The 72,089-nt window shown below is 35.1% G+C and overlaps 2 protein-coding genes, 1 long non-coding RNA gene and 1 pseudogene across 4 annotated transcripts; 2 read left to right on the forward strand and 2 right to left on the reverse strand.

The window, feature by feature from the left end:
* Positions 1–7,851: 7,851 nt before the first annotated feature.
* On the reverse strand, positions 7,852–9,170 carry LOC114386657. The gene is made up of 2 exons (XR_003661135.1): positions 8,747–9,170; positions 7,852–8,661 (listed from the first exon to the last, which is right to left on the reverse strand). It is a non-coding gene; the product is annotated as an uncharacterized LOC114386657 (long non-coding RNA).
* A 17-nt stretch (positions 9,171–9,187) lies between these two features.
* On the reverse strand, positions 9,188–21,595 carry LOC114386656 (annotated as a pseudogene).
* Positions 21,596–27,592: 5,997 nt separating this feature from the next.
* LOC114387144 (putative disease resistance protein At3g14460) lies at positions 27,593–36,899 on the forward strand. Of its 2 annotated transcripts, XM_028347276.1 has the most exons (5): positions 27,593–32,047; positions 32,179–32,287; positions 32,845–32,945; positions 33,109–33,272; positions 36,692–36,899. In XM_028347276.1, exon 1 carries the CDS (start codon positions 28,269–28,271, stop codon positions 31,968–31,970), a length of 3,702 nt encoding a protein of 1,233 aa, XP_028203077.1. In that variant the 5' UTR covers positions 27,593–28,268; the 3' UTR covers positions 31,971–32,047; positions 32,179–32,287; positions 32,845–32,945; positions 33,109–33,272; positions 36,692–36,899. The 2 variants fall into 2 exon arrangements, with proteins under 2 accessions (XP_028203077.1, XP_028203078.1); XM_028347277.1 differs by lacking the exon at positions 32,845–32,945.
* Positions 32,137–41,032, forward strand: LOC114386158 (beta-galactosidase 9-like). Its single transcript, XM_028346150.1, has 8 exons — positions 32,137–32,265; positions 37,797–37,919; positions 38,107–38,220; positions 38,534–38,580; positions 39,554–39,641; positions 39,758–39,874; positions 40,443–40,564; positions 40,646–41,032. The coding sequence occupies exons 1-8, from the start codon at positions 32,137–32,139 to the stop codon at positions 40,731–40,733; spliced, it is 828 nt and encodes a 275-aa protein (XP_028201951.1). The 3' UTR covers positions 40,734–41,032.
* The last annotated feature ends 31,057 nt before the right edge of the window (positions 41,033–72,089 follow it).

A 72,089-nucleotide genomic window follows, 5' to 3' on the forward strand; every position in this document is an offset into this window, starting at 1 on the left:
ATTGAACAGTAGCTATAGTATAGGTTACATGACCGGGAACTATTACTACATAAATGGTATTTTTGAATTAATAATCATTTAATGAGATACCAAAACAGTTGTCCTCATTTTGGTAGAATACATCATCATTATCTGAAGAGTTGGTGTCTTTTTTCTTTGAGGAAGAACCCTCTTCGTCATCCTACTGAAGCAATTGTAAAACTTATTTCAAAGTTTTTGGTCAGATGCTCTTTGGAGCTGGAGCCGGCCAGGAAGGCGGCTAATTGGGACTTCTGGTTGAGAAACAACGAAGTCTCGGGATTAGCTGCTTTCAATAACTCTGGATGGGATTTAAACCAAAGTTTTACTTGGTCTGGTTCAACTTTGGATGTGTCAAATTGATTCCACCACTTGACAAAAACATGTCGCTGAAGTGATGAGAATTGTTTGTTGCTCTTAGTCTTACTATGCTTGTATTGCCAAGAGAAAATCCAGGACAAAGCAAAACTAGAAAAATATTTTAAGTCTGTTGGAATTCGTGATTCCTGAGAATTAAACATTTTGGTGAATTGAACAAATCCTTGTTGAACTTGCTCCGGAAAAATTTTGGGTATTGGACCAAAAAAGTCCCACCACTGGAGAAACCAATTTGGGATATTATAGGTTGTGGTTATTCCTTCCTTAGATATCTAAATAGGGGATAAAGATCTGATGAAGGGTGTTCCTAGGATAGCTTCATTCTTAAGGTTTTTTACCAGAAGAAAAATTGTTTCAATCCTAAGACCCTGATTTTCTATAATTGTGTTTGATTACTTGTAATTAATTTTTAATTTTGAACCATTTTCCGTACTTAGTTTTTTTTTAGGTTTTCTCAAAGAATTTTGTAGGAACTAATCCTTCCAAAATACAATTTGAATCGGCCTCGGTGTCAAATAGGACCATTGTATCTAAAACAAAATCATTTATAATAATTCTAATATTAATATAAAATTTTTGGATTTTAATGTTGTTGATTAATCCCATGAACATTTCAACTTCTTGATCCTCATTTTTTATCTCATTTTCTTCACTTTCTGAATCAGTGTTCTTCGAAATGAGATAGGATGATTTGATGAATTTCTTGTTGTTGCCTAAGTTCTTTAACCTCTTGTTTTAGGTTGTTGATTTCTATTTGGAGATCTTGGATTGTGGTAGGTTTGACAGAAGTGTTTTCCAGTCTTTTGAGAATATTGCTAACATCAAATTTTTTATTGGTAATGAAATCTTTTGGTTTAGGTTTGGTTTCCAAAGACTTTTTCAGTTTATTCAGGAAAACCTTCTTTTCCTGAAGGTTTGGTATGGAATTGATTGCCTCAAACAAAAGATCTTGGTCTCTTGTTTGAGTGTTGATTTCTTGGATATCTTCATCTTCATCATTCGTAGACCATGGTTGATCATCTTGTTGAATTAGGTTAAGATTTTCTTCAGAGGATACATCTTCGGTTTCTTCCTCTGAGGTTTCAATGAGCAGATTATTAATCTGTTCTTCTATGGATGGGTCTAAGATTAAGATTTCTTAATTTCTTTTTCAATCTACAATATTTGCTAATGTGACTTTGTTTTCCACAGTTATAACATACAATTTTGGTTTTCATACTAGGTTTTGGAGTACTAGCATCTTTGATGGCCGAGGGTTTGTGTGAGTATCTCCTTTTTGGAAATCTCTTTTTGTTGAAGGTTTTGTTTTCATGATATCCTTTTTTAGGGGTATGTTTTTTCTTTTGTTTTGGACAAGCTGGTAATCCAAATTGCTCAAATAAAGACCCTAAATCTCTTTTAGTCTGGGCCTTCTCCTTGACTAATTGTCTTTGGATTTTGTCATCTTGACAAATTTTTTAGGCTACTTTCTAGACATAAGAGATTAATTGACTGTAACTTAAACTCTCATATGGAATGTCACCGTTGGCAGATTGACTACGGATTTTGTCTCTAACCTTATCTCCTAATGATCTAGGAAGACTGACTAGAAATTTTTCTTTCCAGAAAGGTTGTTCACTATCTTCTCTCATGTAAACTCTAGTCAGGAAGGTGTCTCTATACCACCTAAAGTCCGCTAAAGTTCTACACTTAAGATTGAATAATAATTCTGCCGACCTATCTTTCCAAAGTGACGGGTCGCCAATGAAGTGTTGGACTATTGTAAAAATAAAGGTGTTAATAGCGTCAGAGATCTCTCCATTATCGTCATTTGTAAAGACTTTTCCATTGAGATCCGTTTTAACAACACTATATATTTTTTATTTTTCTTCATTAGTGAGATAATTATCCCACCATCCTTTTAATTGGCCAGAAAATCCTGCAACCAAGATATCTGTAATTGTTTTTTCCGAACAGTCATAGGATGTCTGGTATGTCGTGACTACCATGGTCATGTGTTGGAGTGTATTCATGATACTGTATTTTGTTTGGGCATCTATATTCCACTCATAGATGTTGTTTGCACTAAAGCTTTTAAAATTACTTTTGCCTCTTTCTTCCAGTAAAAGATCAGGGGCGGTTGGTCTTTGGTAATAAAATTTGGAAGATGTTTTCCAATGTTTGGTGTTTATTGGATTAATATCTTTTTCAGATATTGAACCCTCTTTAGTTGTTCGTTCTGAGTTTTGGTCATTATCATCATTAATGACATTGATTAGTTTGGAGGTATTTCTAGTTCTCATTTTGGACAATTCTTCCGAAGGTTGAGGTGTTTCAGGAATGACTTTAAGTAAACTATCAATCTTACTTAATAATTCACTTTTGTTATCACCTATCTCTTCTGTAAGGGATTTGTGCTTCCTAAGTTCCCTAATTTTTTGTTTTGCCTTATCACTAAGTTCCCTAAGTTGGTACTGTGTTGTTGGAGGTAATTCCATATAAATATTTCCATAAGGATATGTTACTATGTGTAGGACAAGACATAGGGGAAGAAATACCAAAAATCTTTGGTATTTCAAAAAATCTTTGATTATATATATATATATATATATATATATATATATATATATATATATATATATATATATATCTTCATCCCATTTAACATGGCCATTCACAACTATGAAAAAAAGGTCCTAGACAAAATTGCTCGTGGTAACGGGTAAAATATTTTTCTGGTTCTTTTTTCTCATGGCTTTTACTCTTAATCTCTTAAAATGTTTATGATAAGTTATTCTCTGATTTTTTTTTCTTCCTATGGTTAAATGCCAATGTTAAGTGATGATGATAGTCACATTAGCTGTAATTTCTTTAGACATTATATTGATTAAACTATCTCTAATTGTAAAATAAAAGAATGTACATAAATTAATATATATTTTTACAATGAGTAAAAAGTAGGGTATTTTTTTAATAGATAAGGTCAATGTGCGTAAGAGAACAATAGCAACAAAACAAACAGTTGTCAAATAAAAACATCAGAATAAAATAAATACTTGGATGATCATAACCATGCATAAAGGATGAACAGTCATGTGCCCATAGACGTCATGTAACTGTCACCAAAAGGAACCGAATGCAGAACAAAATGAAATGAAACATGTGGCCATTGGCTTATAAGCAAAATACATGACCAATATACATGCTTTTAAATTGTGATCTACAAAGATAAAGGATTTTCTGACACAGCAATCCCAATTACAACTATATATATCAATGGCATTTTTCCATAATTTCCCATAATGACAAGGATCACGTTAAACCCTAACTGCAATTTAAAACCATGACTATATCTAAGCAGAGAACACTCATATAACGTTAAACAACCCCAGAAAATAACTAAACAATCCCAAAACCATGAAGTATGTGAAAATGTTTGGAGTAGTCCAGTTCAAAACTCGAGAGAGTATATGAACATTGGACCGGGACTCAAACCACGTACGTACAGATGAAGCAACAGATCCCTTTGCGTGAGGTGTTGTAAGGAGTCCTCCACGCGTTCTAACGGCTGCCTAAAGTTTGGTGACATCTACCCACTCGATCTGAAGCGTGTCGTTGACATGCATAGTTCTCATCATCTACTCCTCAAAGGCAGCAAAACATGAACGGAATGGCGAAAAGACAGAATAGCAAATGTAGTACGGAGAGAATCCAAACATAAGTACTACATCAGTATGAGTGGACAACACAACCAGATAGTTACTCCCTTGATTTTGAGGCAAAAATACCAAAAGGGGTCCTTTTTAGAAATTTTTTACCAAAATGGGTCTGTTTTGAACTTATTTACCTTGGGGATCTATTTTTTTTTTCAGGTAGCGGTATCGCATCAGGCGCTTCCGCGGATTGGCGACACGTGGCAGGGTCACGAATGGACACGCCCACGGTTGGTGCCACATGTCGCGCCCTGCACGCTGGTGCGCTGGGTCACGCCCAGCTAGCAGGCGCGAGTCGACGCGCTACTGCCCGAGGCTCCTTGGGTCGCGCCCAGGGCCCAGGCGCCTCCAGGCCTCCCCAGCTCCCCCCCCCCCCCCCACACCCCAGCCTCTTTATAAAAAAAATGTTTTATGTTTTTATAGACTCTAAATTTTAAAATGTTTTTTCAATTTGTATGAAAGAACTAAAAATACATTATTTGTTTAACATTTGTACTTTGGGTTCAATTTTTTATAGACTCTAAATTGTATATTTAATAAAAAATTTTAATTTTTTTCTTTTTTATTATTAGTATTATTTGTTATTTTTTCTCTTTTATTGTTTCTCTCTTTTTGAAGTATATATTAGTACATTTTCACTTAAAATACATTTTGAAATCCTAAAATGTTTTAAAATGCTTTTTGATTTTGTAACATCCCATTTTTTTTCATAAATAAATTTAAGAATTTTTTAGTAAAAATAATAAAAATAAATAAATAGAGTAAATAATAGGTCTTAAATGCCCCTAGCTATAAATAGCAACATGGTAGGTTTTTCAGACGGACTCCTCAGCCTCCTCTGCCTCTCATTTTCATTTTTCCCATTTTCCTCTCAAAACCCTTTCTTTTTCCCACAGCCCACAAAACCTGTCTCAGAAAAATGATGATCTCGGACTCATTCACCGTTGGATCGTCGTGAAATTTGAGCACCACGTTCGCAATCCAATTTTGAGCACTCTAACCGTTGGGAATTTCAAAATCATGTCTGAGCTTAGAGGAAATCCCTTCGCATTGTAGCTTTTTATTTTCCCGCATAAACCCAAAACTGTCTCGGTAAAACTACGATCCCGGTTTCGTTAACCGTTGGATTTTCATGAAATTTGGATATGTTGCTCGAAATTCCATTTCGCACACTCTCACCGTTGGGATTTGCGAGATAATATTCGTGGTGGGAGAAAAAGGAATCGCATGAAGACAGTACAAGTGGAGGCTTCAATTTCTTCTTCGTCTCTCTGACGTTCGAGAATTCTATAGGAGCAGTCGGAGGAAAACTTGAGGAATCTTAGGGAACCGTTAGAGATGATGCTATCGCTGGCTGAAGACACGTGAGCTCGCTTAGAGGTAAGAGATGAGTTATTCACAATTGGGAATTAGTGAGAACATGTGTAGGGATCCTTAGAGATATCAATTGGAATAAGTTTTGGGTTGTTTTTGCAATTTTCATTTTATCCTTATAATTATTACAGTGAATTATATATGTTTGACAGACCAATTCTTGTGGAATTGATATGCTATTGTGTTGAGCGTGAACCCTATAAATCGAGTACTTTTTCTAATTAATATGAATTGATGAAATAAAGGAGAAATTTAAAGAGAGATATTGATTTTGTATTTTCTCTTTTTCTTATTGTTTAGGTTTTTATATATAATTTAAAAAGTTAATATCATAATTGAAATTGACCAAAGTGTTCATGTAATTATTTAGAATTTGTGCATTGAAAGCTTACTTTGTAATTTGTGATTCAATATGATGTATGCTAGCTTATATATATATAGAGGTTGTTATTTATATTAATAATTTATGTAAATAATATTGTAGAGTGTTATAGTATGATTCCAAAAATTATTAAGTGTTGGAGTCTGAGAATATTATGGTTAAATTTGATGAACATGTGTATGTTGTACCTTATGAATATCATTAGGAATGTTATGAGATGGTTGATGTGATGTTATGAGATGTTAAAGTTTGGACATGATATTTGATTGTAAATAAGTGAATGTGTTTAACACTTGATGTTACATTAATTATATCGTGAGCTATGAATTATACAATAACCCAACTAGTGTTTATGCGCAGTGTTAAAGAGAAAGTGTAGGTTCCTAGTTAGGAACCAGTGTTAAATTGTAGCGCAATTGTGTTAAACATGTTTGAAACATGAGTGTGAGGTCGTGGTATTGTATAGTTCATGAGCAGTGCTTATAAATGAAATATGTGATGAATTGTGGAATAATATGTTGCCTTGAGATTATAATATTGTTATTGAGATTGAGTAAAAGTGTAAAGTAGAACAGGTGTTGAATTGTGAGATACGTGAAAACATGTGATGGTGAATTGTGACATTATGAGATGTGAAATTGTGAATGAGTTTTGGTTGTGAATAAATGTGTGATTAATTCTTGATATGACATTATTTGTGTTGTAAGCTGTGAATTGTACAATAACCCGACCAGTGTTATATTGAGAAAAGTGTAAATGCGCAGTGTTAAAGAGAAAATGTAGGTTTCCTATTTAGGAACCAGTGTTAAAGAGAAAGTGTAGGTTCTTGTTTAGGAACCAGTGTTAAATTGTAGCGCAATATGTTGTACGTGTTTAAGACACGAGTGTGAGGTCGTGGGTATTGTATAATTCACTAGCAGTGTCTGTGTGCTAAAATGATTTTAGGGGTTGGACCCGAATCAGGAGGGAGAGGCCCTGACGGACTCTTCGGAGTGTAGGCCTTGGGGGTCACCGGGTTTGAGTGCTCCTTTAAGCCTATGCTGATCCCATATGGTTGGAGCATTCTCGCAAAACATCGTGACCCTGACTGGTCTCCCTATGATCTTACTTAGTGAGAGTGACCTGACAAACTCATTGTGTGGTGTGTCTTGTTATGTACTCCTAAGCGCCCTAGGGTGGTTTTTCACTGACATGGTACCACATTACATATAGGCTTGAGTCTTAGCATAACTGTCTCATGCGCTTGCTAATTGTTTATTATGAAATTGAGGTGTTATTATGTCTTGATCAGAGCGTGTGATTCCTGTGTAATGTGATTGATGATTGAAAAGTGTGATTGATTGATGAAAAGTGAATTTTGAATGACAAAGTGGTGGAATTACGTGAATTACGTGTAAGTAAGTTTTATTTGGTTTATATGATATGTATATCTAGTTGTCTTGTTTCTCTATTAGTTAGGAATGTGATAACTCACTCCCGATTTATTGTTTGTGTTTGGATCCTGTGATGATCTTGAACTCTGTGTTCGGGGGAGCAGATGACTAGGTGAACTGCTTTAAGGAATATTGTGCTGAAGGACGTCGAGACACAACGCTCTGATAGGATGTGACATTGGGGTATAGGGTTTTATATTAATTGTATGAAGTCTCAGACGGCCTTGTTCGAGCCGATGACTTTATTATTTATTCGGACAAGTTTGAATATGATGTAGAAGAAAAGGATTGTGAACCTTTTATCCCTTTGAAAGACTTGTATTTAAAAATGTTTTAAAAAAAATACTTTTAATTAATATTTGAATTTTTATTCCTTTGTTAGTATATATGAGAGGGGTAGAGGGTGTCACAGATTTGGCCATTAAATTACATTAAAGATCACTTTTGTTTTATGTTTGCATTATAGGCCACCAACTTTTTTGTAAGTTAATAATTTAATATTTGGTTATAATTATGTGTCATTCACATTATCGTTATTTATTTTTATTTATTTTAAAAGCATTGCACAATAAGATTGAAACGTTAAAGTGACAATAATATAAAATTAACATGGAAAAAAACCATACAAAGTACATGACAATGTTAAAACATGGAAAAAAACAATACAAAGTACATGAAAATGTTAAAACATGCGGAAAAAATGTAAACCCATTATTAATCAATCATCACTATGTCTGTGATGCCGCAACGAAGTCCCACATGGCTGATCCCAATTTCTAGCTGCCCTATCAGGATTTCTTCTTCTACGATTCACCCTTTCATCCACTTGGTCAGCCTCGGTAGAGAAATCATGACGTAAATCGACACCTAATAAGTCATCCATGTCGGGTATATCTCCAGGTACATTCCACGGACCACCAAGTGGGGCATTTGGGGTTGATAGTTCACCACTTTGGGTAAATGAAGAAGTTCCCGTTGAAGGAGGAGTGGACCCAAATATGTCTGCCAAACTATACCCTGGTTGAAAATCATGTGGGTATGAATACATCGGCGACATCTGTGATGGTTCTTGGGTGAATGCCGACGGTGTGTAATACATTCCATGTTGTCGTTCTAGCATCGGAGACAAACTGTACGTTGTTGCATCAACAGTTTCCCGACGTCGCGCTAAGCCTCGAGTCTCCACACTTCACTGTAGTATATTAAACTGTTGATGTTCAAATTGTGGCTGAGAAGGGGGAACATCTTCGTGTGCCTCAAGTATCTTATCCTCTTCGTCAGAAAAAAGAGTGATCTTCTCACTACATGACAGTAAATCGTCAAAAGTACAAACCCTTCTCCCAACAAGCGACACCATAAAATGTAGTGTTTCGGCGATTTCACCCTGCATAGAAAATAATAGAATAGTAATTAAAATAATCTTCAATAAGCACAACATTCTTTTCTAAATTATAATGAACAATGTATACCAATAGTCCTCTTCTTGCATGTTTTGGGTCGACATAATTTACGCATGCACCACCTCATATATTCAAGTTCAGACTAAGGGTCCCTATTTGTGGTGGTGTTTGCTCTACTTTCCTTTCATAGCGACTATTCCATTCATTAAGCGCAGGTTGCATTAGTCACATCTAATTTCTTCCTTCCTTTCCCTTTAATGTCAAGTCATGTATGTTGTTGGGTTGCATTACTGGGCCCAGAATAAGTTGTTGCATTCTAAATTGTCTCATGACTCTATCCAGCTGGTGCCATTCCACTTTTTGAAAATAAATAAGTGGTACGATACATGTCCATAATACAGACCCCATAAAACAAACTTGGCTCAAATTCATTTCCACATGTCCAGACTAAGGGACCCAGACAAACTGCATATAAAAGTTAAATTTAATAAATTAATTAAGAATTACATCATTTAATAAACAAACGTCAAAATTGTTACCTTGTCGCGTTTCATGACATCTAATTTACAACGAAAATCATGTAAATTGACATTGCCTATGTGATGAAATTCACCCCAACCATCTTCACAAAAAATTAAATAACAAAATAAAATGTTATATAGAATAATGATTAACATCAACCAAGCATATTTATTAATAATCAATTCAAAATAGTAAAGGAAAGTATACATGTATGCAAGTGGTGCGTTTTGTTGTTGTGGAGGAATAAACGACGGGGCTAACGTTGGGTATCGTTCCCATGCCCATAAGTGAATTAAGAGAGTGAAGCCGCCTATTGATTTAACATTATAGTCTGTTGCGATGCACATCTCTCTATAAAGGTTACCCAAAAGAGCAACTCCCCATGCATAAGTGCTGCACTCTCTAAGGTCTCTCAAAAATTGCAAATATCTCATTGACACCCTTTTGCTGCTTTTGTCAACAAACATCACCCCTCCTATGAATCTTAAGATCCAAGCACGAGCAAATCTTTCAAGCCCTTGTTGGTTGCCTGTAAAATCATGAATATTTGCAAATTGAGAAGTCAACCAACCCAATAAAAGTGAGTTCCCATCAATTGCATCATCGTTAGGCATGACACCCAATAATTCATCACACAACTCAAACCAGTCAATATTTGTATTGTCAATTAAGGTCTTCCATCCAGAAATACCAAGTAGCACTTGAAGTGTAATAATAGTTGTCTCCCCACACTTCAAATGAAATGCATGTGTTTCTGGCCTTCACCTTTCAATAAAAGCATTAACTAATGCTCCATTTACTTTCAAGTGCGTCAATTTCATTATCGGGTACAAACCCGAAACTTATAATAGATGAATAATTTCGTCGGACGGTGCTTCTCTATGATTGTACAGTGGTGTAGCTCGTCGGATTTTTAACCTCCTTTTATTAGCACCATTCCAAATATGTTGTGATATATGACTTTTTTGCATCCACAATAAATCATCCTCTAATGATCCAGGTGTCACATCATAATGATTAGAAGATGACGAACTTGCCATATTAAAACTCCTGTATAAAAAGAAAAAAAAATTAATAATCACACATATCATAATAATAAATAAAAAATTACGATATATTTAAATACATTTTACTAATTATATTTTTGCTAGCTACTTATTCATCTTTTTAACTCAAATATCTCTTAATCAAAAATTTATGATTAATATTTTGAAGTATTGGTATTCAATTAAACACTTAGATAAACACAAAATTAACACGTTATTTTTATACACAACTAATAAAAATTTTACAACTAATAAAATAAAATAAATAAAATGTCAAATAAAAATAAATTTGATATTGTTTCTGTTTTTTTTTTCTTTCTTAATCTTCTTCCTGATGTTTTGGTAAATTAGAGACAAATTATGAGAGAAACTTCTAAAATAATAAAATAAAACCTACAAAATCATTTTGTTATAAGAGATAGATTGGCAGAAAATTAAAATAAATGAATTATAATGACAGTGAATTGAAATAAAAATTTCTTCAAAATTATTTAGTTAATATATAATGTTGAACACACACACGCACACCCGCACCCACACCCTCGCACACACACACGCGTGCGCGCGCACACACACACGCACGCACACGCACAGTCAGTCCCATCCAGGGCATGCCACGTGTCAGCTTCTCGTGGAACGTGCTCCTCAGGTAAGCGCGTTGTAGTAAAAAAGGGACCCATAGGGTAAATAACTAAAAAACAACCGCATTTTGGTAAAAAAATTGTAAAAAGGACCCAATTTAGTATTTTTGCCTGATTTTGAAACACACTCTTTAATAAACTCTTTCAAATACATCCTTTTTAATTGATCAAAATTTATTAGAAATTACAAAAACAAGAGAATCATTCAATATAATGTGGGACCTGCAAAGTTTGATAATTTTGAATAAATTTCAACCCATTAAAGAGAGAGTACTCAAAAGAGTGTGTCAAAAAATGTAGTCCTAACATTTCTCTTGGTTTTTTCTCATGGAATTGAATAATGTGCGAAGAAATGCTAACAACAAACTCTTTTGAATACACTCAGCTATTAGTTGAAATTAATCGGTAATCACAAGAGACTCCATCCTAAGTGACAACTTCCCTTTTATTTTTGTCTTTTTCCGGGAAGCACCGTCCTGGGTGTAGCAAGCTGTGTAAATCATGGCATGCGTGAAAACAGTGAAGCAGGCGCCGTCCTACATGGAATAACAGGAGGCTTCATCTTGGATGGAGTCTCTTGTATTGTCTCGAAGTCGGCAAACAGTGGAAGTGTGTGAAGGATGTGCCATCCTGCATGGAGTCTCCTGTATTGTAAATTACATATGGTAAAGTGTGCTTGCTTGCAGTTACAAGACACTCGTTAGAGTAAATTTATTTTGATATTATAATGTATAAATTTCATCTAGTAGTTAACGTGTTCAAAAGAATTTGTTAAAAAGTGTTCTTTGTATTTTTTTTAGTAAAATTATACTTTAAATAGTTTATTATAGAAAATCAAGTTGTATATCTAGTAAAATATCTATCTTCAACCACGACCCCAAATAATAAGGATTACTTAATGAAAGTTGTATATATATCATGTTCTATTATAGTGCAACATGGGATCGGAGCTGCAATTTAATTTTTTACATTTTTTTTGTTGATTTTATTTTTTACAAAATCGTGCATGTTTTCGTGACCTTCTATTGGAGATCCCATCCAGGATGATGCCTCCCGTTACTCCATGCAGGATGGCGCCTCCTTCACTTTCCTCCATTGTTCGCGGACTTTGAGACAATACAAGAGACTCCACTCAGGATGGCGCCTCCTTCACTACTTCCACACGTCTCACGATTTACACAGGTTGCTACACCCAGGATGGCGCTTCCCGCAAAAAGACAAAGATAAAAGGGAAGTTGCCACTAAGGATGGCATCTCTTGAATCCAACGTGGCAAAAACAACCTCTACACTATAAATAGTTTTCATACTACTACAGTTTCGCAAATACATTTTTTTAATTACCATTTTTGTAAAAAATCCCGTGCTCTACATTCTCTACCAGTTTTGTCTGATGCACCTTAAATATTTTCAGCCTGCCCTATCCAACTCAAAAGGTCACTACATTTGAATGTGATCAATTCAATCTTTCTCACTCAAGAACAATATATATAATAGAATCATTTCTAATTCAAGCAAATAATGGTATCGAGTATAGATGAAAGAGGGGGATATGACAAAATTGGTAGATGCTACGGACTTAATTGGATTGAGTCTTGGTATGGAAACTTACCAAGTGAGAACTTTCAAATTCAGAGAAACCCTGAAATTCACAAAGGGCAATCCTGAGCCAAATCCTGTTTTCCGAAAGCAAAGAAAAGTTCATAAAGTTATAATAAAAAAGGGATAGGTGCAGAGACTCAATGGAAGCTGTTCTAACAAAAGGAGTTGACGATTTTTCCTTTTTGCATTAGGAAAAGAATAGAATCCTCTCCACCACAGTCCTTGCCACTTCTCATTGGGTGCTCCTCAACATGTTTGTGCATGGTAGGAAGAACCCCATCAGGCACCTCATCCTTATTGTCATGGGTATCCTCATCTTCCAACTCGACACCCTGCTTTCGCATCCAATGCCCATGGAACTGTTTGAAGCCAACAATTCTGTCCACGATTATTCCTAATCTCTAAGAGCTGAGAACTGCATTTTGTACCTTCTACAGTTCCATTGACATTTCCAAGGTTTGAATTCCTGATTTCATTTCATCCGACACAGGATGTATCTAGTCTGATAAGAACATCGGGAGAACAACACCACAAACTAACCGTTGTAATTGGAGAGCCTAAAGACCTATAAAACCCCAAACTAGAATCCCATACTTCCAATATCAATATATGACTCAAGTCCCATACCTTACAATTGGATCCTAACATCCCACCACACTCTACTGCCAGGCACCCAAGCAGCCTAACTGTGCATTAGCCCTTTGGTTAGTCCTGGGGGAACACTACAGTGATAACGCCACCAAGTGTGCCACTTGTTTGCAGCTGAAAGACATGGTGGAAAGCTTCAATACCAGTTGATACATGAAAAAGAGTAATTTTCTGTGTTGTGTGTGTATGATCACACAGCTTTTATTTATAATGAATAAATAGGATCAACATTGATTACATAAGATCAGTCTAATAATGAGTAATAATGACTAAATCACTAATTACTATCTAATCATTAATAAGAGAATATTATGTAATCTTAACACTCCCCCTCTAGCTCAAGCATATATGTCATATGAATTAAGTTTGTTACAAATGCGGTCAACCCGATAGAAACTAAAGGCGGTCCGAGAGAAGACCAGTCACTCATCGGAGATGCATCACGCATCAGTGTGTAAACTTCACACGCTACAGCCCTGCATGGGGCTGCGTGTGGCGGTGTTTTGAGTTGGCTACGCACGTGGATAGCATGGCGGTCATTGGAAAGGCCGCAGGTGCAGATCGACAAGATCGAGGGCGGCCCCGTGGCTGCCAAACAGGCCCAACAGTGGGCGTGGGTACTGTTCACCCACAAAGAAAGCTAGGCACAAAATGTATTTGTGCGAGGGACGTCGGTGAATGTCGTTGCAGAAACGGAGTCTGAAGGAATCTTGGTAGCCATGAAAAAAGAGCCAAACAAGGGGCTAGTGATGGTCATCAGAGGCAAGGAAGGCCCGGGAAAGGTTTGCTGGTGAGTGAGCGGCACCGGAAAGCTGTCACAGGCCAGAAGAAGGGCATGCATGGAGGCGCGTGTGGCAGCTTTGGATGACGGGATTTCCGACATGGTGGTCGCTGGGGAGAGGTGACGGTGGTCACTGGTGGTCATTGGAGAAAGGATGCTGAGATGGCTTGCAAACAGCAACAAAGGTGTGCAGTACTACATGCATGTTTGTGAAGAGAAGGAACATAATCTTAGAAGGCAGAGAAAGGTCCATTGGGGACAGTAGGTCCCTGGTGGAGAATGACTTTCGTTATTCATCTATGAAGAATAACCTAAGCTTTGATACCATGAAATAGAGTAATTTACTGTGTTGTGTGTATGGTCACACAGCCTTTATTAATAATGAATAAATAGGATCAACATTGATTACAAATAAGAGAATATTATGTAATCTTAACAATACAAGAGTAACTGTACACCTTCAGTCATTCGTGGAGGTCCCAAGACATCAATTTCCAAGAATCAAAAGGAAAATACAAAAGAAAATGGAAGAAAGTGCAAGAAAATGTGTGGGACTTTATTTCTCTTACTGAACACCTTGGGTCATTCATAGAGGTCCCAAGACTCTCCCCTCAACAACTTCTCAACTGATAACTAACTCCCCTATTCCCCCTCTTTCTTTATTAGTAGTCCTACGTTTAAAATGATTTCCTGCATGCGCCTTATCATTCCCACATAGGCCTTCTCAATAAGTGGTCCACTATCATAATCAGATCAAAGTGTTAGGAATCCCTCATGGAAATGGAGAAAAGAAAATAATGATTTTGTTAATTGACTGAAATTGAACAAACCAGGGAGAGAAACCCTCCTCCAAGAGCTTTCCCTTCAGAAAGGGTTTTCCCCTTTTGCAACTTAGCACTTAGTTCCCATTCAATACAATTTACTGAATGCCCCCTAGTCCATTCTATCCTTTTGCTGACTGGCAGTGACAGCCATAACTGTTGCTAACGACTTTGACTGCCCTTTATTCTTTCAAGAAAATATTCTTATACCTTGCTGTCCTAATAGTCTAACACCCCCAAAAGTGGGCACTTGTGACGTCACACTCTAGGTGCCCACATAGGGTGACTTTTACTTTGGACGATTCTGGTGCCTTAAGCTTATAATAAGCTCATCCCAAAAGATAAAACTATTAGAAGGGAGATCCTTATGACACAAATACCATACAGAACCTACATGTTTACTTAGTGTGGGAAATAACTTTAAATACAATTGCTAATCCATACCTTTATGAACAGGAATTTTGAAAGGTCCAACAGAGGATATGGATGAAGTTTGTATCCACCAAAATTTATGCAAGATAAAGCCAGCACACGAACCTTTCAGCATAAAAACAAGAAAAACACTTATCAATAAATGTAGAAACAGATGCTATGAAGGATATAATAATTTATTGAAAATTTGGCTTCTTATAGAGCCAAATGTCATCAACAGATATATGCAGTCCACTTCACAATGTAAGATAAGTTATAAATTATAATTTATAAATAACAAATTCAAGGTGGAAATTTCAGGGAAAGTGGTGCAAGGAGAAGGTATTTATTTTCTAAAGTGTTCTTTCTGTAATTAAGACCCTCAAACATTGACCCCTTGATCCTGAACTTCCATGTGAGGGTACATATGTACAAAATCCTACAACACAGACTAATTGCTGATGCATGTGGAGTGCACGAATGTGGTTTGGAATTGCTGAGATGCTAAGATTGGTCTGAGATGTTAGCTTTGGCAAGAGTTATGTTGTTGGCATATTTATTTCAATTATTTGGAATATGGGAGATAAGATGAACCAGAGTAAAATTTTGGTAAAACAGTGATGATCCTGATATAATGTTCCATGTCTTCCCTTGCATTTCATTTATTCTGTAGATCTTTAATATTTTAGCCATAACCTATTGAGGTTATCCTTAAAATAGTTATTACAATGACAAAAGATGATTTGTGTTAAAATACATATGAAGAAAGTAAGAAGCACAACACAAGTAGGCATCCATCAACTTAGACACAAAATGAAAGCCCAAATAAACAAGTTATAGAATGATAGGAAAATAATACAATCTCTATTACAGCAATTACTTCATTGATATAAGGCATCATAATGCAGAACTGCAGATATGATGCCTGAGCTGCTGCAGTACAGAAGAAATCCTTATAACTACCAAGTCAGAATGATCTGTCAAGAGAAAAGACAATATCAATAATTGACATGCATACAGTTATCATTTAATATGAAAAAATGACAAGATAAAATCAAACTGTTTAATTATAAAAATCAAGAATATTAATGATGTTATAGAACCATTGATAATAGTTTAAGCTTTTGGGACTGATGGTTCATGATATAGTATCAGAGACTCTGTGACTACATAGTCAAGAATTTGATCCTTGCTAGCCAATTCTTTATATTATTTAAAAAAAAATGAATTTCAGCATATGATAGGTGGGCCTGTTCATTGTCTATTTTTTAAGCCAAAAGTGTTCTAGTGAAAGTTGGCATGTTAGAGATATAATATTAAATCATTCATTTGTCTGAATTGAGCTTTTGGAATGATTGATTCATGGTAAAAGATTACAAGAAATGTTACCGTAAGATTCTCCTAGCAAAACACATTTCTTTTGACTTTAATACTGGAGTTGATACACGTCTAAACCACAAAGAAAGTGGCTCCCCCTGAGCATCAAAAATAGCTACATTTAATAACTTAAGTTGCAACAAGGCTAAAATTAACATGAAAACAGAAACATAATTAATCACACCAATGATGTAGAGATTAACCATTGGTTGGCTGTATGAACCAAGATGAAGCAGCACATATAATGAATGGAATTCAGCTGCACTCTCATGCACATGAATTGAATTTCGATTTGCCTCATACAGATTGAACAAAGATGCCAATGTCTTTGTGAGCTGTTCCATGTTGAGATGATGCAACGATGCAGTGTTTGGATCAGACAGAGAACACCAAAGCCTGTAATGTTATACAAGATGGAATTTGACCTGCATGATTAAATATATTGTTCAGCTCATTATTTGAATTCCATAGCCTGTAACTCCATGCTTCAGAAAGCACACAATACTATATGATCATACTATCCAGCTTCACTTTCTTTTTTTGGTTTCCCACAGATATCATCCTCTTTAGGAATCAATCCTGTTAGAGGCACGGTCGGGCACTAAATTCCAATCCTTTTTTTTGTTTAAAGACCTAGATTAAAGGCTTAGAGCTGGTCCCCATACTCTGCCTCTTTATATTTGCATGTGTCCCTTAACCCATAGTGATTTTTGTGCTTTGTTTCCTTCCACGGTGCTGCACCCTTGTCCCTTTTTGGTGGTGTACAATGGATAAAAGAAAAAAGACATTCATGTCACATGGAACCACTGTGGAAGTTAATGTCTTTTGAGGGTGTTGAACCACTTAGACTCTTCCAGACAATTTTTTGTCAATTTGAATTGATTCACTAACCCAGTTAGGTTCATATGGAGAAATAGATGCAATTAGTCCGCAAGTTTGGAGTCTAGGACTAGTATTTAATTTTAGAGTTAAGCACATGCATTGGACGCTTATTTTTTTTATAGATAATCGTCTACTGTGTTAAACATAACTTTTGCATATGGGATAAATGGACCTTCAAAGTTTAGCTAAACCTGAAGTTGCAAATCAAGTATCAGAAATGCAACTTAAATCATCTACTACAATGCAGTTCTAAGAGAAAAGAATAAAATGAAAAAATCAAATAAAATTGAGACAGAAAACTATACCATTCCCTTGTACATGTAAATTGTTTTCTTGTTTACAATATTTTGCATAGTAATATCTTGGCGTATGGACCTCGTCCTATCGAAGATAAAGTCATGAACTACTTCAAACGAATGCTCTTTAGATTCCAGCAAACTCAAAAGGTAATTTAAAGTATCTTCCAAAACAGTAATAGGCCGCATATCTGATGCTTGAACGTATTTGGTGCATATAGTTCAGCAAAACTGAAAAATAAAATGGAAGATGAAAAACTCCGAAACTAAAAGATATTTAATAAGTAATAACAGAGGTGATCCCTAACAAAAGCCACTTATATGCCATGAAACCATGCATCAATGCTGGATGCTGAAAATATCATCTTAAGGAAGTAAAAGGACAGAAAATAAGTAACATACTTTATAAAATTTACATTATAATGCATCATGATAAAAACACAGACTTTATATCCCAAGGCAGCTTACTATCCTTAATTAGGCATTAAGCTACAAGTTAATAAAGAACATACGGGACAATGAAAGGCATTAATTTGGTGCTATCTAACAGATTATATAATTAAACATACAAAGAAATACACTGCAGTTTCAGCATACAACTTATGAACTTCTTTAAATTATGATAATTGAATTAATCAAACTTGAACCATGTAATGACCCCAGGAGATAATTTTGTATGAGATACATCAAATTCAAGTAGAAATGATAACATTGCTATAATCAATTTATTTGCACAACTATAGTTGTCAATACCAGCGTAGCGGTCGACCCTAAAAGTGGCATAGCGGATAGCGGGATGACTGCTATTCTAATGTTTTTCTTATATATGTTAAATAATTAATAATATATATATATATATATATGTTCAAAAACAAAAATATAAATATATATATATATATAAGTTTTTAATATTATATAATTATGATACTATTATATTTATTTAATATCATTTCTATATTATTTAATTATTAACATTATTATTATATATTAATATTGTTCGGCTACAATTTAACTAGATATGTTAAACTTTAAAACAAAAATATAAATATATAAATAATTAATAATATATATATGTTCAAAAACAAAAATATAAATAAATATATATATAAATTTTTAATATTATAAAATTATGATATTATTATATTTATTTAATATCATTTCTATATTATTTAATTATTAAAATTATTATTATATATTAATATTGTTCGGCTACAATTTAACTAGATATGTTAAACTTTAAAACAAAAATATAAATATATAAATAATAAATAATATATATATGAGTTCAAAAACAAAAATATAAATATATATATATATATATAAGTTTTTAATATTATAAAATTATGATATTATTATATTTATTTAATATTATTTCTATATTATTTAATTATTAACATTATTATTATATATTAATATTGTTTGCCTCTACATAAGCCAACACATGGTAGATGCTAGATAATTGTTAAGGCAGGATAATTTTGGGAGAGTGGAGATAAATAGTTGGTGGAGCGCGCGGGTGCAACTTCGTCAAGTGAGATCTGAGATCGAGGGTTTCTTAGCAACACAGAACAGAGCAGAAGAAGCAACACAGAGCCCTCCCTCCCTCTCTCTCTCTCTCTCTCTCTCTCTAGGAAGAACAAAGCAGAAGAAGCAACATAGAATAGAACCACTGAACCCACTCAGAACCACCAGTGCTTCAAAGTAGCGGCACGAAAAACCGCTCCGCAACCCGCGCCGCTCCGCCGCTATAGTGGCCGCTCCAGCCGCGACCCGAAACCGCGCTGCTACACATGTGTCCGTCGCGGATGGGTGCCGCTCCGCCGCTATTGACAACTATGCACACAACAAAAGTTTTACAATACCTTTAAATGCACTGATGATTGTCCAAAGTAGATGAAAAGTAAATTTAGCATGGTGCTTGAGAATACATCCTTCTTAAACTAGACACATTCGCATTCAATAAGGTAATACCAGATAATATGGGAGAGTAGTTTGGCCATACCTTCTTGACAGCAAGAGCTGGGGACGATTTTCCAGGATTTCCATGTAGCCTCTCAAAAACTGCCAAATCTCACAGTTTTTCACGCTGGATCCACTCTCTTTCTGTGGATAAAGTGAAAATCTTTGAAAATAGAAGTTTCAGGTAGATGTATAATAAATAAAGAAAATTAATTGAAACGTGTGGTGTCTTAATAATTTATAGAGAAAAGTTTATGTTACCATGAATCAACAAAGCTAAAATAGTCAGCAAAAGTCTTTTCCTATACTAACTACTAAGTGCAGTTAGCCGCATAGATCAAATGAGAAATGGCACCATTGTGTCTCGTCAAAAGCCAAGTCATTGAAATGCAAGTCCTTTTTAATGGTTTCTCTCACAGTTTTTCTTGGTTTTTCACTACCTCTAACTATTGGGTTATCCTCCATCTAATTAACTCTTCTTACCAATGCTTTCAATGGTCTTCTCACATGACCAAATAATCTAAGATGCTATTCTACCATGTTTTCCTCAATAGATGACTAGATGCTACACTTACTTTCCCTCTGATACAGTCATTATTCAAATTGAAGCATTTTCATCTCTGTGATACTCGGTTAAAAATCAACAAAATAAAGCATTTGTGACCATATGGTTGCAACATAAAATTTTCCTTTAAGCTTGAGCAGCATCTTTCAATCTCAAGTAACACCAAAATGATCTTCAATTTTCCCTTCCAAGCCAGGACTAATGCACATTTCACTAAACTTACATTCCATATTTTACGAGGAACCCAGAGTGAAAACAGAGAAAAGAATAGAATGATTTTATTTCTTTTATGAAAATGAACAGAACAAGAGAAAGATCTCCTCCAAGGGTCTCACCTTCACAAAGGTTTCCCATTTCTATAACAGAGCTAGAGCTCAGTTCTCAAGTGATACAAGACAAAATGCCATTCCCTTGTATTCCTTCTCCTTTGCACAACTGCAATTGCAACTACATGAGCCACATTCACGTACAATTTTCAGTCATATATCAGCTGTCACTACCGTGACACTGTGAATAAGTGTCCTTAAAGCTGCATCACCTCACCAATGCAATATAAGTATAAAGCAATGAAACAACAATAACCCTCAAATAAAACAGCTTTTTCCCATCAGCACTCTTGAGGGATTCCTTAGAAGTTTGCATCATTTTCTTTCTGCCTCCTTAACTTCACCAGCACAAACATTGTTATCTCATATACTAACCTAGTAACCTCAATAGTATCCTCAATGTACATCAGAAAGGCTTTAGCACCCACAAGGAAACCATTTAATGATATTTCTTTCATTGACCTCGTAATTCAATCAACAATAACTGCCAAAAAATTATTAAATTAACAGCAATCTTAGTTTCCCACAGATATTTTACTTCGGATACAATCTTGATCGAGGTACAATCAGACCCTAAATGTGAACATGTCTCTCATTAGGGTCAAAATTTGATTCGCCATGCCGTGGGAACTAACCTCTTCTGCCAGACCCAACCCCTATTGGTAGCAACCCCACTCTCTCATTCTTTACCAATCTCACCAAAAGAGACATGCCATCATACAAAATCCAACATTGCAACTCTGCTAACATGAAATTATGAAATTGATTTCATATTCATACATTAGATATTGTTATTATAATATGTTTACCTGGGCACATGTAAGGACATGTTCCAACAAAATTGGAAGATGGCTGTACTTCCTCTTCTTCCGTGTCACTGAGAACAGAGGTAGAAGTTCTGCTGCCACTACTAGAATAAGGAGTAACCCTTTCAGAAAAAGTTGAAACTTTCGATTGATTCGAAGGAAATCCGTGACCGCCTCCGCGCTCACTTTCCGTTCCCGCCCTCCATCACTGTTCCCCTCTTCACTGCTTCACTCTGGTTTTCATTATGATTTCTTTTAAAAAACAAAATATGTTTTATATCTCTAATAAATATTCAAAATTTATGTTTATTTCTAATAATTTTATTATTCTTCGGTTATTCTTCAATCGTTATTCTTGTTTTGATCTTTCATATTTATTTAGTCCTACAGAGATTAATGATTTTATGCTTGTTTTTTTAATAAAAAAAATCATTTATTTTTAGTCCCTTTTGAAAAAAAAAACTAATAATAAATAAAAAAAATATTATGAAATGAATATAAAATTTATAAATTTATCATAAACTAAAATAATATCAAGAATAAAACACAAAATAATTATTTCATCAAAAACTCATGATAAAAAAAATCAAGAAACAAATTGTTAATTTATTATAAACATAAAACATATTTTAACCTTTTATTTGTTTTTAAAGTCTCTTAAATCTTAAAGACTCACAATTGATAAAATATTTTTATTTTTATTTTTCCTGAAAATAATTTTAATGTTTATATATGCTTCTTCATATAAATTTGAATACCTAGGTAGTTACGTTGAATGAATTGAGCTATTTATTTTGAAGGAAAGTGTTTTTAGGAAATTTAAATATTTATTTAGAATTATTATTTGTCTTTTTTTTAGTCAGATGTCTTATTTTAATCATTACCAAAACAATATACTATTTTAATGTCATATATTGAAAATTTAATTTATAATTATTTTGTTATTTTCAAATAATATATTTTTTTAAGTTAAAACTTAATTTAACTATCTAAAAAATATTTAGATTATTTAAAATCGCTCTAATTTTTTTAAATCATTCATCTCTTTAAATCTATTATTTTTCATCTTTATTTTTATATTAAATTTCAACATTTGTGTTAAAATAAATCTATATTTATAATATAAATAAATTTAAATATATATTATAGTATAATTACATTTATAATAATTAAAAATTGTTATATAAATTATAATTGTAATTTTATATTTATAATGAATAATTTAAACTGTAATATAAAGTTATTTATAATATAATGAATAATTAAACAATATAACGGTTGTAATTATAGAGTTATCTAAACAAGTATAACAAACAATTTATCCAGAGTCAAACATCCTCAGATCCAAATCATAGCACATACAAATAAAAATAACAATATAAAAACAAGTATATATTATAAAAGAAATTCGCACACAACAAATATAATTGTTGAAGTTCACACTCTTCCCGTCTTATCATTCAATAATCATAATAATAGACAGGCACGCATTTTAATAATTTCATCAACAAAGAATTATCACAATCTCAGAACATGCATCGGTCATCATATCTTTTAGATATTTGCTCCATATAATAGAAAATAAATCAATAGTTCCTGAAAATAAATAATTATAAGAAAATTTATAAGGAGACATGGATTCCAAAGTTAAGTTATCTACGGTCTAAAATCACTCTGTCGCTCGATTTTTTAATGTTTTACTTTTAACTTATTTATATTGCTCTAGGTGCTAGGTGCTCCAGGAGTCAGATTTTTGCAAATCTTATATGCTCTCCTACATTTTCAAACCTAACGATTCATTTTTGAGGTCAAAACTTTTATAAAAATAGTCTATACTATAGTAACTCTCAGCCCAAATTCATGACAGATTTTTCATTTTACTAAAGGTCATTAAATTTGTTTTATTCGTAACTTTTGCTAGAAAACTCTTATTTGGATGAAATTTTAGGCTAACTCTAGGTTTTAACATGAAAAGAACTCATTTTTGGAATCAAAAACTAAAAAAAACAACAACTTAGCACACAGATTCAGGACATGACATCAAACTCGAAAATTTCAAAGGAACAACATGTTCAAGGAAGTTCAACAACAAGCATATGGTTCAACCCCTTAACCCTGGTAATCTCCAAGAAATTTGGAAGAAAAAGTGTGGGAGTTTAGATTCAAGTTTCCAACCTTCAAGAGTGTAAAATAAGGTTTTGAAACTACAAGTAATAATAGAGCAAGAAAATGAAGTAAAAATGAAGCTTAGAGTTGAGAATGGAGGTCTATTACCTAAGCTCAGACACACCCACTCGCCCACCCACACCCAGACCCACCCACCCACCCACACACACAGAGATGTATATAACACTACACACACACACACACACACACAGAGATGTATATAACACTACACACACACACACACACACACACATAACACTAAATTCTATGATTACACACCCACCCACCCACACAAATATATGTGTATATATATATATATATATAACACTAAATTCTATGATTAAAAATATATAACTACTGAAATTAAATGTATACATGCACAAATGACACAACACAAAATTTCCTTTGTCAGTTTGAGCTATAATTTTTTTTAAGGTGTTATAACTCCAACTTATTTTAATTATTCTACATCATATAATTAGATACTTTAATTAGTCACCAACTAATTAAACTAAAATTCTATTTTTAAAATAGTTATATAGTCATTTACGAAAATACCCTATACTTTAAACTTTTATGACTTAATTATCGAGTGAATAGAAATTTTGGTCCCTGTCTTGTAACCATTTTGCAAATTAGTCCATATCCTTTTGAAATGTAAAAAATAGTCCTTATCTTTGCATAAGTGTTGCAAAATAGTCCTTGTTGTTAAATTTAAAAGTAATGCCATTAGGGAGGTGCATTGTTGGCAATTTTAGTGTCATGTAAACTATCCAACGTAACACTAAAGTGTGTGTTTATAAGCTTCTTGTGGTCACTTGCTTCTTCTTCCTCAAATTAGGATTAGGGTTTATAAGAGCTGGTTTTGTTTCACAAAATGAGCCGACTCATGAAGAAGAAGAAGAGGGAAGGGACCGTACTCAAACTCAATCAATGATGATGCCATCTGACAACACAAAACAATCCAAGTGTTACTCTCTACCCTTCTCACGATCCCTTTCCTGTTCCTGTTCTTTTATAAATAAAACCCCAACCCTCCACTGTTTCATTCCCAAACCTTAACCACCGCGCCGCCCACGACTGGGTAATGGAGATGGCGCCACCACCGCAAAGGGAGAGGGAGAATTGTCGACGGAGGGCGGCGAATTCGATGTCGGTGAGTATACCGGAGAGGGCGGGCCGACGGCAGTGAGGGTCCGCTGAGGAGGAGGCGGAAAAGGAGGAGATGACGCCACCGCACGAGATCGTGAAAAGGAGGGTGGCTGCAAAAATGGCGTTTTTGGTGTGCACGGGAAATGGGAGGACATTGAAGGGACGTGATTTGAGTCAAGTCAAGAATTCGATCCTGAGGTTAACTGGGTTTCTGGAAGCATGACAATAGTTTCGTACAATGGAAGATGAGAAAATGGAAAATTTAAAAAGAAAAAGAATAATTGTCTCCATTTCTTCATTTTTCTTGCTTTGTTATTTAATTGATTGGTTAATTAGGCTAGCTATTGAGATCGTTTTTGGAGTCTCGTTGATTGTAAAAGGGAACATTTGAATATTAGAGATGGAATGAAATGAAATAAAATAAAATAAAATTAATTGATTGATTTTCATATATATACGCTTAATTTATAAATTTAATGTTGGTTATGTATGTATATAGTTCTTTTTGATTTCTTGTGTTGGAGCAAGCAGCTTTCAAGTTGGGCGATTCATGAAGGTTTGCTTTGCTTCTGCGTGCAATGTCCAAAGGTGTGCATAGTGTACCATATTCTGGTGCGCAATGTCCATTTGTTTATCTTAACTTATCATAATTTTTCAATTCAGTCCAAATACTTGTCACATGGGTTTGCTTACATGAACTAAGACTTATCACATAGACATATGACTAACAGTGGAAATTGAATTTTAACAGTAGGGACTTATTTGTATATCCGATGTAAAGATATGAACTATTTTTTACATTTCAAAAAGATAGAGATTGATTTGCAAAATGGGTACAAAGACAGGAATTAAAATGTTTATTCACTCCTTAATTACCCCTTTATAATTCTATGAAATCTAAATCATCATTAATCAACCTTAATTATCCCCCACTTAATTTCTAACTTTAATTATATTAATTAATTACTAATTTTCTTTCAAGCTTCTAATTTCTTTTTCTAGACTAAAATATAATTATTAACATCTAGGTCATTAATAAGTTGAGCATTATTTGACCAAAGAATTTTCTCTGAATTATCCTTATTCTTTTTATACTTCAACAAAATTAGCTAAAAAACTAGTTGATAGATGTAGCCGAAAGCTTTTAAACTAACTTAACTAATCATAAGTACCTGATAAAGCTATTTGTTGAAGTAGCTGAAGAATGTAAAATGACAAAATAAACATATTTGTGATATTTCTATATAAATTTTAATTTTATTTTATGAATAAAAATATCTTTTGATCTTATAATTTTAGTTTTCAGATAAATTTTCATTTTTTATTTATTGATAAAAATATTTTATTTTTGTCCTTGTTATTTTGTTTTGGTCCTTCTAATATATATATATATATATTCTTTTGAGTCCTTATATTTTTTCCTCATTTTATCTTTGTCCATTTAAAAAATACTTGATAAGGACTAATAACAAATTATCTACATATTTTAGGGACTTAAAGAAAAAGTATATACACATTTTTGAGACCCTTAAATTTGGTCAAATATTTTAATTGGTTAATTTCATAAAAACATGTTCTTTTGTTAATTCAAATTAACTCTAACATTAATAAATTAGGAGCATTGAAGTTTAGGATAAATAACAATTTTTCTCTCCCTATTTTGTCGACTCCATAATTTTGGTTTTCCTATTTTAAAATAGACTCAAAGACCTTTTTAGTCATTTATTTTAATTTTTTTTGTTCACCTTGGTCCTTTATCTTTTTAAAACTTCATTTTGATCCTGTCTTTTTTAAATGATTCAAAATTATCCTTCCCCCAATTTAAAGTTAACATCCTCAATAATACTCAAATACTAGCAGCTTTTGGCCATCATAAAATGGATTTTTCTTAGATCTTCCTCTTTCTCCTCCTTTTCTTCTCCCTCCAGTGATTCCACTGTGGCAGCTCTTCTCACTTTCTTTTTCTTTTCTTCCCTTCTCCTTCTTCCCCTTATGCCAAGATATGGATTTCAATTCTCTTTCCTTTTGCCCGCCCAGGCAACTTAATGATGCTTGATGTTTTAGATATTAAACTAAGTTGCTTGTAATACTTTTTAATGTTAATCGCTCACTTTGCCACTTAATGTTTTATTTTGGTAGACCATTAGATTATCTTTAAGTTTATAATATGCCAGTGTTGCAGCTTATTTTTCATGTTTTTCTTTTATTTTCAGTTTTTTAAAATAATAAAAAATATTAAAGAAATTTGCCGTTTCCTAGTGGTACCCTTATCTTGAGATTTCTAGATTTTCCATTTCCTGTTCCTGTTTTCATATCTGTATATGTCCCCGTCCCCATTTTGGTACATCCTAGCTGTATAATGTGTCTGGTTTATGGATATATTGTTAAAGGGCAAATCAGAATGTTTGAATTGAATGTGGGCCTTCCAAATGCATTTCAGTTTCACACTCCAAAATCAATCTTAGTTAGGAACCATTCTTATTAAAAAAAGTTACTCAAACCATTTTTGTTACAAATATAAGAATCTGAGATATTTATTTAGTTTGATCAGAGTTTGCCATGCTTTGCTGTTTTCATGGTTACGTCAGTAAACACATTGTGATGACTTAAATATATGAGCAATGTTAGATTCCATGGTTTTATTTATTGATAAGTTGGCTACCAAAATTGACTAACCGCACTAAATTTGCTTAAATATTTCAAGAAGAAAAGCAAATTAATCGAGGAGGTTAATAAATCAAAGAAATCCAAATGCACTAAGGTTATTTAATTCTGCAAACATTTTCATAACCCATCTACGTTATTGGAGTTTGTTATTCTATATTCAGTTGTCTTATTTATTCTCTGTTTATTTGTCTTATACATGCACCAAGGCTCATATATACATTAGACGTAAGATTCCTTGGGTTTATTTATTGATTAGTCACCCAAATTGACAATGGATCCTCTCCTGCACGCTTTCTCTTCATTCCCTCTCCAGCATAAATCTGAACCGTTAGATGAATGATGAATCTGAGGGATGAAATTAAAAACCGGAAAAAGTCTCTAAACGCATCAATCCCGTTTCTCTCTCCCGAGCTTCAACAGCCAACTCACCTGCAAAAAATGGGCAACCAATGAGTGGTTGATTATAGATAGTTGCAAAAAGGCTCCTTTGTTAGGCTTACACAGTTCGAGTTCATCTGCAAGGTTATCTTTATTTATTTATTTCATCCATCAGATTTATCCATGGATCAGGCTTTTGCTGTAGAGAGATGGAGTTTATGCAGGAGCGGATCCAAATTTCATAGTAGTAATAAAGCAAGGATGTTAATATTTAAATCAAAGAAATGCACATGCATATATTATATTTGATATGCTCAAAATGTTATCTGAACCCACAATGTGTTGTCGGGGGAGACTCAACAGCTATTGGATGGTCATGAAACCTTGAAGTAAAGCCATGTTCAACAAAACAGTCCTTACTCCTTAGTCCTTACTGTTAACTCTGCTCTATCTGCATTGATGTCGAGCCAGTCATTCACATAATTTAGCTTCACTTTCAATTTTCACAATCCTTTCTTCTTCTTGATCAGGCCATTTCTTTCCAACCATGCCAGTACTAGAAACCCTTGGTGGTGCTCTTTTCGGTGCTGTCCTTCAGGTGCTGTTGGACAAGTTGGATTCTTGTCATGTTTTGGACTACTTTCGTGGACGAAAGCTCGATGAGAAGCTGCTGTACAAGTTGAAGGCAACGCTTCGGTCCATCGATGCTGTGGTTGATGATGCAGAACAAAAGCAGTACAGCTATTCACGGGTGAGAGAGTGGCTTCTTGAGGTCAAACAAGCTGTGCTTGATGCTGAGGATCTCCTCGATGAAATAGACTGTAAAGCTTTGAAATACAAGCTGGAAGATGACTCTCAAACCACTACTAGCAAGGTGAGGAATTTATTAAATGTTTTTTCTCTCAGTTCCATTGACAAGGAAATTGAATCAAGAATGAAACAACTACTTGATCTCCTAGAACTTCTTGCAAGCCAAAAGAGTGATTTAGGTTTGAAAAATGCTTGTGATGTTGGGATTGGATCAGGATTGGGTAGTAATGTGTTAAAGATATTGCCGCAGACATCACTGGTGGCTGAAGATGTTATTTATGGCAGAGACGATGAAAAAGAAATGATCCTTAATTGGCTAACATCTGACATTGATAGCCGTAGCCAGCTGTCAATATTTTCTGTTGTGGGTATGGGCGGATTGGGTAAGAGCACACTTGCTCAACATGTATACAATGACCCACAGATAGAGGCTAAATTTGCTATCAAAGCTTGGGTCTATGTTTCGGATGATTTTGATGTTTTGAAGGTAATAAAAGCGATTATTGGGGCAATCAATAAATCAAAAGGTGATAGTGGAGACCTAGAAATACTTCATAAATATTTGAAAGATGAATTGACAGGAAAGAAGTTTTTTCTCGTTCTGGATGATGTTTGGAATGAAGATCGAGACCAATGGAAAGCTTTGAAAACTCCTCTTAAATATGGGGCTCAGGGAAGTAAAATTCTTGTCACGACACGCAGTAACAATGTTGCTTCTACCATGCAGTCAAATAAAGTCTGCCAACTAAAGACATTACAAGAAGATCACAGCTGGCAAGTTTTTGCTAAAAATGCATTCCAAGATGATAGTCTCCAATTGAATGTTGAGCTGAAGGAGATTGGTACAAAGATCGTTGAAAAGTGCAAAGGATTGCCTCTAGCCTTGGAAACAGTTGGATGTCTTTTACGCACAAAAAGGTCATCTGTTTCAGAGTGGGAAGGTGTAATGATAAGCAAGATATGGGATTTAAGAATAGAAGATAGTAAAATTCTCCCTGCTTTATTGTTGAGTTATTACCATCTTCCATCTCACCTTAAGAGATGTTTTGCTTATTGTGCTTTATTCCCCAAAGATCATGAGTTTGACAAGGAGAGTTTAATTCTGTTATGGATGGCTGAAAATTTTCTGCAATGCTCTCAACAGAATAAGTCTCCAAAAGAAGTTGGTGAACAGTACTTCTATGATCTATTGTCAAGGTCCTTCTTTCAACAATCAAACAGAGACAACAAAACGTGTTTTGTCATGCATGACTTTCTCAATGACTTGGCAAAATATGTTTCTGGTGACATTTGTTTTCGGTGGGGGGTTGATGAAGAAGAAAATATACCAAAGACAACCCGTCACTTTTCATTTGTAATTACAGATTTTCAATATTTTGATGGGTTTGACAGTTTATATTATGCTCAAAGGCTACGTACATTTATGCCCATATCTAGGACAACAAGTTTTATTGATAAATGGGATTGCAAGATTTTAACACATGAGTTTTTCTCCATGTTTAAGTTCTTACGCGTCTTATCTTTCTCTGGTTGTCGTGACCTTGAAGGGGTGCCTGACTCTATAGGCAATCTCATACATCTGGGTTCATTAGACCTTTCACATACTCGCATAAAGACACTACCCGATTCAACATGTTCACTTTGTAACTTGCAAATACTGAAGCTGAACTGTTGTTTCTTTTTGGAGGAGCTGCCCATAACTTTGCATAAACTCACCAATTTGCATCGCCTTGAACTCATGGGAACTCATGTGACAAAGGTGCCAATGCATTTAGGAAAACTTAAGAATCTTCAAGTATTGATGAGTCCGTTTATTGTTGGACAAAGTAACGAGTTAGGTATCCAGCAGCTAGGAGAACTCAATCTTCATGGAGATTTATCAATTCAGAATCTGCAGAATATTGTGAATCCCTTGGATGCATTGGCAGCGGATTTGAAAAATAAAACACATCTTGTGGGGCTAGATTTAGAATGGGATTTGAACCAGATCATTGATGATTCAAGCAAAGAAAGAGAAATACTTGAGAATCTGCAACCTTCCAGACATTTGGAGCAGTTGTCAATCAGCAACTATGGTGGTAATGAATTTCCACGCTGGTTATCTGATAAATTATTGAATGTGGTGTCCTTAAACTTGAAGGACTGTAAGTATTGCGGACATTTGCCTCCTCTTGGACTTTTGCCATGTCTCAAGGACCTGAGAATTAGCGGACTTGATTGGGTGGTGTGTATTAAAGCTGCTTTTTGTGGGAGTAGTGATTCTTCATTTTCATCCTTGGAAACATTGGAATTCTCCGACATGAAGGAATGGGAAGAATGGGAATTAATGACAGGTGCTTTTCCACGTCTCCAACGTCTTTCTATACAGCATTGTCCCAAACTCAAAGGGCACTTGCCAAAGCAACTTTGTCATTTAAAGGAACTACTTGTTCAGGACTGCAAACAACTTGTGACTTTTGCCCCCAAGGCCATAGAAATTTGTGAATTAGACTTGGAAGACTGTGGAAAGCTTCACATTGATTATCATCCTACTACTTTGAAAAGGCTCCAGATTAGAGGTTACAACATGGAGGCATCGTTACTTGAAAGGATTGAGCACATCATAGCGGATACTTCTCTTGAATCCTTGCGCATTAGCTATTGTCCGAATATGAATATTCCAATGAACCATTGCTACGATTTCCTTGTAAGATTGGAGATCTATGGTGGTTTTGACTCTCTAATGACCTTGCCTCTAGATTTCATCCCAAAACTCTGCGAGCTTGTTGTATCTAGGTGTCGTAACTTACGGATGATATCACAGATGCACCCTCATAAACATCTGAAGAGTCTCAGCATTCATAAGTGCCCTCAATTTGAATCATTTCCCAACGAAGGATTATCTGCACCACGATTAGATTGGTTTGCTATTGAAGGATTGAACAATTTGAAATCATTGCCTGAACGCATGTCTATCCTCCTTCCATCTCTTACTAGTCTGTGCATACGGGATTGTCCTCGAGTGGAGTTCTCTGATGGATGTTTGCCATCAAGTCTAAAACATTTGGATCTCTTGTATTGTCCCAAACTTGTTGTCTCACTGAAAGGAGCTTTGGGAGCCAACCCCTCTCTGGAAAGATTGCATATTTTAAAAGTGGATAAGGAGTCTTTTCCTGACATAGATTTGCTGCCACTGTCTCTTACTTATCTACGAATTTTGCTTAGTCCAGATCTTAGAAAACTAGACTACAAGGGTCTCTGCCAGCTCTCCTCTCTTGAAAAATTGATTCTTTATGACTGCCCCAGCCTCCAATGCTTACCAGAGGAGGGTTTGCCCAAATCCATTTCAACTTTCAAAATTCAGAATTGTCCATTGCTCAAACAGCGTTGCAAGGAATCAGAAGGTGAAGATTGGGGAAAGATTTCTCACATTAAAAACGTTCGGCTCTATTCATTTTAAACGGACAAGCATATATGATGAAACACAAATTCGAAATTACTAATGCACCAATTCTCATATTTGTGCACTTTTGTCAGGTTCCAATTCTCTACACTATCTTTCAAATATCTGAAATACAATCTTGTTTAGTGGAAATATTTCACTCTCTAGTTAACCACTTTCTGACATGGCATCACTTTTGAAGATGAATTCCAATGTTTATATTCAGGGAACTTGGAAAATAGTGAAGGCAGTGAAGTGCGGAATTTCTGGCATCCATTTGGTGCTGGGCACTGTGTCGTTGGGAGTTGGGGCGGTTTCATCCATTCCCTTATTGGGTAAATTTGTTTTCTCATCCACACTATGTTCCTACTTTCTTAGTTCATACTCACATTATTTTATGGAATTTCTTTCCCATTAATACATTTCTTCTTCCAGATTTCTTGCAAAGTATGTTTTCTATTGGTTATGATGATATTGTTTATTTTGGAGTCAATTGGATTCAATCTTAGACTGAAAAGGCATTGAGAAAGCACTCTAAGCTTTGTGAAATTGGTCTTTGTCTTTTCTTAACTTTTTTTAATATTCTTTTGATATCGCTGCAGGAAGAAACCCGTATAAAACTCTAAAGTTGTTTGTGAATGACTGACAAGTTTATGGTTTGCATTTATTTTCAATTTATGCACTGATATACATAAGGCAAAACCATCAAACTTTGCTATTGGGACATCTTAGTTCTTAGTTCTTACAATAATATATTTTACAGTGACTTAAAATTTCTTGAATTTTATTTTTGTAGACACATTCAACACATTTAATTGATATGTGGATATCTGAAGAAATTGATAGCCAACATCAAATTATTGGACTTTCAAGTTGTTTTCTCTATCTGTAGGTGGATCATAAAACAGAGTTTTGGTAAAAAAAAATAAGCCAGGAAACATTGTGTGTGATAGATTTAACACTGGCATGTGAAGTTTGCTCGTTTTCTTAAAGGTGAATGAAGAACCATATTATCTCTTCTTTTTTTTTCCTTCATTGTAGATTCTTTAAATCTTCCGATGTTCGTTGTTCTTATCTAATCATTGGACTGTATGGCTTTATGTCTGTTGCAAATTGGTTTGGACTTTGGAGACGATTTAATTTCTATCTCCTGTAGATATAAAAATCTGTCCACGTCTGGAGCAATAGTTTGTAGCTCAAAAGTATTCTCAGAAAACAAAAGGCAAAAGTTCCTGAGACCAAAAGCATCTAAGTTGATGACGATAATAGCATGAACAAGCATAAATGGGCCCATTCTAATATTGTCTAGCTTTGGATCAGGTATCTACTCTGTTGCATATAGTTACTAATTTCAAATTCCATACTTTGTCATTTGGAAATTTTCAAATACTGGCCTAACCACTCGTCCCTATATGCTGCATTCTTGTTTATTGGAAATGTTTCACACTTTTACTCTCTAGTTAGCAAATAATAGTAGAATAAGAGATACCTAATTTGATTAATGTTTGTTAGGGGAAAATAGCTCTTCTTAATCACAGATGAGATGACTAAGTAATAATATATCTATGAAGTCCCATAGATGATATATCTCAACCATTCAGAAATTAACACAGTAAGATTTACTTTTGCTCGTGTCTGCATCCATTTTGTTTCAAAACTAGCCCATTTTAACGATTCCTTTTTCCATGCATTGTTTAATTTACTTGTGCTACCCCTTGTAATTGAATTCTGTCTAAATACATTGTTTAATTTAGTGTTCATGCATGTTTGCTGACAATCATGGATCCAATTTAGGGGTGACCAAATTTCTCACAAAAGCCTTTGAAAGTCCACTAATTCAAGTGATTAATGAGAAGTAGATTAGCTACTTACTAGCCTGGGAGATGGTTATTAGTCTGTTTTGGATAGTTACATGAGTTTATGTGAAACCGTCTTAGAATGTCACACAATGAAAATTTTGTAAATACAAGATTATTCAACGAAGATGGTTTTATAAAAATCATCTTAGAAGATTGACATTCTATGACAGTTTTTACAAAATTGTCTTAGAAGTGAATGGTTGTCATTTCAATCTTTAAAGTCCTTTTTCCTTTCGCTCTCGCAAGAAAATAGGTGCTCACACTCATATATTCACAAACCCTAACCACGATACCACCACATTCTCTTGCTTCCCCCTCCCTTCACCCATGCCCGAATCATGGGACCACCGTGTAACCGTCGTCGACCTCGCCGCCTCCTTAGCCATACACCACTCAACACTGTGAACCTCCGTGCTACCTTGGGTAGTCCTGGAAAACCCCACATACATGAAATTCTTGACGTACATACCCACATCGAGATCTACCTTCAAAATCGGATCTTTTCGTCGAACGTTTGAGTATGAGACCGAAATGCACAACCCATTGGCATTTCCGTTGTACTCGATCCACGTGTTCATCGAGTCACCACTTTTGAGATCCACTCCAATGCCTCCCAAGTCGCTAACTTGCTTTGAAACGACTCTGTTTAGATCCAATCCAACTTGGTTTCCGTTCACGTCGCTGAACTCCACGTACACCAGGGTGTCGAATTCCACCGCTAGGAGGTTTCCACTTGTAACATCCCATTTTTTTTTTCGTATATAAAATTTTAGAGAATAATGATGTTTTATAATTAAATAAATAAAGAAAAATAGTTATAATAAAATAATGGTTTGAGAGAAAATAAGAAGGATATTTTATTATTCATTTGATGGAGAATAAAATAAAGTTTTTTTTTTTATAAAATAATAAAAATAAATAAATAAAATAGTTTCTCTCTTACTCTCCCAAAATCCTCTCTTTTTCCCGCAGACCATCAAACCTGTCTCAGAAAAATGACGATCTCGGACTCATTAACCGTTGGATCGTCGTGAAATTTAAACAACAGGTTCGAAACCCATTTCCGAGCATTATCACCGTTGGGAATTTCGATATGACATCTGAGCTAAGAGAAATACCCCTCGCATTGTACCATTTTTCTTTCCCGCAAAAACTCAGAGCTGTCTTGGTAAAACTAAGATCCCGGTTTCGTTAACCGTTGGATTGTCGTAAAATTTGGTTATGTTGTTCGAAATTCAGTTGCGCACGCTTTGACCGTTGGGATTTGCGAGATAATGTTCGTGGAGGGAGAAAAAGAAATCGCATGAAGATAGTCCAAATGGAAGCTTTAATCCTTTCTCCGTTTCTCTGACGTTTGGGAACTTTATCGGAGCAGTCGGAGGAAAAACTGGAGGAATCTTAGGGAACCATTAGAGATGACGCTATCGCTGTGGGAAGACACGCAAGTCCGCTTAGTGGTAAAAATTTTGATGTCCTAATGAAAATTTCTTGATAAATTGTGCTCTTGATATTTATATATTTCGACCTATGATTTTGATATAATTGTGTAATATTATTTGAGGGGTTTTAGTCCTCATGTTGTGATAGTCTTTTATATAAATTGTTATATTGAGGATATGAAATGATGATTCAAATCGTGAGTATGTGATGAATTGTAGAATAACATGTTGCTTTGAGATTATAATATTGTTATTGAGATTGAGTATAAGTATAAAGTTGAACATGTGTTAATTTGTGAGATACGTGTAAACATGTGATGGTGGATTGTGACACTATGAGATGTGAAATTGTGAATGAGTTCTAGTTGTGGATAAGTGTGTAGTTCACATTTGATGTGAAATTACTTGTGTTGTAAGCTATGAATTGTACAATAACCCGACCAGCGTTATCTTGAGAAAAACATTGATGCGCACTGTTAAAGAGAAAATATAGGTTTCCTATTTAGGAACCAGTGTTAAATCGCAGCGTAATTGTGTTGAACGTGTTTAAAACACGAGTGTAAGGTCGTGGGTATTGTATAATTCATGAGCAGTGTTTGCATGCAAAAAAATTATTTTAGGGGTTGGACCTGAATCAGGAGGAAGAGGCTCTGACGGACTCTTCGGAGTGTAGGCCTTGGGGGTCATCGGGTTTTAGTGCTCCTTTAAGCCTATGCTGATCCTATATGGTTGGAGCATTCTCGCAAAACATCGTGACCCTGATTGGTCTCCCTATGATCTTACTTAATGAGAGTGACCTGACAAACTCATGGTGTGGTGTGTCTTGTTATGTACTCCTAAGCGCCCCAGGGTGATTTTTCACTGACATGATACCACATTGCATATAGGATTGAGTCTTAGCATAACTGTTGCATATGCTTGCTAATTGATATGTTATTATATCTTGATCGAAGTGTGGGATTCTTGTGTAATGTGATTGATGATTGAAAAGTGAATTTTGAATGACGAAGTGGTGAAGTTACGTGAGCTATGTTTAAGCAAGTGGTATCTCATTTATATAATATGTATATTTAATTGTCTTGTTTCTCTATTAGCTAGGAATGTGATAACTCACTCCCTGTGTGTTGGGATCCTGTGATGATCTTGAACTTGTGTTCGGGGGAGCAGATGAATAAGTGGATGACTATGAAGAACCTCATGCTAGAGGACACGGGAACACAACGCTCTGATAGGATGTGACATTAGGATATAGGTTCTATATTAATTCTATGAGGCTTAGACAACCTTGTTTGAGTCGAGAATACTTTATTATTTATTTGGACAAGTTTGAATATGATGTAGAAGAAAATGAATGTGAGCCTTTTTCCCCTTTCAAAGACTTGTAAAAAAAATGTTTTAAAAATACTTTTAACTAATATTTGAAATTTTTTTTTCTTATTAGTATATATGTGAGGGGTAGAGGGTGTCACACCACTGGCGATGGTTTGGAGACTGAGGAAGCCGTTGGGGTAGTCAACGGCAAAGGAGTCTGGTGACATGATGAAGGCAAGGCCGCCGCCAGTAGAGGAGGGGTTGAGGTTGGTGATGGAGGGGTTGATGCCATAATGTTGCTTTTGACATGTAAATTTTTATTCAGCTTTTTTGTCCAGGTAAAATATCTTATATGATAGTAGTTGTTACCTAATAAGCTAGCCTTGTAAATATATATGGCATCTTTCTAACTGTTGTATCTATCTTCAGATAAAACCTCTAGTTAGGCCAACAAAGGACATAATGAGCATTCGACATTGTTAATTATGGCTGGCATGCATTTTTTCCCAATGGTAGTTTCTTCTCCTTTTCATGATTACATTGTATATTGCTGTTAATTTTATAGATCCAAGATATTCAAATCTATGCGGCTCGAAATAACTATAGTGCAGTAGCTGCACTCTGGGCTCCTTTTCATTTAATGAGCTTGCTTATTAATTGGTTTTATTTTTCATAATTTGAAGCATATTCATAGTCCTGCTAGGGTATCCAAAATTAGCAGCGAAATTACAAGTGTCTCTATACTATTGTTTGCCTTATTGAACTTGTGCTTCTTTGCCTAGGTAACTTTTATTTTTGGCAGGAGTGAACTGCTTATACCAGATTATGGATAACTGGATATAACACATTCTCTGGATTTTTCTCTAACTTCAATGTCTATTGGAATCACCTAATGTTATATAATGTGTGTGATTTACGCATGTTAGTAAAGATAGGTCTTAGGTAGTAGCTCCCAAGTATATTAATAGAAGGTGAGTGATATACTGCATGTAAGATTTTAATTGTTGATTCTTGCTATATGTTTCATTTTTTGTATTGATGTATTCTGATTATAATATCGAACATTCAAATTCCTTAGTTCTCCACCTTATCAGCAGACTTAATTATTTTGTGTTAGATAATTGTTGATTATGCTTTATTCTGTTATATTGGAATTAGTGCATGCAAGTTTTTAATTTGATACGTCCCTTTCTAGAATGCAGTATTTAACTAAGCATGTGACTGAATTTTATCAGATTGAGAATGAATATGGCAAAGGAGGTAAAGAGTATCGGAAATGGGCGGCTAAGAAGGCTCTAAGTCTTGGTGTTGGGGTCCCATGGGTCATGTGTAGACAACAGGATGCTCCATATGACATCGTAAATTATATCCCTTTCTACTATTAAAAAGAATTGTTATTGGCATTACCTATACTTACTAAAATAAAAATGTGTTCAGTTCTCTCTTACAGATTTTGAAAAAATAACAAAGGGAAATGTTAAAATATTTCGTGATTAAAATAACTAACAATTCAAGTGGTTAATAAATCAATATTGTTGTTCACAGATTGATACATGCAATGCATACTACTGTGATGGATTTAAACCAAACTCTCATAACAAACCAACAATGTGGACAGAGAACTGGGATGGATGGTATGAACAATCACATCCTTCAAGGGTATATGTGTGATTATATAGTTAATGACAATATATATAAATACAAGTTTAGGAGTCAATATTATATAAATTGATCATAAACTTTCAGGATAGGCAATATATTTGTGTTCTGTGCTTATGTGTGTTATTGCATAAACCTATGTCTGTTGAACTGTTGATAAGAAATAGAAGATAAGAGAAATAATGTTCTGAGAGTCGATTCGTTATTTGGAAGTGGTGATAAATATTTTGATTGCTTCCAATTGACATTTGAAGGTATACACAATGGGGTGAAAGATTGCCTCATAGACCTGTTGAAGACCTTGCTTTTGCAGTTGCGTGTTTTTTCCAACGTGGAGGAAGCTTTCAAAACTATTACATGGTATGATAGTTGAAGTTTTTTTATTTGTATTTTAGGCCTAACAGTTCACTTTAGGCTTCTTTGCTATTCTAAGCTAATGCTCATCTCATGGAGGATTCTTGTCCAATGTCTGTACTGGAGGGCTTTATTATACTACTGTACTTTTTCCATATTTTGTTCTGTATTGTCATGCTTTTGTTTTAATATTTCCCTGTCTTTTGTTAATAAAATTGCTTTTTATTTTAAATATCCAATTGAAACTCTATTGTAAGATGTGAATGGCCATTACCAGTTTAGAAGCATAAAAGATCTCTGTCTTAATACTAAAAATGCAAAATAAAAGCATATTAAAAATTGAACAGGAAAAGTTTGGATAGGTAGAAACAAATATAGGATTCACTGGAGGGATGCCTTTGAGAGGTAATATACAACAGCTTAGTAAATACATCCTCACAGGATGGGAAAATGGAAGTAGTTTGATCTATGCCTTTATTAGCAATTGTTTAGAATCATTTTTTATACTGCCTAAGGTAGCCATCAATAGACGTGGAACTTGTATAGGGGACTGATGAAAAAATAGAAAAATTATACAATGAGGGAAGGCCTCTTGAAAAGATGAACCCCTTATGTAATGTTCCTCTCAAAATCTAATTCAAGAACCATTGCCCAGTTTTAAAGTGACTAGGAAAGTGAAGGAATATATATTAAATGTTACCGAGGTCTTTATGTCATTGATGCTTTAATTTAAATGTCTTATTTTGCTTTTTCATTCTATAGGATGCCTTGTCCCTTTGTTTTGTACTTCCATTTATTTGCTTCTGGTAATTTATATTCAATGAAAAATAAACTTAAAAGTCAGTGAGGTGATATCTTCTGATGCCACTTTTATTTATATATTTTAGAATTATTTAGGATGAATGTATTATACAAGGTTTATCTGATTAGTCTTTAAGTATCTGTAACCCAGATCTTGACAAGCCTTATCATGTTACAGTATTTTGGCAAAACAAATTTTGGACGCACTGCAGGGGGACCCTTGCAAATTACAAGTTATGATTATGTTGCTTCAATTGATGAGTATGGTATGTAGAAGAATAACAATAAGACTGTTGTTTAGATGGTAGCTAATGGGATTCATATAGGGTATAGCAGTTGACATGATTGATGACACACGATGAACCTTGTTTTCCTAGGTCAGCTGCGTGAACCAAAATGGGGTCACTTGAAAGATTTACATGCTGCTTTGAAGCTTTGTGAGCCTGCCCTGGTGGCCACTGATTCACCAACATATATAAAACTGGGTCCAAATCAGGAGGTTTGATCCAAGCCCAAGATAGATATTTCATAAAATTTTCAAGCATTATGGCTTATTACATTTAATATTTTATTAGTAGTTACAATCAGAGACCTACTCTCCTAAAGCTTAAGCTATTAGGTAATATGTTACTAACGACTTATATCTCTACTACCAAGTCTTTTGATGCAAGTACCTTTGGGCTTGAAGTGTATACAATGCATAGGCCACTTTACCTTCCGCTAAAATTCAACTTATAAGGGTCTCAAAGATAGAAGTCCAGATCATCTGGTCATACAGTCTCTCATTCTCATAGCATGTTACGAATCAACTCTCCTAAAAGCTTAAATTATTAGGAGAAGGCGCATGAATTTTTTTACATCTCAGCAGTCACCTTGATTTTCTGGTTTTTGGCTTCTTTCTATAAAATTGTTGTTTCCTGATTTCTGATCTTATCAAAATGTGATGCAGATTTTCCTTTTCATTTAATGGGTGAACTTTGGATCAATTACTTCTATGGATTCAAAGAGTATAATAGCTGACCATCTTGTAACAGTCAGTTAATGTTGTTATTAATATGATTCCACAGATAGGCACTCTGAGCATGCTAAGGTCACGGTTTCAATCATTGCCTGGTGCATTCAACACATGTTTGGTTCCTTTTGATAAGAAGCAAAAAGGAAGATTCTCTTCTCAAAGAAATTTGCTGAGGTTGCTACCACATTTTCATTAATAATTACTTTAAAATATATGTATCAATTCTTCTTCACTTTAGTTTCCATTCTTGTATAGATTACTGCAAGCAAAAGAAATGAAGCTACCAAATTTGCACAATTATGGAATGAGATTATTTGCAGTTTCCACGAGGAAGATCTCATAAGTGATAGGAAAGGACCTCAGATCCAATCTCAAAAGGATGTCTTGTATAATCTATCTAGTATATTCATCACAACATCCATTTTGTGCTTGCTTCAAAGTATGATATGTTCCCTTAAGTTGTTTTTATTAATATAAATTTATCACACTCAATTATCAAGGATCACTAGTATTAAGAATTTTATACTGATGGTCTGATTTTCCCATTAACTCAAAAATCTTGGCATTTCATTTGTTCTAAATTACAAGAAAATGTCACGTAAGCAGTACAATAAGATCAATGGGCTACTTCCCTTGAGGATTTACATGTCCATAGTTATTTGCTAATCATATCCATGCCTAAATGTTTCGTAATGACTCTAATGATCAATCCATACCTTGTAGATTCAATCTATACACTTTACCTCCAATATTTCTAATTAAGTGTATAAATTGTTTTCTTAAATTCATTTAATTATTTTTTTAAAATAACATTTTGAGATGGTTCTCTGAAAAACTTTGTTAGAATGTCTACATTCCAAGACAGTTTTTGGAAAAATTGTCTTAGAATTCTCAATTTATTTTAATTTTTTTAGGAAAAAACATTCTAAGACGGTTTTTGGGAAAACCCTCTTAGAATTCTCAATTTTTTTAATTTTTTTTAAAAAATACATTCCAAGATGGTTTTCAATGAAAACCGTCTTAGAATGTCATCATTCTAAAATGATTATTTGCTTGAAAACTGTCTTAGAATCATAACTTTTCCAAGACAGTTTTTTAAGAATCATCGTGAAAAGTTCTTGAATGTATTAAAAAACTGTCGTTAAAAGCTATTTTTCTAGTAGTGATGTATGCAAACAAATGATAGAATATGTCATTTTGTCTAATATAAAGATTGTTTGGCTAAATTTCTAACAAGATTATAGAAATTGCTTTTACCGAGAAATCCATAAATTATCAATTCTTTACTTCAACACCACTCCTTTTACCTCAAAAAAGTGTAATTTTGTTGTTAATGCCACACACATTTCCTCTTAAATTTTATGGAGTTCTTTTACAACATCTCTTATTTTTTGCACTTTAAAATTCTAGTAGAAAATTGTATTTGCTTCAAAAATATAATTTATACTGTCCACAGGAAGTTTTTTTAAAAGAAGCAATTTAGTATGTCATGTACAACATTTATTTTCAGGAACTACTGATTTATTTTCTATCGTATGGTTGAGATATCTAGAAGATTTGGTGACCGATGCATGTTATGAAATTGTGGTGATTCTCTACTGATAAAATTACTAAAATGCATGCCTATATTTTATTATTATGATTATTGAATGATAAGACTTGCGAAGTGTGAACTTCAACAATTATATATGTGGTATGCAAATTTATTTTCTATTATATATATATATATATATGTATGTATGTATGTATGTATGTATGTCTGAATATATTCATTTTATTTGTATGTGTTGTGGTTTGGGTCCTAGTGTTTTTTATCCTCAGCGAATTTTTTGTTATGTTTACACAGATTGCTATAATTACAGTTGTTATGTTGTTCGTTTGTTTATGTGACAAGTGATTTCTACTGCTTAAGGGATCACAACTGCTTCCTTGAGAATAGTATGCAGGCCCGAGCCTCATCTTTTTTTCCTTGTTTACATGTTTGTATGCATTCATTGATGTACCTGGTACGAGGGTTGTGCACATGATGTGGTTGCAAGATTCAAGAGGATTGAACAGAGAGTAAAAGAACCAATGGTTTTGTTTCCTTCTCTGAGAAGGTGAGGTTGCATTGTGGAAGTGGATGATGGATAGAGATACAATGGGTGTAGTGGGAGGAGAAGTTCGAAGAACCTAGGAAAATTAGCAAGTGGTGACCACCCGACATTTGGTGCACTCATTTGGCGCGGGTAACTCATAAGTCTCACTTTGCTACTCCTAACAGGCTCCAAGACTATACTTTTTGAGTTGGGAGATGAGGGATCGGTGTACAATGTATTCATATGTAGCGATCACTCCCGACTTTCATCCATATGATTTTTGTAAGACCATCAAGACCTGGGAGAATTGGTGGCAGTGATTGGGCCCTATTGTGAATTAAGTGTAACAGTTACTCACTTATGATGCGAGAGTGTTGTTTGTTTAGATAATTAACCATACACAATGGTTATGTAGATTGTATATTTTAATTTTGTTTTACTATTTCCAATTGTTTGTGGCGTTCAAGAAACAGAGGACTCGCCTTTACAAACAAGAACTTTTAGGTACTAACGATGCTAAGTACATTGAGGTGTGTGCGGGCTCAGTGTAGCCCACAAAGAGAGAGGGTATTCTCTTACACCATAACACAGACTACACGTACACCTGCATACTCGAGTCCACGTAGTGCCAACTGATAAACCGAATATAGCGTGCATTGAGTAAACCCAGTGGAGGTTATAAAGGACCGAGGTGACCATTCGGACATGTTGTTCGAGGAGATGGAAGAGTATCGGGAACTACTAAGGTAGTTAGGACCAACATCTGAGGAGGAGAGTGACGATTCTTATGAGGACACATCTTAGTTAGTTTTGTACTTCTAGTGTGATAAGTGGTCTGCTCTGATCCTAATTTCTTTACTATTTTGATTTATTTTGAGAGATATTTTCTTCACAAACATGTATTTTGTTGTAGCAAAGATGAAAAATATATTTTATTTATGATCACATTATTATGTGTTGTATCTGTATATTTATTTGTGACCCTACAAGTTTTATTTTATTTATGTATGGAAACTAAATTCTCTACATTTGCATTTATTTTAATTCGAGGCAACAATTTAGCATTTTTCGACTATCACATTTTGTTTTAAAAAAATAGTATAGGAAGGAAGATGTTTTTATTATTTATAAGTAGTGGTAAAAAATAGTGACACGTATTTCTAAAATAAATTAAATTAAAACATTTTAAAGCAATATTTTTAGTTAAAAAATTGAGGTGTTATAGTATCTACCAGGATAAAATTTGGTATTCACAGTGATTATTTATTTTGGAACTGTAGGACAACTTGCTTGATTATTGTTGAGATAGATTGTAGAACCTGATGACTATTGTATATCTTGAATTGTCGAAGTTATCTACCAATACAGTTAGTGAGAAGCTTATAAATAATTGTTGTCATTGAGGAATGATAAAGACTGGCAAAGTGTGAACTCCGTCAAATTATATTTGTGGCATGCAAATTTACATTCAATTATATATGTATATTGCTATTCTATTTGCACGCGTTGTGTTACATATATGTACTTGCCAACCAATAACAACCCAAATTTTCCTTTTTTTTTTTCCAATTATTACTATTACCAAGTCCATTAAAAAATGACTACGATCCCCAAAATACATAAAATGTCAAAGAAACATTTTCCTCACTTTATGTAACGACCCGTCTTATCGCTACGATATTACTATCTCTAAAACGCGACATTTCAGTTTTTAAGTGAAAACTCTATTAATTTGATTATTAAAAACAAGGGTAAATTCTTTTTTTCGTGACATATATTTAGCAAACACACAAATAATTAAATAAATACATACGCACACACAAACACACATATATTAAACCATTATACATCATTCATAAGACAAAAAGTAATTTAGTTTATACATGTATCTAATCCTAGGATTTATGTCCAAATAAAATAGAATTCAAGAACTAGCCACAAAAGAGTTGATAACAAAACACAACTTTCTCCCAAAGTAATCTCAATATTATCACATCGGCTTAGCGGCTCCAACAAAAGAATCTCCCTCCACATCATCTATTGTTGTTCATCTGCTCCCACGAACAAAGGTTCGCAATCATCACAAGTACGAACCGTACAGTACAAAATTGTAAAGGTGAGTTTATTATTAAGAAAAAAATAACAAACACAAGATGACAATTGTTAGCAAGAAAACAATAACAGTAACCACAATCATTCCCAATAACCCATCATGTCAACATACACTTAACAAACTAGTCATCAACTGTTCCACAATTCAATTAATATTATGCTTAGAATGATGTATGCACCTGACTCAACTCTCAAATGCAATATGGTATCATTCATTAGGATATAGCCTAAGCGTGTCCACACGACACTCTCACTTAGGAAAACTAGGCAACAAGTGTCAATGTCACCCTATTCTGCACCGACAACTTCCCCCCATGGTGATCAACTTGAGTCCCAAGGAATTTCCAAACTGGGTGACATGCCCCCAAGTACAAGTATTTTTCCTCATGGAAAACTACAAGTACTCACTGACAAAGTTTATACTATTTTCATGCAATTATGAAGTATGAAACATGGACACCATCAATGCACTAGCCGTGGATAGCTAAAAATTCTAAGTAATCCCTTTCTCTCTCCAGGGATGCTTAAAATTCTTTAACCAATATATTTCTCCCTCCAAGGATATCCAACATGGTCACTGCACCCTCCATGTACATACACAACATGCATCCATCACAATGACATCATCAACATCAACATCATCCCATATCAATGTTATTATCAACATCAACATCATCTCATCTCAATATCATCATCAATATCAACATCATCTCATCTCAATATCATGATCAACATCAACATCATCTCATATCAACATTATCGTAAGCATCAACATCATCTCATATCAATATTATCATAACCATCAACATCATCCCATATCAACATTATCATAAACATCAACATTATCTCATCTCGATGTCATCAACATCATTAGTAATCAAATTCCACACACACACACACACACATATAAATTTCATGCCTGGGATTCACATTCTCCAGGTCTTTAGACAACACAAGTCTCATACAATAACAAATATCATTCACAATTTCATTCATTAATAACAAATATATCACATCCTATAAGTCAAAAACTTAGTTTTTTCTTAAAACCACATGCAATAGGGACAAACATACATCCCCATAATTGGGTTCCTTGACCCCAACTATGGTATCAAAAGTCGTAAACCAATTATAAACTTCCCCATAATTGCAGGGTGTTAGTTGTTAGACAATATCTAAATTAACCTCAAGTATGGTCATGCTTGATGGCTTATTCAATTACTATACATCAATTTTATTCTACTCCATGCTTTATATAGGTTCCTCTAGCAAACTTGTTAGATTGAAACACATTTTCCAACCACCAATAAGATTACTGTCAGACACTAATTATGTCCGGGCCCTAAAAAAAGAAAAGAAAAAAAGAGATAAAAAAGAAAAAAAAGAAAACAAAAGGAAAAAAAAGAAAAGAAAAAAAAGACAAAAGAAAGAAGAAGAAGAAAAAAAGAAAGAAAATGAGCAAAAAAACAATAAAGAAAAAAAGAAAAAGAACAATAAAGAAAAAAAAAGAAGAAAGAAAAGGTAAAAAAATGAAAAAAGGAAAAAAAAGAAAGGAAACGTGAAAAAAAAGACAAAAAGAAAAAGAAACAAATAAAAAGTATAAAAAAAGAAGAGAAAACGAGGAAAAAAAAGATGAATGAGGAAAAAAAAGAGAAAACAAAAAAAACAAAAGAGAAAAAACACAAGAACACTAAAAGTAAAATAAAAAAAATTGTTTGTTTGACCTATTGGGCTCTCAAGGAGAGCCCATTAGGTGAAGAAGATGATAACACTCTGCATAATAAAAAAATAAGAAAGGCTGGCAATGAATGCACAGAGTAGCATGAACCTCGAGGAAGGCAAACAGACCAATCACTTCGCGTCATTTGGCCACAACGTCAGAGAAGAGAGAGGGGTCACCAGGTAACCCCTCATTCCCTTACTCTCTCACGTTTCTTCTCCCTTTTTCTCTCTTCTTCTTCCTCTTCTCCGTTTTTCTTCTTTTTCTCCTACAAAGCCTCGTTGTACATCTCGACGGTGAGCTCTATGGTCACCGACGAGATCTGTACATGATGATATCGTTATTTTCTTAGTGTTTTCACATTTCGTCATCCTTCTCTTTTTTGTTCTTCTTCCTTCTTCCGTTTTTCAATGAAGCTAGCACGCCACTACCGTGGGTTACTTCCGTGCCATTGATAACTGCTAAATAATTGTGAATTAATAATAGAAAATCAAGCAACTTTTGGCTTAAAATTAATTATTTAGTAGTTATTTGTAATTAAAAGTTAAAGAATTGATAAAGTTTAGATTTTGGCTGCAGAATTAAAGGTTGAAGGTGTAACAAGCAAAAAGCAAGAGAAGAACTGAAGAAAAGAAGAAAATTGGAAGCAGGCCCAGTCCAGTATGCGCGCTTAGCGCACATCACGCGCTAAGCGGGCAAGGCAGCATAGGCGCTAAGCAAGGAGTTAAGCACAAAGACGCAGGATCCGTTACCCGCGCTAAGCGCGGATCACAAGCTAAGCGCGTGATCCAACAGAAGCACACGCTAAGCACACGATCTGAACGCGCTAAGCACGGGGTGTCGCGCTAAGCGTGCCTACGAAAGCTCGAAGCCTATTTCAGCAGCTATAAATAGAGAGCCAGTCCAGGGGGAATCACACACCTCGCCTCAGAGCACTTCTCTCAACATTCTAAGCCTGAGCTCTCCCTTCCTCTCTATATTCTTTATTTTCCTATCCATCCTTTCTTTCACCCTTCATTTGTAAAGCCCTTCAATGGTCATGAGTGGCTAATCCCCTAGTTAGGGTCTGGCAGGCCTAAAAAGTCAACAATGTATGGCGTACTTCAAGAGTTATCAATGCAAAGAGAATTCCTTCCAGGTTTTATGTTCTAATTCTTTTCTTTTTATCTTGCATTTACGTCTAAATTTCTTTTGGGTTTTATTCGCTCGGGAGAAGGTATTTGCTAATAAGGGTTTAAGAGGCAATGCATGCATCAATTTTTAGGGGTTATACGCTTGGGAAAGGGTAACACCTAATAGAACAAATAAAGAAAAGAATCATTGGGTTAGCGTTGCTAGGCATAGAATGATGGCCCAATGCCCATGCATTTAGCAACATCTAGAATTCAACCTTAATGCATTTTAATTATTGAGTCTTCACAAAGGCATTTGGGAGATAGGTAGTTAAAATAGACTTGTCATCGTGAGGCATCAGGGGTAGGTAAAACTGACAGATGTGGGTAGAACTAGTTCAATTGCATTGGTAATGAACATCATAATTTCATGCATCGTAGGCCAATTAGGTTTGTCTGGTCTTAGCATCTTCATCTTAATTAAATATCTTTTTAAATTGTTTGATCTAGTAGTAGCAATTTACTCTTGCATTTATTCCTGCTTTTCACTATTTATTTCTCACTTACAAATTGAAGAGTATTCAATAAAGTGCAATAAAATCCCTGTGAAAATGATACTCGGACTTCCGAGAATTACTACTCAGAGCAATTTGGTACACTTTCCAAACAGCCTCAACAAGTTTTTGGTGCCGTTGCCGGGGATTTTGTTCTCGCACTTGATTTCCATACTATATCAGTTTGTAAGCCCAATTCTTCCTTTCTTGACTCATTCGTCTAGTATTCTTTACTTTCTCTTCTATCCTTTCTTTCTTTCTTCTCCCATAAATTGCACGGGTAGTGCCTTTGGTTTTTATGCGAGGTAGAACTGTATCTGGAGACATTGTGCCCATCAACTTAGAAATTGAAGCTACTTGCCAGTGTAACAACGCTGGAAGAAGAAGAAGGGAGCAGGACATAGAAGGAAGTAGTTACACCTCACCTCCTCCTTCTCCAAATCGCACTCAGATGGACTGGGAGCCGGCACGAAGAGTCACACTAGAGGACTTCTCTAATACCGCCACCCCTCAGTTCTTCACAAGTATTGCAAGGCCGGAGGTCCAAGCAGCCAACATCTCCTACCCTCACTCTCTTATTCAGTTAATTCAGGGGAACCTCTTCCACGGTCTCCCAAATGAAGACCCATACGCGCATCTAGCCTCATACATAGAGATATGCAACACCGTCAAAATAGCTAGAGTTCCAGAAGATGTGATACGCCTTAACCTCTTCTCTTTTTCACTAGCAGGAGAGGCAAAAAGATGGCTGCACTCTTTTAAAGACAACAACTTAAGAACATGGGAGAAGTCGTGGAAAAATTCTTAAAAAAGTACTTCCCAGAATCAAAGACCACTAAAGGGAAGATGGAGATTTCTTCTTTCCATCAATTTCCAGATGAATCCCTTAGCGAAGTGCTAGACCATTTCCATGGGTTGCTAAGAAAAACACCAACACACGGATACAGTGAGCCAGTACAACTAAACATCTTCATAGATGGCTTGCGACCTCAATCGAAGTAGCTGCTAGATGCATCCGCAAGAGGGAAGATCAAGCTGAAGACTCCCGAAGAAGCGATGGAGCTCATCGAGAATATGGCAGCTAGCGATCAAGCTATCCTTCATGATCGCACTTATGTCCCTACAAAAAGAAGCCTCTTGGAGCTCAGTACGCAGGACACAACCCTTGCACAAAATAATGTTGACCAGACAGATAGAAGCCCTTACTGAAACCCTCAACAAGCTGCCTCAACAATTACAAGCGGTAAGTTCTTCCCACTCTTCTGTTTTGCAGGTAAAAGGATGCCCCACGTATGGAGGGACGCATGAGCCTGGACAATGCGCAATCCAATAAGATCCCTCTCGAGAAGTAAATTATATGGGCATACCAAATCGTCACGGATTCCAAGGCTACAACCAGGGAAATCCGTCCGGATTCAATCAAGGGGCAACAAGATTTAATCACGGGCCACCAGGATTCAATCAAGGAAGAAATTTCACGCAAGGCTCAGGCTGGAGGAATCAAGGAAATCAATACAAGGAGCACAGGAACCAGCCACCAAAACAGCACCCTAGCCAAGGTCTGAATTAGCAGGAGAAGCCCACCAACATAGAGGAACTACTGCTGCAATTCATCTAGGAGACAAGGTCACATCAGAAGAGCACGAACACAGCCATTCGGAATCTGGAAGTTTAAATGGGCCAACTGGTGCACTACAAAGCCGAACGGCCCACTAGAACTTTTAGGGCTAACATGGAGAAGAACCCGAAGGAAGAATGCAAAGCAGTGTTGACCCGAGGCCAGAAAAGAGCGCAAGAGGAGGGTAAGATTGAAGGAGAAGACCAGCCAGAGGAAGAAGAAGAAGAAGAGAATGTGGCACCACCACCTAAGACCAAGAGCCAGAGAGCACGAGAAGCCAAGAAGGAAGAACCACTAGCCCTCCCACAGGATCTCCCATATCCTATGGCACCCACCAGGAAGAACAAGGAGCGTTACTTCAAGCATTTCTTGGAAATATTCAAAGGGCTAGAAATCACAATGCCATTCGGGGAAGCCTTACAACAGATGCCCCTCTACTCCAAATTTATGAAAGATATCCTCACCAACAAGGGGAAGTATATTAACAATGAGAATATTGTGGTAGGGGGCAATTGCAGTGCAATAATTCAGAGGAAGCTACCCAAGAAGTTTAAGGACCCCGGAAGTGTCACCATCCCGTGTACCGTAGGAAAGGAAGTGGTAAACAAGGCCCTCATTAATCTAGGAGCAAGTATCAATCTGATGCCCTTATCGATGTGCAGAAGAATTGGGAATTTGAAGATAGATCCCACTAAGATGACGCTTCAACTGGCAGACCGCTCAGTCACAAGACCATACAGGGTGGTAGAAGATGTCCTGGTCAAGGTACACCACTTCACTTTTCCGGTGGACTTTGTTATCATGGATATCGAAGAAGACACGGAGATTCCCCTTATCTTAGGAAAACCCTTCATGTTGACTGCCAACTGTGTGGTGGACATACGGAATGGAAATTTAGAGTTGAGTATTGACAATCAGAAGATAACCTTCGACCTTTTCAAGGCAATGAAGTACCCACAGGAGGGTTGGAAGTGCTTCAGAGTGGAGGAGATCGATAAGGAAGATGTCAGTATTCTCGAGACACCACAGACTTCGCTGGAAAAAGCCATGGTAAATACGCTAGACTGCCTAATCAGTGAAGAGGAAGAAGATCTGAAGGCTTGCTTGGAAAACTTGGATCGACAAGAAAGTATTCCTGAGGGAGAAGCCGATTTTAAGACATTAGAGAAGGAAGTTCCGTCAGAGAAGAAGAAGGTAGAGTTGAAGATATTGCCCAATCATCTGAAGTATGTGTTCTTGGAGGAAGATAAGCTTGTAGTGATCAGTAATGCACTCACAACAGAAGAAGGAAACAGGTTGGTAGACATTTTGAAGAAACACAAGGAAGCAATTGGATGGCACATATCGGATCTCAAAGGAATCAGCCCTGCTTACTGCATGCATAGGATAATGATAGAAGAAGACTACAAGCTAGTCCGACAACATCAGAGGGCTGAACCCAACAATAAAGGAAGAGGTAAGAAAGGAGGTACTCAAGCTTTTGGAGGCTGGGCTTATATACCCCATCTCTGACAGTGCTTGGGTAAGCCCAGTATAGGTGGTTCCTAAGAAAGGCGGAATGACAGTCGTACGAAATGAGAGGAATGACTTGATACCTACACGAACTATCACTGGCTGGCGGATGCATTGACTACCGCAAGTTGAATGAAGCCACATGGAAGGACCACTTCCCCTTACCTTTCATGGATCAGATGTTGGAGAGGCTTACAGGGCAAGCATATTACTGTTTCTTGGATGGATACTCAGGATACAACCAGATCGCGGTGGACCCTAGGGATCAGGAGAAGACAGCCTTTACATGCCCCTTTGGCGTCTTTGCTTACAGAAGGATGCCATTCGGGTTATGTAACGCACCAACCACATTTCAGAGGTGCATGCTGGCCATTTTTTCCGACATGGTGGAGAAGAGCATTGAAGTATTTATGGACAAATTCTCATTTTTTGGACCCTCATTTGACAGCTGCTTAAAGAACTTAGAGATGGTACTATAAAGGTGTGTAGAGACTAACTTGGTACTAAACTGGGAAAAATGTCATTTCATGGTTCGGGAGGGCATAGTCCTGGGCCATAAGATCTCAGCTAGAGGGATTGAGGTTGACCGTGTAGAAGCAAGCTTCATGATGAATCAAGATTGATTCAAAGAAGTTTTGATGATAACAAAGGTGATGACAAAAAGCTCAAAGGTCAAGAATACTTCATGATAACAAAGATGATGATCTCAAGAATCAAAGAATAAGTTCAAGATGCTCAAGATTAAATCAGGAACACTTCAAGGTTCAAGAGGAAATTTGATTTCAAGAATCAAGAATCAGGATTCAAGGTTCAAGCTTCCAAGAATCAAGATCAAGATTCAAGACTCAAGATTCAAGAATCAAGAGAAGAATTAATCAAGATAAGTATTAAAAAGTTTTTTCAAAAACTGAGTAGCAAATGGATTTTTCTCAAAACATGTTTAGCAAAGAGTTTTTACTCTCTGGTAATCGATTACCAGATTGTTGTAATCGATTACCAGTAAGCAAAATGGTTTTCAAAAAGTTTTCAACTGAATTTACAACGTTCCAATTGATTTCAAAAAGCTGTAATCGATTACAATGTTTTGGTAATCGATTACCAGTATGCTTGAACGTTGAAATTCAAATTCAAAAGTGAAGAGTCACATTCTTTCACAAAAAAGCTTTGTGTAATCGATTACACTGATTTGGTAATCGATTACCAGTGATAGTTTCAGAACAAATCAAAAGATGTAACTCTTTAAATGGTTTTTGACTTTTTCAAATTGGTTTTAAGTTTTTCTAAAAGTCATAACTCTTCTAATGGTTCTCTTGATCAGACATGAAGAGTCTATAAAAGCAAGACTTTGTTTTGCATTTCATAATCTTGAACAACCTTTACAATACAATCCTTTACAACCTCTGAATCTCTTTAAACTTCTTCTTCTTCTTCTTCCTTTTGCCAAAAGCTTTCTAAAGTTTTCTGGTTTTTCCAAACCTTGAAAACTTGTGCTATTCATCCTTTTCATCTCTTCTCCCTTTGCCAAAAAGAATTCGCCAAGGACTAACCGCCTGAATTCTTTTTATGTCTCTCTTCTCCCTTTTCCAAAAGAACAAAGGACTAACCATCTGAATTCTTTTTTGTCTCCCTTCTCCCTTGTCAAAGAATTCAAAACGACACAGTCTGAGAATTCTTTTGATTCTTCCCTTTCCCATATACAAAAGATTTCAAGCGACTAACCGCTTGAGAATTCTTTTGTATCCCCATTCACAAAGTTTCAAAGGTTTAACCACGTGAGATCTTTGTCTTAACACATTGGAGGGTACATCCTTTGTGGTACAAGTAGAGGGTACATCTACTTGGGTTTGACAGAGAACAAGAGAGGGTACATCTCTTGTGGATCAGTTCTAGTGGAGGGTACATCCACTAGGTTGTTCAAAGAGAACAAGGGAGGGTACATCCCTTGTGGATCTTTGATTGTAAAAGGATTTTTACAAGGTTGAAAAGAAATCTCAAGGACCGCAGGTCGCTTGGGAACTGGATGTAGGCACGGGTTGTTGCCGAACCAGTATAAAAACTCTTGTGTGTTTGTCTCCTTCTTCCCTACTCTTTTAATTTCCGCTGTGCATTTTGATTTCCGCTTTTACTTTTGGTTAAGTTTCTCTTCTACTCTTTATTCACTTAACAACATAGTAAAAGCCTTAGAAGAGTAAATTTTTAATTAGTAAAGGTTTATGAATAATTAATTCAACCCCCCCCCCCTTCTTAATTATTCTGAGGCCACTCGATCCAACAGACCGGGCAAAGATAGACGTCATTGAGAAGTTGCCGCCACCATTTAATGTTAAAGGCGTCATAATTTTTCTAGGGCATGTAGGTTTCTACAGGAGGTTCATCAAGGACTTCTCGAAGATTACTAGGCCCTTAAGAAATCTACTGAATAAGGACGTGGTTTTTAAGTTTGATGAAGAATGTTCAGCAGCATTTCAGACACTGAAGAATAAGCTCACTACTGCACCAGTAATGATTGCACCAGACTAAAGTAAAGAATTTGAATTAATGTGTGATGCCAGAGACTATGCAGTAGAAGCAGTTCTTGGACAGAGGCATGACAAGGTATTTCACGCCATCTATTATGCTAGCAAGGTCCTTATGATGCACAGCTGAATTATGCGACCACAGAAAAAGAGATGCTAGCCATTGTCTTTGCCTTGGAGAAATTCAGGTCTTATTTGATAGGGTCGAGGGTCACCATTTTCACAGATCATGCTGCCATCAAGCACCTGCTAGCCAAGACAGACTTAAAGTCGAGGTTGATCAGATAGGTCTTGCTAATACAAGAATTTGACATCATCATCAAGGACAAGAAAGGATCCGAGAATGTGGTAGCCGATCATTTTTCCCGGTTAAATAATGAAGAATTCACCAAGGAAGAACCAGAGGTAAAAGGGGAATTTCCTGATGAGTTTCTTTTGCAGGTTGCCACCAAACCTTGGTTTGCAAACATGGCTAACTACAAAGCCACGAGAATCATTCCAGAGGAATTTAATTGGAGTCAGAGGAAGAAATTCTTGCATGACGCACGCTTCTATGTGTGGGATGATCCTCATTTGTTCAGGGCAGGGGCTGATAATCTATTAAGGAGATGCGACACAAAGGAGGAAGCATGGAGCATTCTTTGGCACTGCCGCAGTTCACCCTGTGGCGGTCACCACAGTGGGGATAGAACAACAGCAAAAGTGCTACAATCAGGTTTTTTCTGGCCCTCTATTTTTAAAGATGTTTACGAGTTTGTGCGTTGTTGTGATAAATGCCAGAGAACAGGGGGAATTTCTTGAAGGAATGAGATGCCTTTACAGAACATCATGGAGGTAGAGATCTTTGACTGTTGGGGCATAGACTTCATGGGGCCTTTTCCTTCTTCATACGGGAATGTCTATATCATGGTAGTTGTGGATTATGTCTCCAAATGGGTGGAAGCCATAGCCACTCCAAAAGACGACGCCAGGGTAGTGATAAAATTTCTAAAGAAGAACATCTTTTCCCATTTTGGAGTCCCACGAGCCTTGATTAGTGATGGGGGAACACACTTCTGCAACAATTAGTTGAAGAAAGTCCTGGAGCACTATAATGTAAGACATAAGGTGGCCACACCTTATCACCCTCAAACAAATGGCCAAGCAGAAATTTCTAACAGAGAGCTCAAGCAAATCCTTGAGAAGACAATTGCATCATCAAGAAGGGATTGGGCCTTGAAGCTCGACGATACTCTCTGGGCCTACAGGACAACATTCAAGACTCCCATCGCCTTATCACCATTTCAGCTAGTGTATGGGAAGGCATGTCATTTACCAGTGGAGCTAGAGCACAAAGCATATTGGGCTCTCAAATTGCTCAACTTTGATAACAATGCATGTGGAGAAAAGAGGAAATTACAGTTGCTGGAATTGGAAGAAATGAGACTAAATGCCTACGAGTCATCCAGAATCTACAAGCAAAAGATGAAGGCATATCATGACAAAAAGCTACAGAGGAAAGAATTCCAGCCAGGGTAGCAGGTATTACTCTTTAACTCAAGGCTAAGGCTATTCCCAGGTAAGCCGAAGTCCAAGTGGTCAGGGTTGTTCATAATCAAAGAAGTTAGACCTCATGAAGTAGTAGAATTGGTGGACCCTAGAGAAGAGAATTTTGAGAAGAAATGGATCGTCAATGGACAGCGCCTAAAGATTTATAATGGAGGACAATTAGAGAGATTGACGACCATCATCTACTTGAATGATCCTTCAAGAAAGCCTAGTGTCTAGCTAAAGACAATAAACTAAGTGTTGTTTGGGAGGCAACCCAATGTATCTTGTACAAATATAGTCATCTTTCTGTACAAAAAAAGAGCCCAACAAGTGCAAATAGCAAACAAGAGGTGCAGAAAGTAAAGGCCCAATAGGTGAATCAGCAATAATAGGGGTGCAGATAGTAGGGGAGCAATGGGCTAGACAAAGCTTCGCGCTAAGCCCGCGTGCATGGCGCTAAGTGCGCCTAATGACATCCGCGCTCAGCGGGCTTGCTCGCTGAGCGCCCAGGTACCATTGCGCTAAGCCTTGCTCGAGGCATAGCGAATGCTGGCAATCTGAAGGCCATAACGACAAGCTCGTTAAGTGTGACGCAGCGCGCTAAGCAAGCTCCTGCAGTACAGGCGAAGACGTACAATGTGCTCAGCGCGTAGTAGGCATGCTAAGCGCGTGCTGGCAGCACCAGGGAGGGAGCGCTAAGCTCGGGGCTGGGCCTTAGGGCCTATTAGCCCTCGTGCCTTACTTTTTGCACCCCCATTTTACTACTTGCACTCCTTTCTGAATTTCTTTTTGCACCCCCTATGTTTACTAACTACAGTCTGCTTCTTCTTTGTTTTCTTTTTCTTTTTCTTTTCAGATGGCTGCCCGTAAATGTCGAGCTGTGCCCACTCCCGGTGAGGAATCCACCTGGGATTCGTCTCGCTTCACATCAGAGATTGCATGGCATCGGTATTAGGATAACATTCAACTCTGGAACATTCTTCTGGAGAGGAATGTAGAGCTCGCACCTGGGATGTTTGGTGAGTTCCTTCAGGAGCTCCAGAGGCACCGATGAGACCAGGTGCTGACCCGACTACCAGAGAAGAGGATTGATGTCGCTCTGGTGAAGGAGTTTCACTCCAACTTATATGATCCAGAAGATCGTAGTCCGAAGTTTTGCAGGGTTCAAGGACAGGTGGTCAGATTTGATGCTAAGACTATTAATGACTTCCTTGACACCCCGATCATCCTGGCAGATGGGGAGGAGTACCCAGCTTACTCCCAGTACCTCCACACTCCTCCAGATCATGAAGCCATGCTTGCCAGCTTGTGTACACTAGGGGGCGTTTTATTCTGAATGTTGATGGTGCCCCCTGGAAGTTGCTGCCGAAGGACCTGACGACACTCGCTCAGACATGGAGTGTCCTTTCGTATTTTTATCTTGCTCCTACTTCTCACACTTCTGATATTAATGTTGACAGGGCCCGGCTCATATATGGCTTGGTAATGAAGATGGAGCTAGACCTGGGCAGCCTCATTTCTCTACAAATCAGCTAGATCGCCCAGTCTAGTACTTCCAGGCTTGGGTTTCCAGCGTTGATCACATCATTGTGTGACATTCAGGGGGTTGTCTCTGATACCCTGATTTTTGAGTCACTCAGTCTTGTGATCAACCTTGCTTATATTCGGAAGAACTGATGGAACCCCACATACCCCTCTATCACATTTCCAGGGGTCCGCCGTGCACGCACCAGAGCCCCAACATCAGCATCAGAGGCTCCTCTTCCTCCTCAGCCTTCCTCTCAGGGCCCAATCCCTCCACTTGCATCCACTTCAGCACCCCTAGACATGCATGGACAGATGCTCAGGTCCCTGTACCAGGGCCATCAGATTATTATTTAGGACCTGCATCGATTGTCCCTACATCTGAAGATGGATCCGCCCTTCACGACTCCAGAGGCCTATATTCAGCAGGTCGCATGGCCAGGAGTCCATCCCTCTACTGATAGGGGGGAGAGCCATCTGGAGCCGGTTCGGGAGATGCTACAGTTGATGACGACATTATTGCTAACTTGGCAACAGCAGATTGGGGCCCATGGGTAGATTTGAGCGAAGGAAGCACAGTGTAGAAGCAAAGCTTAATGGTGAATCAAAGGTGATTCAAAGGTGTTTTGATGATAACAATGATGATAACAAAAGATGATGACAAAGGAGAAGACAAAAAGTTCAAAGATTAATCAAAGAACAACTCAAGTGAATCAAGAACAGTTCAAGAGTTCAACATAAGAATCAAGAAGAATTCAAGACTCAAGAAGAAAGTTTAGAGTCAAGAATCAAGATTCAAGATTCAAGATCTCAAGAATCAAGATCAAGATTCAAGACTCAAAATTCAAGAATCAAGAGAAGGCTTAATCAAGATAAGTATGAAAAGGTTTTCTCAAAAATTGAATAGTACATGGTTTTTCTCAAAACATGTTTACCAAAGAGTTTTTACTCTCTGGTAATCGATTACCATAATGTTGTAATCGATTACCAGTAGCAAAATGGATTTAAAAAAGTTTTCAAATTGAATTTACAACGTTCCAATTATTTTCAAAAAGTTGTAATCGATTACAATGTTTTGGTAATCGATTACCAGTGCCTTTGAACGTTGAAAATCAAATTCAAATGTGAAGAGTCACATCTTTTCATATAAAAGCTTTGTGTAATCGATTACACTGATTTGGTAATAGATTACTAGTGATTGTTTCTGAATAAATCAAAAGATGTAACTCTTCAAAAGGTTTTTGACTTTTTCAAATTGGTTTTAAGTTTTTTCTAAAAGTTATAACTCTTCTAAATGGTCCTCTTGGCCAGACATGAAGAATCTATAAAAGCAAGGCTTTGATTTGCTTTTCAATACACTTTTACACTTATTTCATACAATCCTTTACAAGCCTTGAATCTCTTTGCACTTCTTCTTCTTCTTTGTACCAAAAGCTTTCTGAAGTTTTCTGGTTTTCTAAACCTTGAAAACTTGTGCTATTCATCTTTTCATTCTCTTCTCCCTTTGCCAAAAAGAATTCGCCAAGGACTAACCGGCTGAATTCTTTTTGTGTCTCTCTTCTCCCTTTTCCAAAAGAACAAAGGACTAACCGCCTGAATTCTTTGGTGTCTCCCTTCTCCCTTGTCAAAGAATTCAAAATGACACAGTCTGAGAATTCTTTTGATTCTTCCCTTTCCCTAATACAAAAGTGTTCAAAGGACTAACCACCTGAGAATTCTTTTGTATCCCCATTCACAAAGTATCAAAGGTTTAACCGCCTGAGATCTTTGTCTTAACACATTGGAGGGTACATCCTTTGTGGTACAAGAAGAGGGTACATATACTTGGGTTTGACTGAGAACAAGAGAGGGTACATCTCTTGTGGATTAGTTCTAGTGGAGGGTACATCCACTAGGTTCAAAGAGAACAAGGGAGGGTACATCCCTTGTGGATCTTTGCTTGTAAAAGGATTTTTACAAGGTTGAAAGAAATCTCAAGGACTGCAGGTCGCTTGGGGACTGGATGTAGGCACGGGTTGTTGCCGAACCAGTATAAAAACTCTTGTGTGTTTGTTTCCTTCTTCCCTACTCTTTTACTTTCCGCTGTGCATTTAATTTCCGCTTTTACTTTCTGTTAAGTTTCTCTTCTACTCCTCATTCTCTTAACAATTTAGTAAAAGCCTTAGAAGAGTAATTTTTTAATTAGTAAAGGTTTAGGAATAATTAATTCAACCCCCCTTCTTAATTATTCTGAGGCCACTCGATCCAACACACAGGATCTTAGTTTTTATGTCTTTATGTTTTTTATGTTGTTATTTTTAATGTAGTCTGTTTGGAACAAAAAAAGTAGTAGCAATAATATTAGAATTCATTATGTGTTTCTGAATAATAGTTACGTGATAACTTGAGAGGTCATAATTCTTTAGCTTGTTCTGAAAGGTCCAACACTTGAGATGCTACTGATCATTGGAGAAACACTGGTTCTGGAAGCAAAAGTCAGGTCAAGAAATGGAACATGAACCGCACAAAGTGGAAAAGGTTAGCTTGATGGAACGAGGTCATACCTGGTACGCCGAATACTTAGTCCCGGTGAGAGTGTGAACTTCATTGTGAGAGAAAACGCCTGTTCTTAAGCTCCTTGTTTTGCATCATTCTTAGACTGTTAGATTAGTTACTTAAGGTGGATATGATCAAGGCCATGTTTGTTTTGTTTAGCTACTTAGCCAAAAATCCAACCCAACATAATTCTACCCCTTGCACCCATGTTGAGATAATAGATTATTTTGAATTAACCCTTAAGCCAAAAAGTGATAGTCCTGACCTTTTTAGGATTTTAAGAGAGCAAAAGGGTTATAAAGGTCTTAATTTGGGGGATTTGGGATAAAAGGATAAGTGGCCAAGATAATAGAATAGCGCACAACACCCTCTACAAATTGCAGGCCCAATTCCTTCCAAAAAATAAAAATAAAAATTATTCTAAATAAAGGGCAGAGAAAAAGTGTTGTGGAGAAATAAAAGGGCTAAGTAAAAAGCCTAGGCAGAAATTGAAATTTTGCTCTCTTATAATCCTAAGTTTGAATTTCCAAGAAAAACCATGATTTGTTTTTAATAGCCAAGCCCCAATACAAGCCAACAAAGTCCTTAGTGATCCACCAAAGGTAATTCAAAATAACCTTAACTGAGATGAAGTGCAAAACTCTAGAGTCTTACTTGCAGGTTGTTAGATTGTAAACACTGAACCAGACACTTATGAGCAGAGGGAAACACCAGCCTTGTGAGGAAAGTAAGGTAACCCAAACTTGATTGAATTCATGATAATTAGCTGATTTCAGCTCTTGTGTTTTTGTGCTTTCATTTTAAGATTATGACAGATGCAGAAAGGACTAGTCAAGGAATTGAAGAACTGCAACCATTGACAGTGTTGGAACATTTAGAGCTTGCTTGTGAATTTATTTGCTTGGGGACAAGCAAAGTTTAATTTGGGGGATTTTGATAACTACTAAATAATTGTGAATTAATTATAGAAAATCAGGCAAATTTAGGCTTAAAATTAATTATTTAGTAGTTATTTGTAATTAAAAGTTAAAGAATTGATAAAGTTTAGATTTTGGATGCAGAATAAAAGGTTGAAGGTGTAACAAGCTAAAAGCAAGAGAAGAACTGAAGAAAAGAAGAAAATTGGAAGCAGGCCCAATCCAATACGCGCACTTAGCGCACGTCACACGCTAAGTGGGCAAGGCAGCACAGGCATTAAGCGAGGCGTTAAGCATGAAGACCCAGGATCCGTTACCCGCGCTAAGCGCGGAGCACATGCCAAGCGCGCGATCCAACAGAAGCATACGATAAGCCTGCAAGGCGCGCTAAGCGCATGATTTGAATGCGCTAAGCGCGGGGTGTCGCACTAAGCGCGCCTACGAAAGCCTGAAACCCATTTCAGCAGCTATAAATAGAGAGCCAGTCCAGGGGGAATCACACACCTCGCCTTAGAGCACTTCTCTCAGCATTCTAAGCCTGAGCTCTCCCTTCCTCTCTATATTCTTTATTTTCCTATCCATGCTTTCTTTCACCCCTCAGTTGTAAAGCCCCTCAATGGCCATGTGTGGCTAATCCCCTAGTTAGGGTCTGGCAGGCCTAAAAAGTTAACGATGTATGGTGTACTTCAAGAGTTATCAATGCAAAGAAAATTCCTTCCAGGTTTTATGTTCTAATTCTTTTCTTTTTATCTTGCATTTACGTCTTAAATTTCTTTTGGGGTTTATTCGCTCGAGAGAGGGTATTTCCTAATAAGGGTTTAAGAGGCAATGCATGCATCAGTTTTTAGTGGTTATACGCTTGAGAAAGGGTAACACCTAATAGAACAAATAAAGAAAAGAATCATTGGGTTAGCATTGCTAGGCATAGAATGATGGCCCAATGCCCATGCATTTAGCAACATCTAGAATTCAATCTTAATGCATTTTAATTATTGAGTCTTCACAAAGGCATTTGGGAGATAGGTAGTTAAAATAGGCTTGTCATCGTGAGGCATCAGGGGCAAGTAAAATTGACAGATGTGGATAGAACTAGTTCAATTGCATTGGTAATGAACATCATAATTTCATGTATCGTAGCCCAATTAGGTTTGTTCGGTCTTAGCATCTTCATCTTAATTAATTATCTTTTTAAATTGTTTGATCTAGTAGTAGCAACTTACTCTTCCATTTATTCCTATTTTTTACTATTTATTTCTCACTTACAAATTGAAGAGTATTCAATAAAGTGCAATAAAATCCTTGTGGAAATGATACTCGGACTTTCGAGAATTACTTCTTAGAGCGATTTGGTACACTTGCCAAATAGCCTCAACAGCCATCAGTGTCGCCACCGTCCCTGTGGCGGCCTCGCATAGTGATGCCATGCACCAGTGGTGTCGGGGAGGCGCACCACCCTCCGTGGTGGCTTCTCCTATTGCGGTGCCGTTTTGGGGCTAGGTCATCTAGGATTGTTTCAACCTTGATTCCTAAATGCGGGTTGGGCTGGGTCTCCTTGACCCGTTTCCAACCCAACCCTAAAAACGTACAAAAAAAACAATAACAACAACAATTGTTGTTTACACCATGTTTGTGACACCCTCTACCTCACACATATATCTAGTAATAATAAAAGAAATAATTAAAAAAATTAAACTTAATTCAAGTTTTTAAAACATTTAAATACAAGCCTTTCAAGAGGGTAGCAGACTCACATTCACCTTTCAAACATCATCATAAAACTTTTGTAAATAAATAATAAATTCACTTCGGCTTAAACAAGGCCATCTATAAAACCCTATACCCCAATGTCACATCCTATCAGAGCGTTGCGTCCCGACATCCTTCAGCACATGGTTCCTTAAAGCAATTCACCTAGTCATCTACTCCCCCGAACACAAAGTTCAAGATCATCACAGGATCCAAATACAAACAACACACGGGGAGTAAGTTATCACATTCCTAACTAATAGAGAAACCAGACAACTAGATATACATATCATATAAACCAAATAAAACTTAGATACATGTAATTCATGTAATTCCACCACTTTGTCATTCAAAGTTCACTTTTCAATCATCAATCACATTACACAAGAATCACACGCTTTGATCAAGACATAATAACACATCAATTTCATAATAAACAATTAGCAAGCGCATGAGACAGTTATGTTAAGACTCAAGCCTATATGTAATGTGGTACCATGTCAGTGAAAAACCATCCTGGGGCGCTTAGGAGTACATAACAAGACACACCACACAATGGGTTTGTCAGGTCACTCTCACTAAGTAAGATCATAGGGAGACCAGTCAGGGTCACGATGTTTTGCAAGAATGCTCCAACCATATAGGATCAGCATAGGCTTAAAAGAGCACTCAAACCCGGTGACCCCCAAGACCCCCAAGGCCTACACTCCGAAGAGCCCGTCAGGGCCTCTCCCTCCTGATTCAGGTTCAACCCCTAAAATCATTTTAGCACACAGACATTGCTCGTGAATTATACAATACCCATGACCTCACACTCGTGTGTTAAACACGTACAACATATTGCGCTAAAATTTAACACTGGTTCCTAAATAGGAACCTACACTTTCTCTTTAACACTGGTTCCTAAATAGGAAACCTACACTTTCTCTTTAACACTGCGCATTTACACTTTTCTCAAGATAACACTGGTCGGGTTATTGTATAATTCACAGCTTACAACACAAATAATGTCACATCAAGAGTTAATCACACACTTATTTACAACCAAAACTCATTCACAATTTCACATCTCATAATGTCACAATCCACCATCACATGTTTTCACGTATCTCACAATTCAACACATGTTCTACTTTACACTTTTACTCAATCTCAATAGCAATATTATAATCTCAAGGCAATATATTATTCCATAATTCATCACATATTTCATTTATAAACATTGCTCATGAATTATACAATATCACGACCTCACACTCATGTTTCAAACATGTTTAACACAATTGCGCTACAATTTAACACTGGTTCCTAACTAGGAACCTACACTTTCTCTTTAACACTGCGCATAAACACAGGTCGGGTTATTGTATAATTCATAGCTCACGATATAATTAATGTAACATCAAGTGTTAAACACATCCACTTATTCTCAATCGAATATCATGTCCACACTTTAACATCTCATAACATCACATCAAGCATCTCATAACATTCCAAATGATATTCATAAGGTACAATATACACATGTTCATGAAATTTAACCATAATATTCTCAAACTCCAACACTTAATAATTTTTGGAATCATACTATAACACTCTACAATATTATTTACATAAATTATTAATATAAATAACTACCTCTATATATATAAACTAACATACATCATATTAAATCACAAATTTCAAAGTAAGCTTTCAATGCACAAATTCTAAATAATTATATGAACACTTTGGTCAGTTTCAATTATGATATTAATTTTTTAAATTATATATAAAAACCTAAACAGCAAGAAAAAGAGAAAATACAAAATCAATATCTCTCTCTAAATTTCTCCTTACTTTATTTCATCAATTCATATTAATTAAAAAAAGTACTCAATTTATAGGGTTCACGCTCAACACAATAGCATATCAATTTCACAACAATTGGTCTGTCAAACATATATAATTCACTGTAATAATTATAAGGATAAAATGAAATTGCAAAAACACCCCAAAACTCATTCCAATTAATATCTCTAAGGATCCCTACACATGTTCTCACTAATCCCCAATTGTGAATAACTGATCCCTTACCTCTGAGCGGACTCACGTGTCTTCAGCCAGCGATAGGAGCATCTCTAACGGTTCCTTGAGATTGCTTCAGTTATTCCTCCGACTGCTCCGATAGAATTCACAAACGTCAGACAGACGGATAAGAGATTGAAACCTCCACTTATATTGTCTTCATGCGATTCCTTTTTCTCCCTCCACAAATATTATCTCCCAAATCCCAACGGTGGAAGTGTGCGCAATTAAATTTCGAACAACGTATCCAAGTTTAATGAAAATCCAACGGTTAACGAAACCGAGATCATAGTTTTACCGAGACAGTTTTGGGTTTCTGCGGGAAATTAAAAGGCTACAATGCGAAGGGTTTTACTAAAGCTCAGACATTATTTTAAAATTCCCAACGGTGAGAATTCTCGGAATTAGGTTGTGAACCTCCTGTTTAAATTTAACGACAATCCAACGGTGAATGAGTCCAAGATCATCGTTTTTCTGAGACAGGTTTAGTGAGCTACGAGAAAAAGAAAGGGTTTTGAGAGGAGAAGGGGAAAAACGAAAATGAAAGGCAAAGGAGGCTGATGAGTCAGTCTGAAAAACCTAGCATGTTACTATTTATAGCTATGGACATTTACGACCTATTATTTACTCTATTTATTTATTTTTATTATTTTTACTAAAAAACTTTTTAAATTTATTTATGAAAAAAATGGGATGTTACAACGTTTTTATACATGCACTTTTTTATTCGTTTTGGGCCTAACCCATTTTGCAAAGTTTGTAATAAGAAGAAAACACTATTTACACCATATTTTTTCATACATGCACTTTTTTCTTTTCGGGCCTAACCCATTTATGCAAAGTCTGAAACAAAATGAACAATTGCTATTTATACCCATTTTGTTGACGCAATCACCTTTTTCATTTTGGGCTCAACCCATTTTTTTGTGAAGTCCGAAACAAAATAAAACTAATGGTTACACCTCCTTCTTTATATGTGCACCCTGCCACTTAGGATGGTGACTAGGTCTGTTATGTCAGCACTCCGTTAGTGTTGATTAAGTCCAAGTTAACCCTTTGACTTTGAAAAAAAAACAAAAAAAACAAAAAAGAAAAAAAATGATTACACATATTAGTAAATAGCTATTTATTTTATTGTATTTCTTTATGATCTCTATCGTTTATTTTATTCTTCAATCTATTTTTTTAATCATTTTCTAGCTAGTTAGTTTAATTAATAATGCATTGTAGATATCTTATTATTCATTTTATTTTCCCCCATGTTTTAATCCCGCATCCTTAATCACTAAATGCACTCCTCACTTCTACACTATCCCCTTTTTATTCTCATTCTATTATCTGATATCGTAGCATTATGTCAATTATTTATTTTTGCAAATCCGCATTAGCATCCTTTAGTACACGCTTACACTATGTGCACTCCATGTTGGTTCTTCGACTTGCTTGGTGGTGTTTCAATAAAGTGTGAGTAAATTTTGTGAATGACATACTGAGTCTCCGACTTACTTGAGCTCACAAAGTTTATTACAAAACTAAAGTCTTTTACAAAAAGATAACATTCTCAAATAAATAATCACTCAATTCTCTTTTTTCCGTGCACTTCATGCTGGGTCTTCAACTTGTTTGGCAGTATTTCAATAAAGTGAGTAAATTTTGTGAATGTCATGTTGGGTCTCCGACTTGCTTAACTTAACAAGACTTAACAAAGTTTACCACAAAACCAAAACCTTTCAAAATAAAATAAAATCAACTCAACACGCAACCTCTTTTTCTACAAAGAACTACGTAAGTCTGATTTTCTCATTGCACTTGGGGATACGTCGGAGCGAGGGAAAATCCCTTGTTGACAAAAAAAACTAAAAAAATAAAATCGCTTTTTAAAAAAAATAAAAATAAAAATTTGATTTCCTTTTCTAATTAAAAAAATAATATAACAAAATATAATTCATGTTTTCAAGGGAAGATAAATAATTAAAAATCACTTTATTTTTAGTATACTTACTTAAAGGTTGTCGTCTTCATGACGGACACGTGGAGTGCTAACATTTTTCTCGTGCATAAACGACTCCCGGATCATTTTTCTCAAACTATAGACCATTCCTTATCCTTTTTTTATTTTCCCTACATTTTCCTTAAATAAACGTTGGGGGCGACTCCCCAAGTTTTCCATTTTTTTAAAAACAATTTTTTTTATTTATTTGAATATTTTATTTCACCGTCCCGTTGTGGCCTACGTTGCGACAATCACAATAGAAATCTAATTTCTAGATTAACTTGCAAGGTTATTTGTTCCCACACTCATATATATTGAAGAGCTGGACCATATTGCAATGCTTAGAAAAAGCATGTTCACAAAAACAATACAACATATGCTCAAAATGATGATAGCATAAATGTAGATGAAACATCAGATGCAAGCAATTGTTTGATCAAGGAATGAAGAAAGGGAACTTCACTATTATTAAAAGCATCCTTTGATAAGGATATTTAACACTTTTTAGTAGAATTGTATGGTGTATTTCACAACAAAAAGTATGTCTTTTGATGTCTTTTATGTGTTCTTAATCCTTGTTGAACAATGAATAATCTTCCATTTGCAAAATACAACATTTATGATAAAACACAAACAATTGTATGCATAATTCATATAGAACAATGAAAGATTATAGGAAAGAATAACATAAAATAGAAGATAGTGTAGAATTTATCAAAGCCTGACTATTTTTTACTTCCCAAAATAGGGTTGGAGATAATACGTAAGAAGAAATAGATTATGAATGAAATATATATATATATATATATATATATATATATATATATATATATATAGAGAGAGAGAGAGAGAGAGAGAGAGAGAGAGAGAGAGAGAGAGAAAATTCTTGTCAGTTGGAAATATGAAAATGTCATGAGTCTTGCAGAACAATTAGAAAGGAGAATGGTTAGGAGTTTCGAATGACAATAAATTTGCAAAAGAAGATGGAAAGTTAAACACTTTTATAACTATATAAGTGAACTTATGATGAAGCTTATTTAGGTGCACAATAATAAATGCATTAAACACGGGAAAAAGATGAAAGGTCTATGTTAGTTTTGGGCGAGTAAAATGAGGTAACAACTTTTATATATTGCATGTGGTGCCTCTACTTTAGCAGCAAAATCCTAGCTTTTCTTCTCTAAATGCTCTCTAAGATTGAACTGCACAAACTACTTAACTTTAATATTTTCTCTAGTGTTACCTTATCATCCTTAATGTAGGGCTGGTCGAACAATGCTAGCTCCTCCGTCCTCAAATCTTTTTCTTATTTACCCTTAATGGCAAATTTGAAACGGAGGTTAAGCTTTTAATGGCAATTGACATTAAGATCTGAACGGTTATTTCATTCTTTTAATAATAATATATCAATTTATTAACCTTTATTATATTATCAATTTCAAACTACATATATGATTTTAATGACAATGGAGGTGAAGATGTAAGGAAATGATGATTTAGGTCGGCGGGAGATGCAAAAGAAAGAGGATTCGTATATAATATTGATAAAGACATGGATATGTAAACATATGATAGTTATCGATATCAATTAACATATAATAAAATTATATATTTTTAAATGTCTTTTGAAAATAATTACTTCTTAAATATATTTGCATATACATGTAAGTTAAATATATTTGCATGGATATTAATTTCACTCTTTATAAATTATATGAGTAATTTTTTTATGTTATTTTTAATTTTTAATATATTATCAATTTAAATTTTAATAAATATATGTCAGTAAATATTTAAATACATGTTTATACACACATGTTACAAAATTTATTATTGTTGGATGTTTTGTCTTAGGTAGGATTTCATTTATTTTGGTGATGTCTTACATGTTCCTTTTTTTATTTTCTTTTTAAAAAAATTGATTTATTTCATTTTTGTAACCATGTTATTGGTAGGATGTATCTAATGATTTTATCAATGACTAATTTTTGTGAAAAGTGACATTTGTATACGTGGCAAAACCTTTGTAAGATAGCATTATAAGTGTTTTATGAAATGTTATGCAAATATCAAGGAAAGAGAAAAAAAAAAAGGAGGGAAAAAAAGTCAAAATATCAAAGAGAGGGAGGAGAGGAAGCATATAAAAAGGAATGGAGAGCCTAAATTTGAAATAGGAAATAAAACTCATTAAAGAGAGTTTCCAAATTTATCTTAATTATTAAATATTTTTATCGTTACATATTACGTTTCAAAATTATATTTTTTAAGTCATAATAAAAATTGATACAGACAGTAAAAAATTTGATACAGATGCTTCATACTTCCTCGGTGCATTTTGAAATTTATCTTATTTAAATTTAAATATTTTTAAAAATAGTTTCATTTTTAATTATGTTTTCAAAAATAAATTTTGCAATAAATTATTTTTATTTCTATTTAAAATATGTCCAAAAATATTTTTCCAATTTTCTATTAATTGTTAACAAAAATAATTGTCATATAAAAAATTTATTTAAATTATTTATATAATTAAATGAAGATTATATATGATTATGTATTTATTTTCTTATTAGTCTCATTTTAATTTTAATTATTTTCTAAAATGTATATCATTAAAAATAAAATAATTTTATTTAATATTTATTTTTGAGAAAATAGATTTGAGACTGTTACGTTAGCTAGATTACCCATAGAACAAAACCTTTATACATATATAATAGATAAATTGATTAATGTGTTATATAAAACTAAAATTCATATATGAATTAATAATTCAATTTATTAATTACTAATAATTTACAATATCCTTAATTATTAGAGTTATATGACACAAAAGAAATAAAAATGAAAATAGAAAAGGATGTGAATTGCATGATAATGATTATAATTTTATTTTAATAAGACTATTGACATTTGTGAGGTAACACTGCAGTAGTTTTACTCTTAATTTGCATTGCTTTTAGTTGATTTTCAAAGATATACATTATAGAATTTGGACTGATTGTTTGATTTTAATTGCTGTCTCTCATTATAAATATACGTTTGGCAATCATTTTGTTTTGAATTTCTTTTAATATGTTTTATAAATAATTCTATTTATTATTAATTAATAATTTATAAAATTTAAAATTTGGTAGATAAATTAACTATAACAATGATAAATTAATTCTTATAATGTAGTTGATGCATGACAATTTAAAGAGTTCTTTAATTTTTTTAAGGAAAAAGAAAGAAGTTAATGATTTTGATTTCTGGTTATATTTACTTTCATAAAATATATGATATTTATTTTTTATTAGTCTAAATTTTAAATGATTATTAAAAATTAAAATTAGTCATTATTGATTTTCTTTGTGATATGTCAAATTTTCACCCGGCTAATAAAATGTTCTGATTCCGTCCCTGTATAAAACAGTTATCCAAATTATTTTAATATTGAAATATAATGCATATAAAAATAAATAAACTTAAATTTCATGGAGGGCCAAGGCCCCCACAACTGAATGTGAGTCTTTACTTGCCTACCATATTGACATGATAGTTATGAGTAATTAATTAAGATATTTTGAAAAGTTATAATAATTACTATATATAGGATTCCTAGTTGAAGCATTTGAATATATTTATGTCAAAGACCTAAGCTGTGATATGTGGACACTTGACTACTGGATTTTAATATATATAGTTCGTACATGGTTTCACAAGTGAATCAACACGTGGTTTGCCCAGGTATCATAGGAGACTTAATTAGCGAGATTTTGGGCATACTACCTTATTAGTTTTTTATTTGTGTCTTAGTGTAATTATACTTTTAGGCTAGCTAGGTTAAGGGACATGTAGTCTATGCGCCGGTCACACTTTAAGAGTGGGTTGTGACAAATCAGGTCCTTCTTTTCTTGAAAACTTTAATCAGGTTTTTTATTTTTCAAAAATGCCCAATGTGACTTTTTATGTCCAATTAATTAGGTTGCAAATTTTGGAGGTTTTATTTATGAATAGTGAAATTTTTTAACTATCATTATATTTAGAGTAGATTACATTCGTATCTTTTGTGATTTTCTCAAATTACATCCGATATTTTTTCTTCTTTTTTTTACATTATTTTTACCCCATTCTGTTAATGTTGTTGACTAATGTCAATTAAAATATGTGAGTAGAAAAAATTGCCCTAACATTTTTGTTAAACTCGCACTCTCCTGTATTTTTTTCAAATTGCATCTGATACCTCTCTCTTTCTTAATTACTTTTACCCCCTTTTTGTTATCGTCGTTAACTAACGTCAATTGAAATATGTGAGCAAACAAAATTTTCCTAACATCTTTGTTAAATACTCAATAACAAATTAACAATTAACCTGTGAATGGACCATGCTTAAGGCAAAAATAATTTTTTCTTTGATATTTGACTCTTACTTTATTGCTGTTAACACTTGAAGAAGATGCAACTCTTGATTGAAATATTATATCAAACAAAAACACAAACGCAGGAGGAAAATACTAAAATTTGAAGCAAATGATCATGTTCAATCAATAGGTATTGTTGGGAATAAGTCAAACAAAAACACAACAACCAAACGACCCAACACGCACAAAAAAAATTGAACTAAAAAGAAGAAGAAGAAGGAAGGGTGTTAACACATGCGTATCAATAATGTGAGTTTACGTCCAATAAAAAGTTGGGTTCACGTCTAATTAGAAAAAAAAGAAAAAGAAGAAAGATGATTAAAATATTTTTAAGTTGAAAACGGTGTCATGTATTTTATGGAATTAAGAAGAAGAATATGAGGATATTTTAGATATAAATTTTCATTAAAAGTCATGCAATCAACATGTGCCTACTTTATGTTAAATTATTAAACATGTCTAAGAGGGAGGGAGTCAATGTGTAATGTGAGCTAAACAATTAAGTGATTTTTTGTATGGTGAAAAAAGAAGGGGTGACAGGTGAAATTTGGAGAAAACACAGGGGGTGCGAGTGTGAGGAAGAAGATGGAGACATTTTAGATATAAATTTTCATTAAAAGTTATGTGATCGACATGTGCCTACTTTCGGTTAAATTATTGAACTATGTTTAGGAGGGAGGGGGTCTGGGTGTAACGTAAGCTAAACAATTAAAGAATTTTTTATAAGATGCAAAGAAGGAGGGATGTCGGGTGCAATTTGAAAAAAAGTAATTTGCAAAATATAAGCACCTATATTCGTTGTTATTTGAATAAAAATAGGTTTCATTACGTTTTTTTTATCTTTTGATTTATTTATTAAGTTGAATTTGGTCCACCTATTTTTAATAGTTTAATTTGACTCTATTTCAAAAAAATGTTCAATGTGACCAAAATTAAAGTAATGACGTTAAGAAATGCTGAAATAATTACAAATAGTGGAAGTTTACAAATAATCATTACAAAATAATATAATCTTTTATAGAATTTAAATAATAATTATTATTATAATTTGTTAATAATAATTTATTATAATATACTAATCTTAATATAACACAATATTTAAATGTTATAACTTAAATGCTACTTCAACAAAGAAAATATAATATAATACAATGTAGTGGTTGGACGCGAGTACTTAAAAGGGAGGAAAATTCCTGTGCGGATGCTCTTGCGTGTCTATCTTATGACAACTCTCTTCACCTTGTTTTTTATGATAAGCCACGGGCTTCGTGAGCTTGTTGCTCTTGTATGATGCTTTAGTAGTCCGTCTCCCTTGTGTTATTCACGTGTACAAGTCTAGAAGTCACTCAAAGGAGAGGTTGAAAAAAATTAATAATAAATAAAATAAAAAATAAATTAATGTTTAACTACCCATTTATTTTTATAGTCTTTAAACTTCTTTTTGGTTCTTATAGATAATAAGTGAATTTTTTAGTTTCTCAGGTTTATATTTTAATAATCAAAAGGTTTTTGTTGTTAAAATTTTTTAACTAACGAAGTTAAAATTTTTAATGGTAAAGACCTTTTTAGAATTAAAATATAAACTTTAAGGACAAAAAAATTCACTCATTAAACTTCAAGAACTAAACAATTCACTTAGGGACTAAAAGGGATAAGTTTCGAAACTATAAATGATAATTAAATCAAAAATAAATTATAATAGACTAACACTTTAAATGTGTCTTGCTTTTAATTTAAGTTGTAGGCACGTTGTTGTTCATAT

This window comes from Glycine soja, chromosome 15 (assembly GCF_004193775.1).
Source record: "Glycine soja cultivar W05 chromosome 15, ASM419377v2, whole genome shotgun sequence".
NCBI classification, from domain to species: Eukaryota; Viridiplantae; Streptophyta; class Magnoliopsida; order Fabales; family Fabaceae; genus Glycine; species Glycine soja.

Bases quoted from the DNA above. Each gene is read 5' to 3' on its own strand.
- LOC114387144 (XM_028347276.1), top strand. From the start codon at position 28,269: ATGCCAGTACTAGAAACCCTTGGTGGTGCTCTTTTCGGTGCTGTCCTT.
- LOC114386158 (XM_028346150.1), top strand. From the start codon at position 32,137: ATGGCATCACTTTTGAAGATGAATTCCAATGTTTATATTCAGGGAACT. The intron at 39,642-39,757 runs GTATGTAGAAGA...TTCCTAGGTCAG, and splicing joins TGCTTCAATTGATGAGTATG to CTGCGTGAACCAAAATGGGG. The intron at 40,565-40,645 runs GTTGCTACCACA...ATTCTTGTATAG, and splicing joins TCTCAAAGAAATTTGCTGAG to ATTACTGCAAGCAAAAGAAA.